Here is a 72,089-nt window from a genome sequence, read left to right on the forward strand (position 1 = left end):
TTATCTGCTGCGGTGCTTATTCTTGTGATGTGATGGTCGCTGCCAAGGAATTCTAGCAGATTCTTCCATTCCGCTTGTTTTGCTCCTTCGACAAAGGTTAGGTCGGGACACGTGTCTGGGCTGACGCTGTTACCCTGCCTAGTTGGTTGATTTTCGTCTGTGAGGAGCTCGCATCTGATGCTTTCTGCAGCTACGCAGATATTACGACCCTTCTTTTCGTCTTTGGGGTAGCCCCAGCTCGGGCTCTTAGCGTTAAACTCTCCCGCTATAAGTAGGGTGTTCTGCCCGGCAAGCCTGCTCGCCCCGGCGAAGAGCTTTATAAAGTCCGCTTTTTTCTGCCTTGGGGGACTATATTTATTTATTTATTTACAAATACTGCAGGCCCTATTCGGGCCCAAGCAGGAGTGGGTGCATACAACAACGTAAATTACCACTGCCAATTAGCAAATAAGAACACAACAAAACACGTACATACATCATTGTAACACTACACGTAACAGAAATAAACATGAACGTACAACAGTGCAATACGTAAACAAAATAACAATGAAAAAGCGTAACGCAAAAGAAACTGCTTTCATTGCGGCAATCTTAGAGGTCAAAGAAAAGGTTATTTGAAAGCTGAACGAATGATTCTGTTGTATTAGCGTTAACTACTTCTTCGGGTAATTTATTCCATAGTGAAATTGCATGGTGAAAAAGAGAATATTGATGGATGTTAAGGTTACTAAATGGTTGCTTAATTGTTTTGTTGTGGTTTGTACGAGCAGAGCGCATGGGGGTCTCGGGTAAATAACATTCACGCGCTATTTTGTAGTGACCATGGTACAGCTGATATAAAAATTTGATGCGAGATACAATTCTGCGATGAACTAGTTTTTTCAATTTCGCCCTGTCGCGAAGAACGGACACGCTTGAAAAACGCGAGTATGTGTAGTATATAAACCGCAAAGCTAAATTTTGCACTCTTTCTATTTTCTTAATTAAATATTTTTGATGAGGGCTCCACATTAAATCCGCATATTCTAATTTTGGTCTGACAAGAGCTTTGTATGCTGTTAACTTAACGGTCGATGAAGTACGGCGCAATTTTCGTTTCAAAAATGCCAGCTTTTTTAGCGCGTTGCTGCAAACGTTTTCTATATGGGTTCCCAACTTAAATTGCTTGTGAGTGTAACACCTAAATACTTCACTCGCTGGGTTTTATGAATATAAGAATTATTAATAATATAAGCAAAATCTAAGGGTTCTTTCTTGTTGGTAAATGTAATAGCTGCCTTCTTCAAAGTGTTTAGCTTCAGTACCCATGTTTCACACCATACGCTAATTGAGTGCAACGCGTCATTAAGTCTTACTTGGTCGGAGTGATGATTTACACTAGTATAAATAACACAATCGTCCGCAAACAACCGGATCTTCACAGGCGATTGAACAGATAAATAGGTGTCATTGATATAAAATAAGAACAACAAGGGACCGAGAACTGACCCCTGTGGCACCCATGAGTGCACTTCCAGTGCACCAGAAACGAGTCTTTAACAGCAATGTATTGTTTTCTTGAGGACAAATAAGATTCTATCCAACGGATGGTATTGCGCTCAATGCCCATTGAGAGCAGTTTAGTTACTAAATCGGCATGCGGAACTACATCGAACGCTTTGGAAAAGTCCAAAAACACTGCATCGATTTGACCCCTCATATTCAGCTCATTCATAAAATCATCCGTTATCTCAGCTAACTGTGTTATTGTGGATAAACCAGCCCTAAATCCATGTTGATCTGCATGAAGTAAATGGTTATTCTCTAAATGTGTTATAATCGCTTTAAAAAAAATATGTTCTAGCAGTTTACAAGTTGTGGATGTTAAGGAAACTGGTGTGTAATTATTTAGTTCTAGAGGGGATCCAGATTTATGATGGCCGCCGTGGAGGCTAAGTGGTTATGGCGCTCGGCTGCTGGCCCGAAAGACGCGGGTTCGATCCCGGCCGCGGCGGTCGAATTTCGATGGAGGCGAAATTCTAGAGGCCCGTGTGCTGTGCGTTGTCAGTGCACGTAAAAGAACCCCAAGTGGTCGAAATTTCCGCAGCCCTTCACTACGGCGTCTCTCATAGCCTGAGTCGCTTTAGGACGTTAAACACCCATAAACCATAACCAGAACCCATAAACCGGAACCAGCGTAGGCATGTGGTCTCACAAGCTTCTCTTCTGCCTTCTGCAGGTTTTCTTGCCCAGTTCTACCGCATCAACGATTGCAGTAAATGGATCAGCAATCGACACGTGTTCTCTGGCTGCACCGTCACCTTTGGAGCCTCTTCCTTTTTATTGTCCGTTCCCGCGTGACATCAAGCCTGGAACGCCACCTAGCCACCACGTGACCTTGTCCGAATCGCCTTTAAAAGAACGTCAACAGGAATTTGTCTTCAGTGGGCGCGGCGGAACCAGCGTAGGCATGTGGTCTCACAAGCTTCTCTTCTGCCTTCTGCAGGTTGGTACAGATTACTGTTCTGTTAAAAGTGATTGCCGCTGTCTTCTGGTCCTGCCGTGCCCACAGCAGTTCGTTAAAATTGCCTACAATGCTTTTTGTATGTGCAAACTGCTCCTATGTGGAGACGTTGAAACTAATCCCGGTCCGGATACTAGTGAAATGCTGAAAGAAATACTTAAAGGGCAAAAGGGCCTAGCCACTGAAGTGACTGCTTTGAGAGAGCAACAGAGCAATATGGAAAAACTCATGAATGATATGAGACTAAGGTTTACAGCCTTGGAAAAGCAGGCAAACAGGATTGACACTCTAGAACAAACAATATATGAACTCCAGGCGAAAATAACTGATTTAGAAGACATTAGCCGCCGCTCAAACCTTATTGTTTTTGGAGTAAAAGAGGAACCCGGGGAATCTGAGGCTGACTTGAAAAAGAAGGTTCTAACTGAAGTTTTTGCAGAAAAGCTTAACGTATCTTGCAGTTCTGTGGGCAGAATACACAGGCTGGGCAAAAAGGCAACAAACCGCCCTGTAATTGTGTTCTTCCAGGACTATAACGAAAAGCAAGAACTCTTTAAAAACTGCAAGAAACTAAAAGGCAGTAATATTTCAATACAGAACGATTATTAACGAAACACACTTAGGAAGCGTAAACTACTGTGGGACAGCGCAAAAACAGAAAGGAATGAAGGAAAAAAGGTTACCTTCATAAATGGCAAGCTGCGAATCGAAAAAATGCTTTACACCTGGGATGACAGCGATAACAGCAGAGTTCAACTCGATGATAAAAACAGTTATCAAAGCAAAGACTGACTTTCACAACTTCGCGTTAAGGAATTTCGCTTACTTAATATAAATGCACGTAGTATTGTAAATAAATCGGAGGCTTTGGAGGCTATCTTGTTGATTCACAATCCACACGCCGTAGTTATAACCGAGACTTGGCTGAGAGATGATATTGATTATGAAACTGTTTTCCCCCGCTCTTATCAAGTTTTTCGCCGTGATAGAGCAACACGTGGAGGGGGAGTTGCGGTCCTGGTGAATCAAAACACAGAGGCACACACGTTGCAGCAAATAGCTAACCATGAAAGTGTGACCTTAAAACTGTCGTACGGGGGTAGATCGTTTGTGCTTTTTGCTGTATACAGACCACCTGATTCACCACCTCAATATTTATGTGATCTGGCCGATCACATGTCTAAATTTCGCCGTGATAAAATATATCTTGTCGGTGATTTTAATCTCCCAAATATTGACTGGAATAGTCCCTTCCCTAGTACAACAATGACATAAATGCTTCAAACATGTGTGATATTATGCTTAATCATAATTTGCAACAGGGAGTTAAGCACCCAACGCGCATACACGGTGAAGCTGCATCTATTCTCGACCTCGTCTTTCTCAGCCAAGCAACAGAACGTTTTACTGTTTCAGTTGAAACTGGGTTATCTGATCATTGCATGGTGGTTTTTACTTGTCCCATTCAACAAAATGTCGACAGTGAACCTGCAAAAATTATTTCCGTGAAAAACTTCTCCAGAGCTAATGATGAAAGTGTGTTAGACTACTTCAGCTTACACCTTGACATGTTTCGAAGAACTAATGTTGATGAACTCTGGAATAAATTTAAAGAAATCTGTACGTGCTGCATTGATAACTACATTCCTAATAGAACAAAGAAAACATGTAAAAAAAACTCCTTGGATCACGCGAGAAATAATACATTTGAAAAGAAAAATCAAACGTCTGAAGCGTGGGGGTGCCTGTCGAAATATAGTTAAAATACATCAAGCTAACTTCACAAGCGCTTTGCGCCAGGCTAAACAAAATTACTTTCAGTATAGCCTACCAAATTTTCTTCGTGACTCACCCCACAAGTTCTGGAAATTTTTATCGAAAAAGGAAAAAAAAACAATTACGCGCATTTCATGTCAAGGTGTCCAGCTTGCTGATAAATCGCAAATCTCTGAGGCATTCAATAAGTATTTTCAGAGTGTGTTTTCTATCATGGTTTATTTGTTCAACCCAGTACCATGTCTCCCAACACGACCCCCGACATTGTTTCTTCATCTGGCGTATTCTCCATGCTACTCAACCTCAAAACTAAAGCGTCCGCTGGACCTGACGGGATACCAAATATTTTTTTGCGCCGTTATGCAGAAGCCATCACAGAGTTCCTGGTTGTTATTTTCCGCAAATCATTTGAAACAGGAAACATTCCTTCCGACTGGAGGAAAGCGCGGATTGTGCCCGTGCTGAAAAAGGGTGATCCTGTCTTGATTGCTAATTATCGTCCCATATCAATAACTTCCACATGTTGCAAACTTGCTGAGCATATCATAGCTAACTACATAACAACATTTCTAAACGATAACAAGGTACTTACCCCCCATCAGCACGGGTTTCGAAAAGGCTTTTCCACTGTCACTCAGCTAACTTCTGTCATTCATACTTTTGCAAGTGTACTAAATAGCGCTGGTCAAATGGATGTTATTTTTTTAGACTTCAGCAAAGCCTTTGATGTTATTTCTCATGCCAAACTAATTTACGAACTTGAACTTATTGGTCTTCCTAATTTCATAATTCGTTGGATTTCCTCATACCTTTCTCACCGCACACAATTTGTTTGTATTGATGATTGCTATTCAAACCACCTGCCGGTCACTTGAGGCGTCCCACAGGGAAGCGTCCTCGGACCTCTCCTCTTTTTGATATATATCAATGACATTACTAACGTTATAACTACCCCTGTTCAAATTAGATTATTTGCAGATGACTGCGTTTTATTTCACCAAATTACTTGCCAAGATGATCAAGTTTTACTAAACTCCAATCTTCAGAACATACATACATGGTGTAATAAATGGGACATGAAGCTAAATTTAGAGAAAACAGTATACATGACGATAACTATCAAAAAGGCTTCCTTCTCATTTCCTTACAATACTTCATCTCACCTTCTGACCGAAGTCAGCGAGTACAAGTATCTAGGAGTTACAATAACGAAAAACCTTAGCTGGAATAAATATGTATCAAACGTATGCTCCTCAGCCTTTCGTAAACTCTGCTTTCTTAGACATAAACTAAAACTTGCCCCACCTGAACTTAAAAAATTAACCTACTTTTCAATAATAAGGCCATCACTAGAATATGCGTGCACCGTCTGGGATCCCTACACTAAACGTAACATCGAGGCCCTTGAAATGATTCAACGCAAAGCCGTCCGTTTTATTTTTTTCAAAGTATCGTGTAACTGACTCACCAACGACCCTCATGCAAACTCACGGTATTGAAACATTACAGCTGCGCCGGAAAATTCAAAGACTGAAACTACTTTTCTTACTAAAAAACCATAAACTGTCTATGAATGCCGACCCCTTCCTTAAACCTAAGACTACGCGCCAAACACGAAATCATCATACACAATCATTAACCCCTTACAGTGCTAGGATTAACGCCTTTAAATACTCATTTTTTCCACGCACCATTGAGGAGTGGAACAGGTGTTCGCCAGATCTCTTAACCAGAGCTGATTCTTTTGACTCAATGTTTTCTTCACAGCATTTAATTTGAGAGCCGTTTTTTTCGTTCACTTTTTGTATTTTGCATCTGAGCCTTGTATTTATTGCTGTATTTTGTGTTACAGCTTGTATTTCAACATTTTTTCAATTTTGCTAAACCTGTTCTTTTTTGCATATATTAAGTACTCGCCCCTTCTGCTTGGGCCTACTGTAGGCCTGCAGTATGTTCTAAATAAAAAAATAAATAAAAAAATTTGCGAATCGGAACTATCCTTGCAAGGCGCCAGTCATCTGGTATCACACAGGATTCTAACGATGTTTTATATATTACATATAAGTACTCTGCTACCCCGATTGCGTATCTGTTGAGGAAAACATTAGATATTTCGTCCGGACCAGATGACTTTTTTATGTCTAGATTACGTAAAAGACTAAGGATGTCGTTTTTGCTTAAATCTACTTCGGGCATCGGATTACGAAGCGTGTAAGGTTGCAAGTGGCCGTGCGATGCGTTTATGGTAAACACCGATTGAAAAAAGGCGTTAAATTCATTAGCAATGGTCAAAGGATCGTCAATGCCTGTGCCAGATGTTCTGATCTCTGTGATGCCGCTTTTATCTTTAGATAAATATTGCCAGAATTTTCTTGGTTGCTCCGACATGAAAGAAGTCAATGTGGAAGAAAAAAACTGATCTCTTGCAGCGCGCACTTTATCTTTGAAAGTGTGTACTAGACTTAAAAGTTGTTTCCTGTCACCACGTTTTCGAGAGCCTTTTATTTTGCGTTTCCGATGTATCAGATTACGATCCATCCACGGGTACTCCCTGTTGATGCGCTTTTTCTTCAAAGGCACGTAGGTGCTTTCACAGTGCATGACTATGTCTTTAAACTTTGACCACAGCACATTAACGTCATTTGTCTCATTAAAGGAAGGAAATAAAGATTGCATACAAGTAATAATTCCGTCATCATCAGCATGCGTATAGTCTCTTACAAATGTGTCAGAAGGTTTAACATACGATCGCAAGCCCGAAATAGGACACTCAAGAACAAGTAACTGATGATCAGATATACCGTCCTTGACACTGACTGAGCAGTCTGGAAGCGAGCTACTTGCAAACGCAAGGTCAAGTACAGCAGAGCTGGAAATTCTTGTAGCATCCAAAACCAACGAAAACGTAAATGCAGTTTGTAGTAATGACTCAGCATTTTTCTAATCTTTGCCGTCATGAGAAAGGCTGCACCAGTTAATTCCTGGAAGGTTAAACTCTCCTGTTATAAGGATGTTGGAACGCGAATTTGTATTTTGCAGCAAATAATCATATAAGGAATCTAAGTATTCCTGAGGAGCATTCGGAGGCCGATAGACCTCTCCTAGTAATATAGTTTTTCCAAAAAACTTTATTTTGCACCATATGCTTTCATGATCATTGATGCCGTTTAAGCGTGTGAATTTAATGTTATTCTTTATTGCAATTGCAACTCCGCCACCCCTTGATCCTCTGTCCTTACGGATAAGCGTGTACGAAGGAGGCATTATTTCTGAATTTTGCACGTCGGAATGCAACCAGGTTTCAGTTACCACTAGGACGTGTGGTTGATAGGTTTACTATGAAGGTACTCCTTGCTTTTCTTTTCTTTTTTGGTATAACTTCTGTTATTACGTGTTCAATTTGTGTATCCTCGATCACGTCATGGGCTATGGCTATAATTTGGTTGCTCACGAGGGTTGCGTTTCGTCCGCTTTCCTGGCACTTATACCCCCGCAATGTGGGTGTGCAATTAGTTTCTTGAAGCATGATTATATCTGGTGGCATGTTTTTGGTGTAAATGAACTGCTGCAGGAGTCCTTGCTTGCGCCTGAAGCCCCTGCAGTTCCATTGCCAAATCTGTAATTGGATTTGTCCTGCCATGTTGCTGAGTTACTATCGTTTGTCCCTTTGGTTTCTTGTCCAAATCTTCTTTCGTTATATAGCCTATCTCTGGCATCATTAATGGTTTTCTGGGTGTTTTGGCTCTTAACGTAGTTTCTGAAGCTCTGATCTTGTAGTGCTGCTTTCTGCTGCATCTGCTGCTGCATTGGAGTTTGTATGGCTGCAATGAAGTTGCGTACTTCATTTTTAAAGCTCTGCTCTTCTGAATGTTGCTGTTGTGCTGGCTGCTCGGTCGGCGGCGGCGGCGACCTGACGGGCGAACACCTTGCCTGCCTTTGCCATTGCAGCTCCCTGATTAGGTCGTCAATTCTTTTCCTAAGCTGGCGCGTTTTGCCCCGAGTGCGGAACTAGCGATTTGGGTGGGCCCGCTCCCCAGCTCACCTTGACTCCGCTGCTCTTCTTCTGCAATTGTTGCTGCTGTCCCTGCCGCTGGCCCGGGCCGCCGGTCTGCTTCGCCAAGGGAGGGTAGCATTCGTCCCTGATGGCGCCTCGACTCTGGCTGCTGCCCCGGTTACGGCTCCGGCGCCGTGATTTGTGTCCGCTGCCGTTGCCGCCCAGGCCCTGGTCCGAGTCTTCCTCACCGAACCAACTTGGCCTCTGTGCTCGACTCCGGATCCGACTGCGCCGCTGGCGTTTCTGGGTTGGTCTTCCTCGCAGCTCCTCTGCCGTTTTGAGGCGCTGCTTACAGTCCCGGGTGCCAATCATGTGGTCGCCCCCGCAGATCAGGCACCTGGGGCTGCACTGGTGCTGCTCCGTCGGATTTTGTTCGCCGCACTGCTTGCAAGCCTTGGCCTCGGGAGTCGGGCAGACATCTGCCCGATGGCCTTGCTGACAGCAGATGTAGCATACTTGTCTTGTCGGTAGGTACGGGTAGCACCACATTTCGCCACCATAATAAAGGACTTGTCTGGGAGTGATGGGGCCGTCGAAGGTTACGACCGCGGTGCTTGATTTTTTCCCAGCATGCGGGCTGCAAGGATCTTGACGCCTTGCGTCCTGACGCGTCAATTTGCTTTGAGTTCCTCCGGCGTGGTCCCTGGGTCCACCCCGTGGATTACTCCCCGCTGCGTGCCTTGCGCCCCCGCAACGTGAGCGTTGACTACCTAAGTGCGGTCCCCGAACGTCAGCCGGGTGATCTTTCGTAGAACCGGAGCCGCTTCCTCGCTGTCTGTGCTGATGATTATGATGTTGGATCCGCTACGCAGTCTTATAATCAAGTCTTCTGCCTTGCATCTCGAGCTTGTGACCGCGACGACCGCCCGAGCGACTTGGTGCGTCTGTAGATTTTTAACTATGAGCCCCTTCGGTCGGAGCACGATTTTCAGGACGTCCTTCGGGAGCGGAGGTAGTCCTCTCCGCATCGCTTCTCCCCGCAGCTGGCGCGCCAACTGCGCTCCTCTCCTCGGTTAGGCCTAGCGTCGCCGTTGCCGCCATATGGCTGCTTTTTCCGATATCTCGTTGTCGCCTTTTTTGCCTTCTAGACATCGCGATTTCCCAGTCCTGGCTTTCTTTTTGGGTCTGTAATCTTGTATGCGGGGTGCTGCCTCTAGGGTCTTGGTTGCCTGCCTCGAACCTGCCTCGGTGTTGCACGTGGTTGGGCTCGGCGGCGTCAATAAAGTCTTCTTCCATGGTTTCTTAGATTTCTGCTGAATTCCTGGCTGGTCCTCTAGCTAAGGGTTTGTCTGCGATATGGTTGGTGTGGCGGGAAATCGTTCCGGGCTATGTACTCCTCGGACCGAGGCCGGGGATGCCGCGGAACCACGTACTCGCGTTAGGCTTAGCTGGGCGGCGGACCGCGTTGAAACTTCAAATACCAATAAAATCCAAAATATTGGACCCACCGGCTTGAAAGTGGTATTCTCGTGGTTCTCTTCGGTTCCGATGTTGGTTCCAAGCAAGATTTCGATGGTACGGTGGGGTTTGAAGGGTCGAAAAGTCGAAAATTTGCGGAGTTCATGCAACGCACGTCCGCTCGCCTCAGCTGCTCGCAGCCGCCCATTATCTATCCCATTATCTATCCGCCCATTCTTACCGCCCATTATTTATCCCGTAATACTCTTAATGTTGAGCGCGGGCGGCACTGCGGTTCACGAAGTAAGCGCGCAGATCAGAAGGGATGCGGCGGCGTCGCTGTCGCTACTATACGTAAAGCCATGCAGAAGTAGAATTGGCGGCTGCGTGGCATCGGGTTAGGTCACGCCGCAGGGCGCGGCGACTGCGTTCACAAAGTGAGCGGGCTTATGCCTTCTCACACTTCAGCAGCCCTAAGCGTCTCTGCGGGATTTTTACGACCGTGCCCTGCCTGAGCGATGCGACTGCATGAAATACTTCGGTTTTGCAACATTGTAGTCAGCTCTGTCTTCGGGCAAGTGTCAGCTGTTTCAAGATGTAAAATCTGAAAATTTAAAACCACCATGCGGGCTCCCACCAAAGCAGCTAACAGTAGAGGAACCTAGTGCAGGCAAGCAAGACTGCCTAGGTCGATAAACTACATGGAGTGTATACCTATTTCTAGGCAGTGTTTTAATCTAAAAGAAGTCTTTTAAAATTTAACATGTTCTGTCCGGGCCCCTTCGACGAGCGGCTGATGGGTTAAATAATCTTCACAAAGAAATAGTCATTTATTTTTGCTGACACGCACAATCATTTTTAACAACATTAAAAAGCTGATATCTAATTTGTCTTGCGAAGTAAGATAAGATCCCAAACAGACGGCAAATTCTGCGCCTCCGACGACTCACTGCCGTAGTGCCTTCGGCATTTGCACTACGGAGTTGAGCAGGACGATGGGTGCAAGGGCACGTAGATGAAAAACAGGTGGTTTTTCGAGACCTTTCTTTTTGAGTTTCCGTGTGTGGATATTGTTTCAGGGAAGGAGACAATCCATGCTATGATGTTCTAACCAGACACTGAAACGGGCAGCGTCATTCAACCTTCGAGAAGCACCAAAAATAAAGGGAAACAGCAGAGTCCCTGAACAGGACTTTGTCGGCATTCTAGATATTTCCAAGTGTACAGACGTAGAGCGAAACGGCAGACACGCTCGATATCAATACAATAAAGCAATAACATTGCAGCGACCGATATAGAGGCGTTGTTTAAACGTGGTACATCGAAAGAAGTTGGATATTTGGGTGTGTCTACTCTAAAAAAATTTCGAGAGCAACCCTGTGTACACGCTGAAGCAGCTAAAACAGGCGTTGGTAAATGAATTACCCGAAATATGCAAAAGCAGCGCTGACAAACTATTGGACGCCCACGCTTAATCCAGCCGTAGGTGACCCATAGACCAGTAGACCGCAACAGAGATTTCAAAGAAAGAGGGAGAGCAAACGCACAGTGGCTCTTGTGCAAGCGACTGAGCTTGTACAGGCTTAATGTCGTTGAGACCAGCTACAACCTATGGTACTTAAGGAGCTTCCACTACGCCATTGAAAGACAACCTGCGGCGGAGATGATGGCTCCCACCAAAGCAGCTAAACTTAGCTTTGACGCTAGGGTGTCGGAGAATGCATTGATATATCGGACAGTGGTCGACAATAATAATAATATTAATAATTGGTTTTTGAGGAAAGCCAATGGCACAGTATCTGTCTCATATATCGGCGGACATATGAACCGCGCCGTAAGGGAAGGGATAAAGGAGGGAGTGAAAGAAGAAAGGAAGAAAGAACTGCCGTAGTGGAGGGCTCCGGAATAATTTCGACCACCTGGGGATCTTTAACGTGCACTCACATCGCACAGCACACGGGCGCCTTAGCGTTTTGCGTCCACAAAAACGCAGCCGCCGCGGTCGGCTTCGAACCCAGGAACTCCGGATCAGTAGCCGAGCGCTCTAACTACTGAACCACAGCGGCGGGTGGCCGACAATGTTCACTGGGTCGTGTTCAGCGAAATTTTTGAGCGACATATCTGTCGTGTCCAAGCTAAAAAACCTGGTGCAGGAGAGCAACACTGGCTAGACAGATGCAATCCATGAAGGCTATAACTATTTAAAGGCTGTGTTTTAATCCAAATGAAGTCTTTGCAAATTTAAAATGTTCAGCCCAGGCTTTTAAGAGAGTTAGCTCTTACTCATCCCGTTTCGGGATATTGTGGGGTCTCTTACCCCCCTGAGATCACAGCGCCATCTGTGGCAGCAACTAGAAAACAGCACATCTCGCATTGAGGCTTGTAGCGCCATCTACAATAGCACTGTAGATGGCTGCCATTAAAATTGGTTGTTCCCTCCCATCCCTACCTACAGTGTGTTTGAAGAAGGACATGGATGATCCCAAACTATCGACATCTTACGCCGTAGCCGAAGAGGATTTGGGAAATAAGTCCAAGAGATCAGACATACTCGGATACCTCCGAGTATGTCTTATCAATTCTAGTAAACCAATCACCTAACGCCCGTTAATGTAATGTCTTAAAGAGGGTGGCGGCCTTTTTTCGGCGAGCGGCGGCACTTAGCGCGCACCCCTCTGCCAAGAATGACGAAAAGTAAGCACCGGCGCCCTTTGTTGTTCGAAGCGTCTCCACACTCTGCGCAGGAGACAAAGCGGATAGAGTGCCCTGCTTCCGACCTCCATAAACTTTCACCTATAGCAGCAGGCATGAAAAAAGACGGAATGCGGAAGGTTCAAGGTCACGCTTTTTCGCTGCCTACCATCCTTCATTTACTAAAATTTCATATTCAAGACGCCGGCTTCTCCGCTTATTTCTGTCAAGATTGCTTGCATACCCCATCTCTGAAAACAGGCCTCACAAAATCAGCTCTTCTATGTGCTTGCCCAGGGCTATAAGCCATGTAGCTGCGCTCAGTGTGCTGTCGCTGAAGAATATATTTTTGGTCCTCTGACACCTGTCGCCTGTAATAGCTTTGCGCTACAGTATTCTGTCTGGTTTGTGCTCGAGGTGTTTTGTCATGTTTAGCATCTCATGGACAGGTTTTGTACCAGATAGGATTTCAATTAAGCAGGTGGCTTTTGTACGAGCGCCGTACTTTGCACCTACATTGAGGCCCAATGCAACTTAAATTCAATATGTTATGAATAGCCAATTAAGACGCAACAGACATATTTATTTACTGGCTGCTGAACTAAGTTGCAAGTGGCACGACTTCTGTCAGAATCTGAACTTTTTCGTTTACCCTCGATTTTACCTTTCGGCAACAAATAGCTTACGAAGTGACGGAAGCGAAACGTTGCATGGAGTCGAATCGTTCGGGGGCGCATCCTCTTAATGATCCTCTCAACTTCGTTTCCTTCCTTAATTTAGAGCTTGTTGCTTTGACGTCGTTTGCCGCGTTCATTCCCCGCATGTGGATTGCATTGGCCGGCAACCATATTAAATTGTTAAACTCGGAATAAAATGCTTGGCGCTCGTATCGAAGTAATTCAAATCAGATAAAATATAGTTTATTTGCACCAAAGAGATAGAGAGGGCTGCATGTAAACGCTGCCTGTACGAATGGCAGCTTGATCAAAGCCACAGCGCCCTGTTACAAGGCGGCTTTAAGCAAAGGAAACACACACAGAATGCATTATTGACAGATTCTGAATCACACGCACAAATTTTCGATATTTACATCTGCAATGAAATTATAACCAAGGAGTAAAGCAATAATAATGCAATGCAATGCAAAGAAAAACCCGATGGGATAGTTTTGGCATGAGTGCACATAGTACTGACATATTTCTTTTTTGGCTTGTTGATACGATCAGTGTTGGTAGGGTGAACGGCAGTTTTTCCATAATATAAATAGTGGTGTTAAAGCATATCATTTTTCTTGGAGATAACCTCTGAGAGTTGTTTTGCACCGGGGCTGAATTTCAGTAAATTCAGGGGAAAACCTCTAATCCCAGCGTGGGACAACAAAGAACAAAATTTGCGTCGCAACGTTCACTGCTTGCCACCACGCCGGCACTGTATATGGGGCCAATAGCTCGCAGACCCGCACCCGACACTACCGTAGAAAATTGCCACACACAGCACACGGTGAGGCAATAAATTTTGAAACCCTTGGTAACAGTGAGCTCAAGCTCCATAAAAATGCAGACGTTGTGTGTTATTTAACGCTGGAAAATAAAAATTGCTTTTGAGGAAAGGAAATGACGCAGTAACTGTCTCTCATATAATGGTGGACACCCGAACCGCGCTGTAAACAAAAGGAATCACTGATAAGGCAATCATTTGTAAATGATATTCCAGAATAGACTATACTCACACTATCAATCAGGTCCGAGAAATGCGCAAAATATAACCAACCCGTATATGTAATATTTATTGATTACCAAAAAATAAACACTTGACTCGGTGCAAAAATCAGCATTCATGCAGGCTTTGTGGAAACAGGGTGTAGAAGAGCCTTACTAAAAATACGGGAAGATATCTATAGCAACTGCACAGCTAAAGATGTCCTCCTAGAGTCAGCAATAAAATTACAATAAGGAAGCACGTCAGGCAGGGAGACACGATCTCGCCAATGCTTTTTACTGCCTGTTTAGAGGAAGTATTTCGTGTCCTGAATCGAGAACAGTTGGGGATAACTGTTAAAGGAGAATACCTACATAATCTGCGATTCGCTGAGGACATCTCCTTGGTGAGTCACTCATTAGTAATGAGTTGTCAGTGTTATTCTGTGTCCTTGGCTTTTTAGCGCTTGTACGCTCAGCACTAAGGAGAATAATTGCAAAGCATGATCAATGAGTTACACCGGCAGAGGAGAATGGTGGGCCTAAAAATTACCATGCTGAAAACCAAAGTAATGTTTAACCGTCTAGAAAGGGAACAGGAGTTCACAATTGGTAGCGAGGTGCTGGAAGTGGTAATGGATTACGTCGTCTTCGGTCAGGTAGTGGCCGCTGATCCGGATCATGAGAGGGCAACAACTAGAATAAGAATGATGTGGAGCGCATATGGCAGGTTCTTTCAGACCTTGAGGGCAATTTATCAATATCTCTGAATTAGAAAGTATGCAAGACTTGTATATTACCGGTACTAAACTATGGGGCAGAAACGTGCAGGCTGAAGAGAAGGCTTCAGCTTAAGTTAAAAATAGCGCAACGAGTTACAGAAAGAAAAATGATAGGTGTAACGTTAAGAGACCGGAAGCGGGCACAATGGGTGAAGAAACGAACGCGGGCTAATGACACCCGGGTCAAAATCAGGAGGAAAAATGTGATTGGCCAGGGCATGTGATCTGGAGGGAAGACAACCGCTGATCCTTAAAACGGAGTGAATTCCAAGAGAAGGCAAGCGGCAGAAAGGGGCGGCAGAAAGTTAAGCGGCGGATGACGTTAAGAATTTTGCGGGCATACTGTGGGCGCAGCTGGCAAAGAACAGGGTTAATTAGAGAGACATGGGAGAGGCCTTTGCTGTGCAGTGGCCGTAGTCTGATGGTGATGATAATAATGAAAAAGAACAACGGAAGAAAGAAAATTATGAATTTTTTTTGGAGGGGAGTAATGATGCAGTAACTGTCTCATATATATCGGTGGACACCCGACCAACCTCTGGCACCAACAATTGATTTACCCGCCACCTGGCAGGGTGGGCGCGTTGCCTCCGCAAGTTTGCGAAACGTACTCAACATTACAGACGCCAAGCTGCCTCTAGTTGTCCGATATACCACAACTTTAGCTCTCTAACGAGGTTAAGCAGTAGTTGAACCACAGTTAGTTTTTTCCCACTCAAGACAACTAATCTTGCGGAGAAATGCTGTGAGGAGGCCGCGCTAGAGGCTTGAAAAGTCTTGAATGGGCTTTTGGGCGCCGGTCGATGTAGCTTGTTACATGCGGTAATTTGATTTTGCCGCTTAGAATGCAAGGTACCTGTTGTGTGCCTTTACAAATTCATATAGAGAGCGCGAAACGGCCAGTGAAATTTATTTCCGCTTCTTTATAGCTCTTCACACGTAAATATTGCTGCGTAAAAACGAGACATCAGATATATGTTCTTCTGCTGAAGCTTGAAAGGCGAATAGCTTTTTCTTACTGATACGCATTATTTCATTATAACCCATTTTGTTATAGAAAACTTTCACCGTATTACATCGCCGCAAAGGCTATCATCATGTCCCGAAAAGCATATTTTTAAAGCTTAGTAGCGGCCATGTGTCTTGTATAGTATGACACTATAAGGTGGAGCATTCCGCATTTCTGATTAATGCCGCATGTGAAACTCGAGCGCCGCGAGAAGTTTGGAGCTCACGTTCCTGGGGGTGCTTAACTCCTACCAGGAGCTTCGGGAGGCCCACTTCGCGAACCAATACACGCGGCTCATAGAGACGACCCGCGGGCGCTTCCTGCTAAACCGCTTACACATCCAACACGATTGCACTCTCGAGGAGGCAGAGCGTATTCCAGAACCCTGGCGCCATATGTTCTGGGTCTCCCCGCTCCCCCGTGACATGGGCACCTACATGCACGAAGACAGACGACAAACGCGGGCTCGGGCTCTTGCGAGAAAATAGGGTTCTCGACCCTGTGTATACTATGTAGACGTAGCAGGGCCATTGCCAACGGGATTTTACACAGCCGCTTTCGTTCACCAGGAAATTCACGTTTATGGACTCTCCTTCCGAGCCCAGAATTCAATGCGAGCTAAGGAAGTAGCGATAGCGCTTGCTGCCGCCCACGCCAATTCAAGAATCATCATCGCGGACTCCCGAAAAGCAATTGATCATTGCTTGAAAAGGGAGATCTCCCCCTTAGCCACATGTATTCTAAGATGGACTGCACCAGTCCAACACCGAAAAGAATCATTTGGGCTCCTGGCCAGCAGGGCTTACGAGCTAATTAGTCCCCTGACGCGGCTGCCCGAGCGCTTACTGATCTTGCTCCTCATCCCGGCTCTTCTGGCTCGGAGACAAACCTGCCGCTGCTGCGGGTCAGGGAATTCAACACATTATAACGACAAGCACGGCCTTTTCCCACATCCTGCAAAGAGGTTCTGTAAAACGGAGGAGCGAACTTTAAGGCACCTGCAGACAGGAACTCTATACTCTCTCCTGCAATCATGAAGCATTGCGATCCTAACACGTATGGACAAAGCAAGCACTGTGGGGAGACCTGTGATATCTTCCACATGGCGTGGGCATGTGCTCAAACTCTCCACCTCCCCCCTTCCCCTACCCGCTCCCGAGAGCCATGGGAGACTTCCCTCCCCAACTGCTCCTAGCTTGACTCCCAAAGGGCTTTGCTGAAACGGGCGTGAGACAGGGCATCGTCATGCGGTATCAAGGACAAGAGACGCCGCCCATGTAGCAGAGCCACTCTGGGGCTCCCAAACTCTTTTCCACAAAATAAAAGATTTCACCAGCAGCCACGAGTATCTGCATTGCGTCGCCGAAGTTGCGGCTCCCCGGTCTCGAGCACGAGCGCTCTGGACCTTGCCACGCACAACTTGTTTCAACATTTGCCCTCTTCGAAGCCGATATCGATGCAACCACACACTGCTGAAACCCGTCGTCTTGTGCGACCGATTGAAAGTTAGAACAGGTTAAGAAGATAAGGAAAGCAACCTAAATGTCCCACTCCCGACGGACACTTCAACTGTGCCTAAAGGGGAGTATGTAAATGAGCCTGCGATTGAAGGTGGGAGTGGATGAATTAAATTAGAATGAAGTGCCACAGTGAAGGCCTCCAGAACAATTTCGACAACGTGGGTATCTTTCAAATGCACTAAAGTCACGCAGCAGACAGGCGCCTTCTGCGTTTTGCATACTGTCCGAAGTACGCGGAATCGAACCCAACCGCGGCGGCCCCATTTCGATGGCGGCGAAACGAAGAAGGCGCCCGTGTGCTGCACATTGTCCGTTCACGTCAGAGATCCACAGGTGGTCGAAATTATTCTGGAGTGCTGCTGCTAGCGGAGAGAATCGAGGTCGGGTTCATAATTCGGCAGGCCTGCGAGACGGCTCTTGGGCTTCCGCACAGCGCGTCCTGGGAGAGGCTAATGGCACTTGTTCACACCACTGTGTCAGAGCTGTGGGAGCTGCATCTGGTCTACCAGTGCGGACGACTCACTGGCACTAACTCTGGAACGGCCATCCTATGCAAACTAAACATGTGCGAAGAGCTCCCAGATAGGGACTCGAAAATACGGATACCAATCCACATCAGAAAAGCTATTTTGATTAAACCGCTACGAAGGCCGACGCACGGCGGAGGGTGGTGCCCTACACGACAAATACTGCCGACACGCCAATGCGGCATGAGTGGATGCAGCGGATTTTCGACAAATACTAAGAAGCGTTTCACTGGCCGTGTGAACGGGTACCGCTCCGTCCTGACGCTTCCACCTGCTGCGACACGACAGAGGAAATGGCGATGGCCTTAGGTGTAGCAAACACCACCCGCTGATGTTATATTTAGTGACCCCAAAACGGCCACCCGCAATACGCGAGGGTCCGCATCACATCAACCTCTCTCCGTATCCTCCAAAACACTCCCCTGAAATTACAGAATTCGAATTGATCTGGGTCCCTACCCACTGGTCTAATCCCGAGAACGAGGCGGCTCACGCACCCCAGACGCCGAGATTTTGTGACCGTGCAGTGAGCACGCCATCCAGCACAAATTTCACAAGGGAAGGGTTCATTTCATTTCATGACCCCACACTACTTTAGGCTGCAGAGGTGCGGATATCCTACTCCCTATAAATTCTCAACAAAGGGGCAGGAAGTTACTTGGCGCAGGCTGCAAACAGATCAACATCATCCCCAGCCTGACTACGCCCACTGCAGGGCAAAGTGCTCTCCCATGTCTTTTCAACTAACCCTGTCTTTGGTCAGCTGCGGCGTCTGTATGCCCGCAAATTTCTCAATCTCATCCACTCACCTAACTTTCTCCCGCCATCTGCTACGCTTGCCTTCTCTTGGAATCCACTCCGGGATCCTTAAGGACCAACGGTTATCCTGCCTTCGCATTTTACGCCCTGCCCAAGGCCACTTCTTCCTCTTGATTTCGACTAGTATGTCATTAACACGCGTTTTTTTACTCCCCCACTCAGTCCGCTTCCGGTCTCTTAACATTATACCTATCATTTTTCTTTCCATAGCTCGCTGCGTTGTCTATCAGTTCAGTTGAAGCCTTTTCGTTCGCCATCAGGTTTATGCCCCGTAGGCGAGCACTGGTAAGATACAGCTGTTGCATACTTTTTACTTTATTGTTATTGGTAAACAGCCATTCATGATATGAGCAAATCTGCCTTATGCGCTCCACCCCATTCTTATTTATTTCCCTCTCACGATAAGGATCAGCGTGCACTACCTGCCCTAAGTAGACGTATTCCCTTACCACTTCCAGCACCTCGCTGCCAATCGTGAACTGCTGTTCTCTTGCGAGACTGTTGAACATTACTTTGGTTCTCTGCATGTGAATTCTAAGACCAACCGTTATGCTCTGCCTGTGTAACCCATTTATCATGCTTCGCACCTTCTCTCCTGAGTGACTTAACAAAGCCATGTCATCAGCGAATCGCAAATTATCCATGGTAAAACAGCGCGGAAAAACACGAGGATGGAACAAACACGACGAAGAGGGCCCAGCTTTCCGTACTTCTGAATCGCAAATTACTTAGGTACTCTCCATTAACTCTTATCCCTAACTCTTCCCAATCCAGGCCTGAGAACAGCTAATCCGCCCACCTAACCTTCTGCCGCCCCCTGCTACTTTTGCCTTTTCTTGGAACCCACTCCGTTACCATTAAGGACAAGCGGTTATCCTGCCTTCGCATCGCATGCCCTGCAGAAACCCATTTCTTCCTCTTGATTTCGACTAGGAAGCCATTAACCCGGGTTTCTTCGCTCACCCACTCTGCTCGCTTCCGGCCTTTTAACATTACACCTATTATTTTTGTTTACATAGCTCGCTGCGTTGTCTTTAACTTAAGCTGAACCCTTTACGTTAGCCTCCACGTGTCTGCCGCGTAGGTGAGTACCAGTAAGATACAGGTGTTGTATACTTTTGTCTTGAGGGATATGGTAAACTGCCATTCATGACCGCAGAGAACCTGCCGTATGCGCTCCACCCCATTCTTATCCTTCTAGTTAATTTCCTCTTATGATCCGGATCAGCTGTCACTATCTAGTCTAAGCACAGGTACTCATTTACAACTTCCAGCATTCGCTACCAATTTATAACTTCTGTTCTCTTCCTAGACTGTTGAACATTACTTCAATTTTAATTTTAGACCCACCGTTCTGCTCTGCCTGTCTAACTCATTCATCATGCTTTGCAGTTTATCTCCTGAGTGACTCATAAAAGGAATATCATCAGCGAATCCCAGATTATTTAGGTACTCTCCATTACCTCTTATCCCCAACTTTTCTATATTAAGGCCTCGAAGTACTTCCTGTAAACAGGCGGTGAATAGAATTGACGAGATCGTCTCTCGCTACCTAATGTCCTTCCTTATAGGAATTTTATTGCTGACTTCATGGTGGTCTATAGTAGCTGTGAAGTTGCTATAGATATCTAACAGTATTTTCACAGTAGACACTTATACACTGAAATTCCGCAATGCCTGCATGACTGCTGAGGTTTCCACTGAGTCAAATGCTTTCTCGTAGTCAACGAAAGCTGTGTGTAGGAGTTTGTTATATTCTGCGCATTTCTCTATCAACTGATTGGTAGTGTGAATGTGGCCTTTTTTGTAATATCCTTTTCGAAAGCCTGACTGATCAATTTGGTTCATTGATGTCTAATGTTGCCCTGATTATATTAGCGATTACCTTAGTAAATACCTTGTAGGCAACGGACACTAAGCTGATCGGTCTGTAATTTTAAGTCTTTGGCGTCTCCTGTCTTACGAACAAAGGTAATAGTTGCGATCATCCAAGCTTCTGGTACGGTCAAGGTCATAAGGCATTGCGTAAACAGAGTGGTTAGTTTCTCTAGCACAATCTCCCCTCCGTCCTTCAACAGATCTGCTGTTACCTGATCCTCACCAGCTGCTTTCCCCTTTTTCATTCCTCCTAAAGCCTAATTTACTTCCTCTTTCGTTATTGACCAAGTGACCCATTCCTGTGCTCTACTGCCTCTCTGAGCAGCGAAACAGTGGGTCCTTGTTCTCGCCTAACGCATTGCTATTTTCGCGCTGTGTAGCTTCATTTGCGGCCAGGTAGGGGACTTTCTTTGGGCTCGAATTGCAGCCGCAGATTGTGTGGTGGCGCCGGCTAGACGAAAGAAAGTTCCTTGTTATGAAATTGCGGATTCCTTTGCGGTTCTGCGCGATAGCCAGGAGAAGCCGAAGCGCCTTTCGAACTCTGTTCATTACGCCGTCGAGCTAGGAAGCAAACGTGAAAGTCAGCAAATAAATCGTTTACGATTCACAGCAGTAGGACTCAATCACTGCTTAACAAAGGGGTAAGCGGACATGCCTACAAAGCCGCAGGACAGCGCTCCATATGTCAAACTTCAGGCCTGCCTTCGAGCTTCATTTTTTTTGAGCTTCAGCAAGTGAACTTCCACGTACTCGGAAGTAATCTAGAGCACATGTCAGGAGCATGGAATTCAATACGATAGCAAGGCGGGCGAGTTGGTGATACATAGTTGAAATTATACAAAGTCCCCGTTTTTTGCGCTGTATATTTTCAAAAGGAGCATGGAACCACAATTCCCTCTATCGTATCGCTAGAAGGCGGGCAAAGAAACTGAGGTTCTTATCGCAGAGTTCTGATTATCTTTTGGAACGGTTAGACGAGACGAACTACGAATGAGAAATAAAGAGGGCGGAAAATCCTATTTCCAGCTGTGTCGCCCGTAATATGCCATCGAGGCGCCACGAGCAAAGAATTAATAAGGACGCTTGAGGCGGAAAATCTTTACGGTTTACATCTCTTGGAGCCAGACTGTAGAGAATGGACGCCACATTGCAGCAGCATTCTGCACTGCGGGCGAGTGGGACAATTGCACCGTGCCTGAAGAAAGGTACCGGATAATTCGCTCAGAAAATAGTCAAGTATTCACATGCACATTTTAAATTTCATTTTGTTTAGTTTACATATGCCTCTTCTAGAGGTCGATGTGAAATGGGAATCTATAAGCAGACAATCTGCGTTGGAAACAACGTTTGTATGGCGAGAAAAAGCACCTTAAGCGATGCACACAATTCTGATACAGTTTTCTTGATTTATTTGTAAAACTTAATATCCAGATTGCAGACACTTAGCTCTACTTTTGAACAGTTCGCAACAGCGCCCAGTAGAGCATTCTAGTTTAAAATATAACTCGAAAAGCCAAACGCTGAAACTATAAATCCAAAAGAATTAACTTCTAACACTGACAAAGTTTCCGGTTTATAGACACCTTTACTTCTGTTTAGGTTTAATGAATGCAGAAAGGGAGAGCTCACCTGAAAGGAACGCGATATTTAAGTGGCCTTGTTTAAAAGAAATATGGACCTGTCGTAAACTATGTCTTCCTTCTGACGAGGATTGAAGACATATCCTCCCAATGAAACCACTTACGCAGTTGCGGCTTGAATAGTTTGAATGCACAAATTTCGCAGCTGATTCACCAGTCCGCCGAGACGGCTAGAATAAGAAAACGCACCCTCCGGAAGCTATATTTAAAAGGGAAGTGGTGAAAAATATTCTGCATATTAACTTGCCCATATTCTAGTTATGGGTTAATTTTATGAATAAACTGCATAACACGATCGATCATACCTTTAGGAATGTCATATGAACGAGGTGAAGCTTGATAGATACAGAGTAAAAATTGTTTCAGAAACATGCAGACATAGCTAAAAATTACATTCCTCTATTTAGTCCTTCCCTTTTTTTTGCTTCTGTAGCTGTATTTGTGGGTGTTCCTACAAGCGCTAGACATTCAGAAGAATAGGATTCTTATGGTGAACTTGTCTGCATATTTATGCATTATGAAAAGAAATGAACTAAACGCATAGTTTTTATGAAAAAGTTTGTGCGCTAAATGGCTATTTAGCCGCACTCAGTTGTATTATACGAAGTCCATTAAATTATGATTTAGATGAGGCATTACTCTGTGCGGATGATAATACTTTTAACCCTGTTTCCTGAAAATGCTCACTGTGTGCTTAAATATTTTTTAAAAAACAATTCCTAGCGCAAAATTCCAGCTGTGAAATTTAAACAATTTTCTGTAGCCTTTTAACACATTCAATTTGTGAGAATTTCTAGAAGTTACTTCCAGCTGTGAAATTTAACCACCTGGCTCGTTTTCATAACTGTGGTTTATAGTGCAAAATATGAGACTTCTCTGGCCACAATGCTGACATTTGTTGTTTGTTCTGCAATGACCAACACAGCTAATCATCCGGCAGTAAATGTTGACAGTGGCTGAGGGAGCTTCATTGTTTTTCCTGATTCCCCTGGACAACTGTGCTTCCAACGTAACCTGCGCTTTGCGAATGGCCTGTATTTTTCTTTTAGTGTAAGATATTATTGCTTCATGTGTTGTGGTGGGGATTGTTTCATATGGAACTATGCAAGAGTGAGATCGCAGATTGTGGGAACGCTACTATGAAAGGGGTAGGTCGCTGCTTTGGGCAATATCAGGTAGTCTGTCCAACATAGCAAGATCAGGGCACATCTCTTCAAACCCGAACGCCAGTAGCCTCGTTGCTCGGAGTTAATTGGCGATTGTAATCTCGAAATCCAAGTTGTGACGATTGAATACCGAATGAGTTTGATTTGAATCTTGCTCTAAAAACCTGCGCATATTTTGGTGCGATTCTCCTATATTCTAGTGAAGGCTCATTTTGCTTCCACATAAAGGCTGGCCACAGGGAAGGTTCTGTATACTCCACACGAAAGACGCAGACCTAGAATATGTACGGGATATGATCGTTTTAGCTGTGATGACCTCGCTGAACTATCCACTACCCACCCAAAATCTATTTAAGAGCGTACCAGAGAGTGATTCATTCGTTCAAGACATATTCTAACAGGCACCCAACGGTTTTCTGAGAACATTTTAAAAATATTTAGAGTATGGGAATCTTTTTACATTTAAGTTGAAGGACGCAAGAATGTGAATTTTCTTTTAAAATTGTTTAAAAACTGGTTCTCAGTTTACTGGCAGTTAGCTTTCATTTAGGTAGAGCGTTGGGCTCGTGTGTAACTTTCCTTGAGTGAAAGCAGAACTGTTACTGTTTTGATCGGGAAAACAAATTTATTTTTTCTGCCCAGATTGCCAGTTTCTTTATTTAGAGCTGTATCTGTCTCTCATAAGTTGACACAGTTGAGAATGTACATGAAATTTGAAGCAAATCAACGTAGACAAAATATAGCATGGAATTATTTTGGCTCTTCAACTCGCTTTCACGATAAATAGCGCAGCCTTTAAAATACAGCCCTGAGGTAAAGCATTCTCCCGTAAAGAGTTCCTTGATAGTGTACAATCCTGGAGTGCATGAATTGAACGGTTGGACCGACAGTCGTTTGACAGTTCAGTATTCTGCTGTGAATGCCGAGGTCTGCTGGATAAGATATGATTCCAAATCTCCAGGTTGAGACGTAGGCTTTTAGCATATCACAGAAAATCGCAAGACAACATCGGCGGGGGCAGGTCTGCTAGGTCAGGTAGAATTCCGAATCTCCAGGTGGAGTCGTAGGCCTTTTCCATATCAAGAAAAATCGCAAGACAATATCGGCGGGGATGGGCCTGCTAGGCCAGGTAGAATTCTAGATCTCCAGGTGGAGTCGTAGGCCTTGTCTATATCAAAGAAAATCGCAAGAAATCAGCTGGGGTACGTCTGCTAGGTTAGGTAGAATTCCAAATCTCCAGGTGGAGTCGTAGGGCTTTTCCATAGCAATGAAAATCTCAAGACAACATCCGCGGGGGTAGGTCTGCTAGGTCAGGTAGAATTCCAAATCACCAAGTGATGTCGTAGGCATTTTCATTTTAAAAAAATCGCAAGACATCATCGGGGGGGGGGGGGGGGGGGGTGAGCACGTAATTTAACAAAGTATACTGTAGGGCCAGTTGGTCAGACATGCTTAACAAAAACCTATCCTTAACACGGGACAAAGAAATGCGACAGGATGGTGCTCTTCCTCTCCTGTCCTCTTCTTTCTTCGTGCCGTCGTAACAAATACGTTTTTTCAAGGTTGAGTACGTAAGGCATGCAGGGTCGGACATAAATGTTCATGTACGCCCCTTCTCTTGAGTTAGGGCACGTGCTGGAGTTGAAGGGGAGAATTCATTGTTTTGTAGGAATTTCACTGTTCTCTCTTCGGGTTTGCATTCTATGGTCTTTCATTATAATTTGTGCTCTGACCTCTACTAACATTTGTCGTTCTGTGAGAAGGAGAAAATCGTTATCTGATATTACACCACACATATTTATGAATTACCTGTGGACATTCACGGAGACATGGACGTCCCCAGGCAATAAAGTATTTGTGAGATTTTAGTGCTGCACATTATTTATTTATTCACTGAAAATGCTCCAAGAGATCCCCATGATTGAGGGTACTGCATACAAGAGGGCGGTGAGCCTGTCACATATATTGGTAATTTGAAATCAATATATGAACGAAATTGGTTTAGAGAAGACGACGAGGACGACAATAAGCATGACGTGTATTAACCGGAGAATAGATAGGATAAAGAAGATGTATTCGGTAAGGTGGGAACAGATGATTTGTAGAGAAGAGAAGATGAAGACGACAATGACAAGGATGACGGGTACCAACGCCAAGGGTATAAAAGCGCGAGGGAGAGCGTGGAACAGGGGGGGGGGGGGGCAGGGGGGGAGAGAACAGAGAAGCGCAGGTTCCGGCGGGTGAGCAACACCTCGGCTGGAAGAGAGCAGTGCCGGCTACTGCTCCGGTGAACACGAGTTATACGCGTCGCACTGTGGACTTCCTGCCGTTCCTGAGCCTGTTCCGGGGAGTCAACGAGAGACGCAACCACCTGCTACGGCCAGGGGTGCCTCCAGCGCTTCTGCTACCCATCTGGGTGGTGCCCACAGCGCCAACATCACCAGCATCACCTCCCCGGGCACTTGGACTGGGAGCTGGTACCACGCCGCCAACGACGCCGCCAGCGACGTCAGCCTGAGCAGTTCGGACGCCACCTCGACGCTGGCTACTGGACTCATGCAACGCTCCATCAGCACCGAACCGTGAGCACAAACGCCGAACGCTTCTAGTAGAACGCTAGTAGTAGTGTTCCCGGGTCGTGTGTATTGGTAGTCTTTGTGCTTTGTGTTGGTTTTGTTAGTTTTTGTGCTAGTGTTTGTGTCACGTAGGGTGCATTAAATGTGCGTTTATGTGGGTACACATGTCGCCTAGTCCATTCTCTCAGCCCGAGTGTCCTCCGTGGATCCCTGACAGAGCCAACACAAGAAAATAAAACACAGTTTAACTACAAAAGCACAAAAACGTCGGAGAAAGGTTAACAGAAAATGCCGTAAGTGATATTGGTAACATAAACACTAAAGGCCACCGCGGTGGCTGAGTATGCGTGGCACTCGGCTGGTGAACCGAAACACGCGGGTTCGATCCCGGCCGCGGCGGTTTGCATTTCGATGGAGGCGAAATGCCACAGGTCCGTGAACTGTGCGATGACAGTGCACGTTAAAGCACCCCGGTGGTCGAAATTTCCGGAGCCCTTCACTACGCCATTCCTCATAGCCTGAGTCGACTTGGGACGTTAAACCCTCTAACCAAATCAAACCAAACCAAAATAAACCGCAGCAGGTTGCAATTCATCAATACAAAGTTGAAACGAGCTGAAAAACAACAAAAAGCACGAACAGAACGTCGGAGAAACAGAGAATAGGGCAAAAATTGATCTTACAAATAATAGCAGTCCGTTGAAAAAAAAAACAGTGATAAAGGAAACAATGCATGGATGGAATAAAAAAGTGCGCATTAAGTTAAGCAGTCAATATGCCTTTGTAAAATTATGAAAAATTTCACGATCAGTGACACTTGTAACACGTGAAAGTAGGCCTTCCGGTCGACTATCGTGCGTGGTATGAATGAATGCTTGTAGTTAAACAAACGACATGTCAAACGTTTAACTTTAAGGGATGATCGCATCGCTCCGAGATGGGAGCAGCTAAACAAAAACGGTCGTCACGAAAGGCTGAGTCATGGTGCAGCTTATGAAAAAGTGAGACTATCGTCCAACTTTACGGCGGTGGGATAATTCTTCTTGTTCGGTCCGCTTATTAAAGGCCCTGAGGCTGGTATGGCATGGGTAATTGGAGAAAATGTAATTAACTGCTTGGTTCTGCAATCATTCAGTCGTATTTTCAATGCAAAAGCCTTAGATGGCTCATCAACACGCACGCGCGGCGTCTCCAAAAAGTGGAGGAAAGCGAGATTTATTGCCTCACGGAAGGGTAGGACGCCATCAAGGGAGGGAAAATGCGAAGTGTTAACCGGTAACAGCCTATGCTGGTACTTGCAACTGCACCAACTACAAAGTAATAGAACAGGATTAAAATAGAATTGAGAAGGAGTTGGGATAGAGTTAGAATACTGTTGGGATAGAATTGAAATAAAATTTAAATATAAATAATTGTAATTGGAAAATAATTGAAATACAGATGGAAGAGAACTGCAATGCTTTTGCATTACTCACACGCAAGTTTTTTTAAGTGCCACTGGTATTACTTTAGGAACGCTTGTATAGGGCGCAAGTAACCGCAGCGTATTCGATTCTCTGTCGAATGTGGGTGGTATATGCACGTTTATGTAGTAGCACGGAGCTTGCTTTTGATTGTTTTAAAGAACCTAATTGCCGATTACCGGACGCAAAAGTAAAGTTAATATGATGGCTCCATGTTTGTTCTGAATGAAGAAGTAGTCTGGGGTACTCGTGCGGCGGCTGCCTATATTTAAAAAAAAATGGAAGCACCTAAGCTCCTCCTTAAGGGTATGACGCGATAACGTAATGCGTCAATTGCCATCAATGCATAAGGCGATTGTCTACTTAACATTCATAGATCCCTGGGAGTCATCATACCTCTCCTGGCACAGTGGTGCAGCGGTTAAGCGATATGCTACTGTCCTGCGTTGGCAGGTGCTCCCAACGGTGGGCCTTGTGCAACCAAGGCTGCTCTTGCCGAGCGACCAATCATTAATTTAACTACCATCTGCAATAGCGGGCAGTTTGCTCGTCATCGGGTGGGCAGGTTCTGAAGCGCCGCAAGGATACGTGACCTAGATGGCCCACCTACATCCTACGTTGCTGTCTTTGGACCACCCTCCAGAGTTATGCGAGTGAATTTTCGCTCACAACGCCGACAACCCCAACGCCGGATTTCCTGGGTAACGCGGCATTCAACTCTATTGCGTTATAGTAAGTTGTTAGAATTTGAGACATTAAGTCAGTAAAAAGTATTAACTTTGTCTTATACTGAATTAGGGATATATGCCCAGTAGAGCACCATGATGATACCGAGTCAATGTTCGATAGATTGAAGGGCTTGGCTTCCGCGATCAAAGAAAATTTCGCTTGAAATTACGCAGTTGCAAGCGAACGGTCTGAATTGGGAAGCAATAGAGTTAGGTAAATTAATAACATTTTTTTAGGAAAATAGATGCCCAAGCACGCTTCCATATGGGGCGCCAGAATTTATACTTTTATTCATTTCTTTTGGAATACCCTCAATGCCTTTTTGAGTTTTATGTACTCAAGTGGGCAGTTACAAGCGGTATTCACAAGTATATATTTATCGGCTGCAATGTGAAGCTTCTGGAATAGAATAATGCACATGCCGCACACATGGCATAGACACGTAACAAATCAAGAAATAAGACGAGAACGGCAGTTGCATGTTAGAAGTACTGAGGTGGGAGAAACACTGCAGTAGAATAAATTTTGAAGATTCGTGTCTAAAGAAATGTAAGACCAAACCTCTCAGCAAGCTGGACAAATTTATCAACTGTTGACTCAGCTGTAATTTATGGGTGCAACTGATTGCTATGTCAGTCTACTTGTGCTAAAAATCGACATCAGGCGGTACCATTGGAACCAAAGATCTTGAAGGGTGAGTGCAAGCTGGTGTGGAGTTCCCCTTGAACGAGTAATGTGAGGATATTCTGTAGAGGACATAATTAAGGGGTCGGCGTAATTTAGCGCGGCTGCACAATGTGTGGAGGCATGCATAGCATAAAAGTTCTGTGGGTGAATGTGTACGACGATAGCAGTGGAAGATAAATTGCATGTCTTACCTTTGGACCATTTCACGTGCTCTAACATACGTACATCCAGTGTAAGGGAACCAGGCTATGTCAACATATTCCAAAAGTGGTCGGATAAATGCGAGCAAACTACAAATTTTGTATATTTTTGGAATTCCTTTTAGGGGATAGCAACTTGTTCATTGCTCTCCTGGCGGCGCTTTGAACATGCGTTGTCCAATTTTAGTAAGAAATAATCAGAACACAAAGTACCTATATTCAGTCCCACTTCGAATATATACATTAAAGAGTGCACACAATCTAATTTAGATAAAGCCCTTGTAGTTGAAGTAGAAACTAATTTTCTCATTTAATTCCAATCTGTCGTTTTTTGCACTGCTCTGCAAGGTTTCTTAAACAATTTTTCACTTTTTTAGTCATTAGCGTCCTTTAATTTTTTGCATAGCTGGCAACCATCAATGCAAGGGCGAATTTTCACTCGACTTTCATATCAAATGTCGTTCATAAACAGTGGGAACAACAGCGAAGCAAAAAGCATGCCTGTAGAGACTCCTGACAATACAGATTCTAGCTTCGAGGCATGATGATCATATTGCAAAAACTGATAACGGCATCAGAGGTAATTATATATCCACCACACCAGTGGCCCTTCCTATGAGCCTAAAGTGGAATTCCACGTGGAATGCTCAATAAAAGGCCTTCAATGCCACTCCCACACATGTGGGAATGGGTTCGAATCCCACTTCTGACACCATTATCGGCTGTGTTGGCCGACGAGTCAAGCTTGAGCCGAGTGTCACGGCACGAATCCTGCACGGTTTATTTAGCGGCAGCCTTTTATACACCGAAATGAGCCAACGCCCATTTTGCTTATCAGCTTGCACGCACGTCGCTAGACGTGATATGATAGGTTTCCAAGGGTGGCATCAATTTGTGACTGAATATTGAGGCACTGTGCAAAATCGTGAATAATTTGTACAAGTTATTTAGTCGCTCAACAAGCCACTGCGAAATCTGTTTTGGTTTCTGTAGAGCATGCTATAGGCTTGAGGAAAATTTTTTTATAAATTTTAAACAGGGTGCTCTAGTAATTTGTAACATCTGCATATGAGGGATACTGACCGATAATTAATCGCAGATAAAATTTTCTTATACTAATGCTCCGGAATGATATTTTCGACTTTCGACTCGTCAGGCAGCCGGCACTCTTTGGCTGATTTTTATTAGGCACAATTATTTAATGCTAGGCTCGGTATATCATTTGAAAAATGGATCCGAAATTCCACATCCGCGGTCAGAATTCTTGTTATCTAAGTTTAACAACATCGAATGTGCTCCCGCTTCGAAAATTGTTGTGGAATCTGTCAGCGCGTTTTTACATGCGCTTACTATGGTAAGATCAGTAGAGCCACTATCTTGTGTAAACGCTGACTAAAAATGCCGGTTGAAGGTGCCTGCCTCCCCCCCCCCCCCCCCCCATTAGTGGATTTTTCCTTACTGTTAAACTGCTAGGAACTTATGATTGTCATTACTTTTGGCGCCACGTTTTCATGTATTTGGCTGAAAGATGAATTATGGTTATTGACGGCCTTAAACTGAACCCTAGACGAAAGAAAATCCTTTACCCATGTGACAGCAAGAGGGTACATATTAGGCAATGTTAATTTTGTTAATAACCTGTCTTGAGGTATACGAGCAAAAGCTTTAAAATTCCAAGAAATATACAGTCGACTTGAATACGAGCATCATCAGGTCACGCTATAATCCAGCAACTTGGGTATCGCATGAGTATCCTTCACGGAAGCCTTATGTTAAGTTCTTCTGAATAGTTATTTGCCTGCAAATGAGTCACATGTTCAAGCAGTTACAGCTTTGCATGTTAATGAAAGAGGTCGATAACTGAGTGGTGATGAATGATCGCCAGATTTGAAAATTGACACTACCTTATCTATCCGTCAGTTACGTGGGATTAAGCCAGATGACTTGACTGCAAAAAAGAGCGGGCAAGATGCCATCAATACCTTCAGATCAATTACTAAACAGTTTGTTGTTGAAGATACATAGAAAGAAATTGTGGACATAAGCATTTTTGAGCGGGAAACCACTAAAGAATGGCATTTTTTCATGTAATTTAAGATTTTTCTACATCAATCAGTATATCCGCAGATTCCCCGACTGTAGTCGTATTTTTTTTTCTATTCACGCTTTCGCGATCTTCAAAAGCCTTCCCCATTTGTTTTTGTATGGCCATCTTAACTGTTCGATGCGATCATTGAAAAAACTTTAAAGTAAACACTTTGCTGCATATCAGAATAATGTGCCATTACGTTCAGTATTTCCGTGACAGTGTCGTGGAATTTTTCAAATTTCAAAATTTTCCCCGCAAAAGCTGGACATGAAAGGTGATGAGACGTGGATGTGGTTTTAAAGCTCCCCAGTAAAGATGATGCCGGCCTCGATAATAATTATGTTACACACTGAGGTACTAGCATAGCTGATACTAATGGAGGCTGAAAAATCCTCCTCACGGGTAAAGGATCACATGAACGCGTTATTGAGAAATTGGGTGCATTCAGCCACAGGTACAAATTTCCGCTAGCATTAGTATGAGTCACATCTGATTGGTTAAAGGGGTTGATTGTCCACAAAAAAAATTCAAGGGTTACTGGCTAACATTGATTGGAAGTAGTGGGCGAAGAAGAGGCGATGAATATGATTTCAGCTCAGTTTGACATCCATTATCGCATGATTTGCACCGATACCAGGAATCGGAATGCCTGTTCTTGTCTGCCTGTCTGTAGAGTCGCTTTCTCCTATCATTAAGACGGCGATTGTGGCTAATAAACAAAGGCGCAGTATTCGTTCGTGGTATTGTTACAACCCTGCTGGGGAACGTTGTTTGACCCCTCGTTAACCCCACGAAAAGAAAAAAAAGATGTCTCGGGGAAACTGCCTGTGGAATTTTTCCCACGCACGCTCCCCTTGTGTCTCTCCACGAGACGCGACCCACGTTGGACCAGAGAACTAATGGATGCGGGAAAAGGGCATTCCCGAAACTACCGTGACTGACTGCTTCGGACGAAGTAGCAGCAAACCTCCGTATCCTCCTCGCCCATTCCCACGGGGCTCTGCGGGCTATGTGCGGGCAATCTTCCCTTCTGTGAATTGTGTGGTGAAAGCGGCGGAACCTAAGTGCATTTAACGAGCTTCCTGGGTAAGAACGATCGCTCTGGGCCTTGGAGACAAGACTCATCCAGTCGTTCGACGCAATGAACATTTAGTTCTTAACTGTTTGCTCTTTCTGTTTCCTTCTAAATTATGTAATCAATCTTCTGGAAATGTGCCAGTAAACCCGTTTGTTTTTCGTTTTCCCAAGCTTCAAGTTCCATATTTCTTCAACCCGAAGGCTCGGACACGCTACCCAATGGAGCCCGGGTTCGAGTGAACCCCTGCTCTACGACAACTGGTGGCAGAGGTGGGATACGAAGCCTTGGCGCCTTAACAAATGGTAGCAACGGTGGGATCGGAACCTGCAAGCGGAAACAACAGTCGGCCAGGAGAGAGCAGCTGTCTCGGGACATGACCGCATGTGTGGGTGAGTGCTTGGCTTTCCTCTGATATGGGCCAGATTCTAAAAGAGGGTTAAAATTTAGAACTGGTAGAGAGCTGTGCTTAAATCTTAAAGGTTTTGTATTTTCGGATAGTTGTTTTGAAAATAGCGTAGACTCAGAACTATCATGGACCTACATAATCTGCACAAGCCGAACCTGTTGCTGTTGTGTGAGGAATTGGGAATCGATACAGAGTGTGGCGCGAAAACCCGTGATCATTCAAGCAATCACTTATTTGGGGCAGACGATGAGGAGCTCAGTGAGGCGTGGAGCTTCCTAGGACAAAAAAAGGAAGAGCAGCTCAGATAGCAGAAAAGGCGTGAGCGTGAAAATGAGAATGAAGCAAAAAAATTGTAGCGGGGTTAGAACTCCGTAAGCTAGAAGTGGAGTTGAGCAAGAGGCCGGGAAATTGTCCCCAGCAAGTGGTACCTCTTCTCAACAAGGAGGCAGAGTTCAAAATGTCTAGGCACATGCAGCCATATGTGGTATAAGGGGGTATCAGTCTGTACATAGCAAGTTTTGAACGAACATGCGGCAAACTATCCTGCAGTCGAGACACTTAATTGGTCCCAGAGGCTACTGACGGTTCTGCCCTGCGAGGCAGCGGAGGTTGTCGCCCGGCTCAGCAAGGAGGACGCAGACAACTACGAGAATGTCAAGGCTTGCCTTCTAAGGAAATACAGACTTAGTGCCGAGGCGTTCAGGCAGCGATTTCGGGGAGCTAATAAGTCGAGGAACGAGAGCTATCCCGATTTTTTGTACAAGTTGCAAGTGAACTTGATCGAATGGTTAAAAAGCACAGAGTCCTATAGCGACCGGTACGCTGTAGTGGACAGGATTTCGTTGAAGCAGTTCTACAACTGCTTCCCTGAAGAGGAAAAAAAATTGGATACAGGATCGGGACAACGTGAAGTCTGCGACAAAGGTGGCCTAACTCATTGAAGAGTACGCTTCGCGCCGGCAGTTTAGCAAAAACACTAGACTTGACAGGCCCCGTAATTTCGGTACAAGTTGGAAATATCGTGACGAGAGGCACTTTGGGAGCTCTACGGTCGAGAAAGACGAAAAAAAGGTTTCTTCCGATAGACTTCAATGAAAGGAAGACACTGAGAATAGTGCAAATGTGGTGAAGCGCATAAAGAAATAGCCGCGTTTGAGGCTAGGAGGCCGCTCACATGCTACAGATGCAATGAGCCGGGTCACATAGCAGTGAACTGCCAAAAAAAAAGCTTGCGTTCTCGTGTGTCAGTAACTGCGATCAGAACACGAAGCTGTTGGAAACTCACATGTATGACCTGGTAGAGAACGGGAAGCAATGCACAGTGCTGCGCGACTCAGCCGCAACGATGGATGTTGTCCATCCGTCCTATGTGTCGGCGTCCATTTACACAGGCCAATGTGCATGGATCCGACAGGTGGTGGAGCATCAAAGCGTGTGCTTGCCTATAGCGACAGTGGTAATCTAGGGCCTTTTCGGAACGCTTACAACCGAAGCAGCACTGTCAGCAAAGGTACCTAAATACTATCGGATGTGTTCTCCAACAAATCGGATATGTTACTACGAGCGAAGGGGATCCTTTTTGGAGACAGAGTTGTGCAGGCCTTGACCGGTTCGAAGGCGCGATAACTTGCAAAACAGCTTGCTCATGAGAATTCCACTGCGGAGAAAACAGTCATTAAACTTGGGGCAGAGATGAATGAACAAGGATTAGAAAATCGCGCTAACGAGGCACGTGAGACCGGTTAGCCTAGCAGTAAGCATGACGAACTGCGGAACGAAGGAATCCTAGAGAGTGGTTATTTGCCGCCAGTGTCAAGCAGTTTCACGACGCTGCTGAGTGCGAATCAAGAAGAGCAAGAAGAACAAATGACCCAATGATACAGGAGATCAGAAAGCTCCAAAGAAAAAGTAAGAAAAAAAAACGAGAATATTGCTTTCCAGATGAGAGGGGGTGTGCTTTATCGCTTATACAAGGATAAGTGTGGAGTGGAGCGAGACCAATTAGCCAATCCCCAGAAGTACCGACAAGACTTACTGCGACTTTCCCATGGCAATTCGTGGTCATGCCACCTGGGAATAAAAAAAAACAAAGCAGAGACTTTTACAAGAATACTATTGGCCTGGATGTTTTAAGGACATGGAGCGTTTTGTAAGGTCGTGCGACACACGTCAGTGGGTCGGAAAGGCGCGAGATAAGTGGAAAGCGCCGATGGTTTTAATTCCGGTCATTACTGAGCCGTTTCACCGGTTGGTGATAGATGTAGTTGAGTAAGGGGCCGAGGATCTAAACGGCGGAGTGTTGCAGCCAGGAGTGCACGCTCACGCAGAAACTGAGGGCAGTTACAAAGGTGTTCTATAGTCTTGTAGCACCCACAGATCTCACACGCAGGAGAGTCTGCCATTGCGATTAAGTGGGAGTAGGCATTTGTGAACGCCACTCCCATCCGCAGGCGACACAACAGCGTAGCATCGCAGCAGGAGAGGCCAGACGGAGGACTGAGTTGGAGGAAGGGGTCTAGGCGGTGCAAACGGCATGTGGAGTTGCTAGTAGATGATCATGACGCTAAAAGCTCTCTTCGGCCAAGTATTCGCAGATGTCTTGCTGGGTCGGCTCTTGTAACTGGTATCTGAACAACGTTGGCACTGCCGTGAGCCGCTCGAGCTGCAGCGTCAGCTGCGTCGTTTCCAACAATGTCAGAGTGTCCCGGTATCCACTGGAAGACGATGTTATGACCCTCTTCCTGCACCTGGTGTTGGATATGTCTTAATTCAGCTACGAGTTGATCGTGATAGCCATCGCATAAAGCAGAATTAAGCCACTGTAAGGCTGCTTTTGAGTCACAGATCACAGCCCATTTGTAGCGTGTTTGTGTACCGATGTACTTAACGGCCCCACGAAGAGCGGCCAATTCTGACCCGGTGGAGGTTGTCCGATGCGAAGTTTGCTGGATAATACTGGTCTGTCTCGCAGGAATGACCACGGCGTAAGTTGAACGTGTACCTGAGACCGAACCATCTGTATACACATGAGTGCGGTCACTATATGCGGGGTGGAGTAGGCAGTGTCAACTGTTTAATGGCTGGTGTCGATAAGTTCGATTTTTTCGTTTTGCCCGGAATTGTAAGGCGCACTCATGGCTCCCGCAGACACCACAGCGCAGAGGAAAGCCGGGCTGCTCTCATGGCTCCCGCAGACACCACAGCGCAGAGGAAAGCCGGGCTGCCGGGTAAACTATGATGGGATGGACGACTGGTGGGCTGCTATAACCTTTGAAAACGTTGCGTGTGGTCTTTGATTCACCACTGACACAAGGTGGTGCTGCGGAATCCTTGTTAGATGCGTATGTGGATCCGCAGGGTGTCAAGGGTTATATACGTCGAGAGTGGGCGATTGCAATGGTAGCAACTGCTGATGCGCTGCGAGGGAGACCCAGGCATGTGCGATGTGCCTGACCTTGTATAGCTTGCAGGGCACGCAAATTCGTCTTGCATGTGCTTGAAAGCACTGGTGCAGTATACCGCAAATTTCCCAAAAAGAGTGCTCTGTAGAGTTGCAGCATTGATAGAATCGACAATCCCCATGATTTTCCGCCAATAAATCTGAACATGTGTGTGATAGAGAATAGTTTTTTCTTTACAATGCTACAATGCGGGCTCCATGATAAATTCCGATCTATAACAATTCGTAAAAAACGATGAGATGCACGACAGGCAATGACATGGCCGTCAATAGTTATCGGATAACGAGTCACCCTTTTGCGCCTGAATGCCACTATAGCGCACTTCTCGGCTGACACACTCAGACCTTGTTCTCGGAGATAGAAGGAAGTTATGGTTGCTGCCCTCTGAAGTCTTTCTCGCACCTGGAGACGCTTCACAGAGGAGGTCCAGATGCAGATGTCATCGGCATACTGACACGTGTACTTATCTTTATCGGGGACCACATTTCGCCGCCTAACAAGTGTTATCGCACAGCCCGGGACGCGCCTGCATCTATCCGAAGTTTCTGGCAAGTCATCAATGCTTCTATTCGCTGTCTCTTGTAGCCGAACCTTATGTTATCTGATTTCATCGCCTGACGCGAATGGTGTAGAACTTTGTGGAAGGTCCCAACGATTAGTCTGGAACATTCGACGACTGATATATACAGCCGACGCACTTGACCCGTGGATCAAATTTTCCGCGATCGCCGACCGTGTTCGCCGCTACCGTTGTGCTGTAAGTGTAGCCCCTTTTTTGTGGGCACAGGTTCGCCCAATAAAAGTTAGTTTTGTCTTTCACAGTAGTGGTACAGTGTTCAACGTCACCACCACGTGACATCTGGTAGAGGTGCTTCTTTTTTTTTCTTCATGTACCGGACGCCCCCGACAAGCCGTGATCCAAGCCCGGACCGTGGGATCCAAGCCCGGACAGAGAACACCAACGTAGTCCCGGATAATCGAGCAAGCCGCCGTCTTCAACAGCTGCCCCCGGAGCACGGACTTTGTGGCTGAGAAGATTGTGGCTGAGGCAACCTCAATGGCAGCCCCGGTGTCCCCCATCGTGCTGCAGCAGCCCAGGCAACCACCGACGTTCCGCGGTTCCACATTTGAGGACCCGGAAAGCTGGCTGGAAACGTTTGAGAGGGTCGCTACGTTTAACAGCTGGGCAAGCGACGATAAGCTGCGACATGTCTATTTCGCAATGGAGGACGCCGCCAGGACATGGTTCGAGAATCGAGAAGCCACCTTGACGACGTGGAACCTGTTCCGAAGCAGCTTCATGCAAACATTTACAAGCGTACTGCGAAAAGAGCGAGTCCAAGCTCTACTGGAGACCAGAGCGCAGCTGCCGAATGAGGCGATCGCAATCTTCACTGAGGAAATGAGCCGTCTGTTCCGCCACGCCGACCCGGAAATGTCCGAAGAGAAGAAACTCCGCCTACTGATGCGTGGTGTAAAGGAGGAACTTTTCTGCGCAATGATACGAAGCCCACCGACGACCGTAGAAGAGTTCCTTCGCGAGGCCACCAGCATTGAGAAGACACTCGAAATGCGGAACCGACCATTCAACCGCCGCGCGAACTCGACAAACTACGCCGGAGTTCAGTTACTGGCCACCGACGACCTGCGCGAGACCATCAGGGCAGTCGTACGAGAGGAGCTTCAAAGAATCTTCCCTTCATCGCAACCTCAAGTGGCCTCAGTCGCCGAAATTGTCAAAGAAGTCCAGCGATCACTGGGAGTTCCCGAGGTACAACCACAATCATCGCAGCCCCATCCAGAAGCGATGACCTACGCCGCCGTTGCCCGCCGTCAAGGTCCCCCTCCACGACCGCGCCAGGACCCTGTAACGCCGCAATTCCGTCGACCACCGCCGCCGCCGCCAACACGCCCACCCGTCGACCGGTGCAGCTACCCGAGGAAGACCGACGTTTGGCGCGCTCCTGACCACCGCCCGCTCTGCTACCACTGCGGGGAAGCCGGCCATGTGTACCGCCGATGCCCATACCGCGACCTGGGATTACGAGGGTTCGCCGTGGACGCACCGCGCCCTCGGGTAGGCGAACGCCCTCGTGACATCGCCGACTACCTCGCCGCTACTCGGTGGAGCCCTCGACGGCCGTCCCGGTCGCCGTCACCAGGCCGCTACCTCTCGCCGCCGTGCCGTCCATACACTGGCCCAGCACGGGGCCGCTCTGCGAGCCCATATCCGGAAAACTAAAAGCAGCAACCGATGGAGGTGCGGTTGCGGTTCGTCGAACTCACGAAGATCCTCCGCCGCCGACGAAGACGACGCAGAGACCATCTCGACGACATAATAACGACATGCCGCTGTCCCGACGAAGTCAGGAAGCCAAGACTACACCGACGAAAGACGACTTGACGACGCGACGTTCCAACTTCAGTTCCACACGACGCAACCGTGATCCGGCGCCAAGACCTAACTGGAACGCCAGACAAAGAACCACCGACCTCGACGTGCTTCTCGACGGCCACGCAGTTACCGCCTTAGTGGATACAGGGGCTGGTTACTCCGTAATGAGTGGACACATCGCCACCCAGTTGAAGAAAGTTAAGACCGCATGGGAAGGCCCTCAAATTGAGGCCGCTGGAGGACACCTCATCACGCCGACTGAAATCTGCACGGCAAGAATAATCATTCAGGACCGCACTTACCCTGCCACCTTCGTTATCCTCCAACAGTGTTCACGAGACGTCATTCTCGGTATGGACTTCCTGAACCAACACGGCGCAATCATCGACCTGAAGTCGAAGTCAATAACGCTGTCGGAAGATAAACCGATACCGCCGGATAGCCCTCGTAGTCACCACGCCTTGAGTGTGCTCGAAGATCAAGTGAGCATCCCGCCTCGCTCCAGCATTATTATTTCGGTCGGCACCGAAATACCCGCTGACGTAGAAGGTGCCATCGAAGGCGACCAACGTCTAATGCTAGACCGTGAAATTTTCGTCGCAAGAGGGATCGCTCGACTGCATGGAGGGAAAACTGAAGTGTTGCTGACAAACTTCAGCCAGGAGCTCAAGCACATCAACAAGGGCACGACGATCGCGTACATCGAGGAAATTCTAGAAACCAGTAATGCGTTTGTCCTCTCGAATTCCACCGCATCTACCCCGACGACCATGGTTCCCGAACCAGACTACAACATTAATCCAAGTCTCCCCGTGATTAAGCAACAGCAGCTCAGAAGTCTGCTCCGACGATACAAAGGCTGCTTTTCGACGTCATCGAGGATTCGACAAACACCAGTCACCAAACATCGCATAATCACCGAGGAGTGCGCTCGACCACTCCGCCAGAGCCCTTACCAAATTTCGCCGCGAGAACGTGAAGCTATAAGAGAACAAGTCGATGAAATGCTGTGCGACGATATCATCCAGTCGTCGAAAAGCCCGTGGGCATCCCCTGTTGTCTTGGTGAAGAAGGACGGAACCCTACGTTTCTGCGTCGATTATCGTCGTCTGAACAAGATCACGAAGAAGGGCGTATACACCCTGCCACGGATAGACGACGCATTGGATCGGCTCTGCAACGCAAAATACTTCTCGTCGATGGACCTCAAGTCTGGCTATTTTCAAATAGAAGTCGACGAAAAAGATGGCGAAAAGACCGCCTTCATCACCCCAGACGGCCTCTACGAGTTAAAGGTTATGCCATTTCGACTGTGCTTGGTGCCTGCAACGTTCCAGCGCGTGATGGGCACGGTTTTAGCAGGATTGAAGTGGCAGACCTGTCTCGTTTACTTGGATGACGTCGTCTTCGCCGCAAATTTCGACGATCACCTTAGGCGACTTGCAACAGTACTAGAAGCCATCAAGTCATCAGGGCTCACTCTGAAGCCAGAAAAGTGCCGCTTCGGTTACGATGAGCTTCTCTTCCTGGGCCACATCATCAGCAAGTCTGGAATCCGCCCTGACAGCTGCCATCGCACAGTTCCCGCAGCCCATCGACAAGAAGGCAGTGCGTAGATTCCTTGGCATGTGTGCCTACTACAGGCGATTTGTCAAGGACTTTTCCCGCATCGCTGAGCCGCTGACACAGCTATCAAATGTGACGTCGAGTTCAAGTGGGAAACGCCGCAGGCCGACGCATTTCAAGAACACAAACGATGCATGCAGTCGCCGCCCGTACTTGCGCACTTCGACGAGCACGCCGATACCGAAATCCGCACTGACGCCAGTAGCCTAGGCTTCGGTGCCGTCCTAGTCCAGAGAAAAAATGGGCATGAACACGTGATAGCATACGCTAGCTGGTCGTTATCAAAAGCGGAGGGCAATTATTCTACAACCGAAAAGGAATGCCTCGCCATCGTTTGGGCCACAGCGAAATTTCGCCCTTACCTATATGGCAGGCCATTCAAAGTGGTCAGCGACCATCATGCATTGTGTAGCTTAAAGGACACTTCAGGACGGCTGGCACGGTGGAGCCCCAGACTACAAGAATACATCACTGTAACCTACAAGTCCGGAAGAAAATGGTCAGATGTCGATTGCCTATCACGCGCCCCCGTTGACCCGCCGCCGCAAGATGACGAGGATGACGACGCCTGCCTTGGAATAATAAGCGCGGAATACTTCGCCGAACAGCAACGAGGAGACCCGGAGCTAAAAGCCCTAGTCGATTATTTTGAAGGGCACACCGACGTTGTCTCTAGGGCATTTAAGCGTGGATTGTCTTCGTTCATGCTTCAAAACAACTTACTCGTGAAGAACTTCTCACCAGTCCGCGCCAACTACCTTCTTGTTGTTCCGTCGGCGCTGCGTCCAGAAGTACTGCACGCCCTACATGACGATCCGACCGCTGGGCACCTCGGTTTCTCCCGGACGCTATCAAAGATACAAGAAAGATGTTACTGGCCGCACCTAACCGCCGATGTCGCCCGTTACGTCAAGACATGCCGAGACTGTCAGCGACGCAAGACACTACCGACAAGGCCAGCGGGATTTCTACAGCCGATCAAGCCTCCTTACCGACCATTTCAGCAGATCGGGATGGACTTGTTGGGACCGTTTCCGACATCAACTTCCGGAAATAAGTGGATCGTCGTGGCGACGGACTATCTCACCCGCTTCGCTGTAACTAAAGCTCTGCCGAAAGGCAGCGCAGCCGAAGTGGCGAAATATTTCGTCGAGAACTGCCTGCTGCGACATGGTGCTCCAGAAGTCCTCATCACCGACAGAGGAACGGCTTTTACAGCAGAGCTCACGCAAGCCATTCTGCAATACAGCCAGGCAAGTCACAGGAGGACAACTGCCCACCATCCGCAGACGAATGGTCTCACGGAGCGCCTGAACAAGACCCTCGCCGACATGCTAGCAATGTACTACGTCGACGTCGAGCACAAGACATGGGATGCCGTCCTGCAGTACGTAACATTCGCTTACAACACGGCGGTGCAAGAAACAACACAGATCACGCCATTTAAGATGGTTTACGGCAGGAACCAGACGGCGACGCTCGACGCCATGCTGCCGCACGTCACTGACGAGGAAAATCTTGACGTCGCTACCTATCTCCAGCGCGCCGAAGAAGCTCGACAGCTCGCCCGCCTACGGATCAAGAACCAGCAGCGTACCGACAGCCGACACTACAACCTGCGACGACGCTTCTTCGAGTACCAGCCCGGCGACCGTGCTTGGGTATGGACCCCGATACGCCGACGAGAACTGAGTGAGAAACTATTGCGACGCTATTTCGGACCTTACAAGGTAGTTGTGTTCCTTTTACCCCTTTCTCTTCCTTGATGTCAGCCCGAAGGGGAAAGGTAGAAGTTGTTGGATGCCGACGCCTTGAGGTTCTACACTTGCTCAGTCACATTACTCGTGGAACTTCAGGAAGTAAACTGTTTAATCACACATAAAATAGTCAAGACAGAACGGAAGGTACAACAACGAGAACAACTATGTACATAGTGATCGATCCGCAGAGTGACCAGACGAAATCAACCCCCGGTCCCACCAAAACGTCTTCTTTTAATCCCTAAGTCCCCGCCCTCAGTGGGGACACCAACCAATTAGGTCAAAACACAAGCACGCATCCAATCAAGGACCGGGGAAAGGAAAACACATCCAATAAAACACATGGGAGAGGAAAACACATTGAAAAAGAGACAGAGGAGCGTAAAACACGCCCAATCAAAGATTGGGGAGAGGGGACAGGTCACTGTCACGAATACTAACAATTCCCCTCTCGGATCACTCCATCCTCCCCCGCAGGGCGGCATGATTACTCGCTTAAAGAGCATGCGAGGGCCGCACAGATTGTCGAAAGCCGTGCCACTTAAGACGCCGCCGCTCCCCAATTCTTCCTGATGCCTCACGTGCACAGGAAGTGCCTGGCAGTCATATGGAGCTGATAAGCGCTCACAGTGAACATGAGGAACGCGTCTTCAAAATTGCCTCCCAGCCACACACTGAACGACCGCCGCCCGGGTAATGGCCTTGGGCAGCGTCGCCGCGGTAGGGATGAAAGGCGACGCGCCTTCGTTGCTGCTTCTCGGAGCGGGCTGCGAACAATGGGGCCCGGCCAAGCTGGGTCGTCTGCGCACCCCGAACTCCCCTCCGTCGCCGTCCGCTTGACTCGTTAGTTCCATGTGGAGTCAAAAGGAAATGGATCACAGCGTACGCACTCTTGTCCACATACAGGCGGCGTTCCGTACGTGATTACTTGAGGCTCCGGATGTGTCCAAGCCAGCCGCGCACGACAAAGGTCATTCGACGTATTGGCTCACTGGACTATAAGGTCGTGCCAGACGGCATTTCGCATTCACAGCGGCGCCGCGCACGATCTGAAGTGGTCCACGTGGGGCGCCTTAAACCCTTTTACGGACGCTGACGAACTTCCTTATTTTTGATGTTTTCTTTGCTACGAGTGCTTTTCTTTATTTCGTTTCTTTGCAGCATCGGGTCGATGCATTTCAAGAGGGGGGTAATGTCATTATCTCAATCGGGCGACCACGTTTCGCCGCCTAACAAGTGTTATCGCACAGCGCGGGACGCGCCTGCATCTATCCGAAGTTTCTGGCAAGTCATCGATGCTTCTATTCGCTGTCTGTTGTAGCCGAACCTTATGTTATCTGATTTCATCGCCTGACGCGAATGGTGTAGAACTTTGTGGAAGGCATGCGGGTCCCAACGATTAGTATGGAACATTCGACGACTGATTTATAACAGCCGACGCACTTGACCCGCGGATCAGATTTTCGACGATCGCCGACCGTGTTCGCCGCTGCCGTTGTGCTGTTAGTGTAGCCTCTTTTTGTGGGCACAGGTTCGCCCAATAAAAGTTAGTTTTGTTTTTCACAGTATTGCTACTGTGTTCTTCAACATCACCAACACCTGACAATACATAGAGATATGGACGTTATTAGGTAGGTACTCCTGGAATCTTATAAGTGTTAGATTAAACAAAGTAGGACTGAGCACTCCGCTCTGGGACACGCCCCGGTACTTGTAATGCACGGGTGTGGAGCCATCTTCACACATAATAAAAATGTCCTTTTAGTCAGATAGGTTTGGATCCACCTATACATCCGTTCACCAATTCCAACAGCCTCTAGCGCATCAAGGATGGCCTCATGTGTCACGTTATTGTATGCACCTTTGATATCAAGAAAAAGTGCCGCGCACATGCGCTTGTGGCGTTTCTGTTGCTGTACTGTGGAAACGAGATCAATGACATTGTCTATAGAGGAGCTACCCCGTCGGAAACCCGCCATGGCATTAGGATACACGTTATTGTGCTCAAGGTACCACTCAAGACGCGCCAGAAGGATTCTTTCCATGACTTTTCCCACACATCTGGCCAAAGCTTTTGGCCTGTATGATGGCAGGTCGAGCAGGGATTTCCCTGGTTTTAGTAATGGTATCATGAGACTGGATTTCCACTGGGGAGGGACAACTCCGTCTTGCCACGAGTGGTTGTAAAGGCTGAGTAGCTCTCTACGCCCGTCGTGGCCAAGGTGGCACAGCGCAGCATATGTAATGCCGTCTAGACCTGGTGTAGACGAACGCTTACATTCTTCAAGGGCAGCATAAAGTTCCTCACGAGTATAGGCAACATCCATCGCTGAATCCCGTGATGCAGGAGGAACACGCTGGGAACCCGAGGTAGTCCCTGCACCCGCGATCGTCCTGCAGAAATTAGTTGCACCTTCAACCTGGTGACGGTTTTGATGTAGAGCCAACACATAGAAAGGCTGTCTTTGCTGTGGAAGCGTTCGAAGCCCCCGCACTGTCCGCCAAATGAGGGACATGGGCTTTCGAGGATCCAGAGATTGGCAGAAGGACTTCCAGCGCTGTTAAGCCAGCGCGTCCATTCGTCGCTCGATTTTCCTCTGCACACGACGCGCCTCTCTCAGGTCCCTTACGCATTTGGTCCGTCTGTAACGTCTTTCTGCACGCCGAATAGCACGTAGGTGGTCTAATTCGACATCAAATTCGGTGCGCATTCTAGTTGACGTGAGGAAGCCTCTAGCAGCCTTCATCGCTGTTGCTATAATGTCCTCCAAACTGGAAGTGAGGGCTTCTTTGCACACCTCTTCCATTCGAGTTCTAAATGCCGTCCAATCGATGTGCGCGTGTTTAGCTGGGCTGGACGCCCCAAGACCTGGAATCTTGAGGTAGGTGGGTATGTGGTCACTCCCATGGGTCTCCACATCACAAAACCACAGGATACGCCGGCGCAGAGATCGCGAAACTAGCGTCAGGTCTAGGCAACTGCTGTATGAACTGCCTCGCAGGTATGTCGGGTTGCCGTCATTACGTTACGTAACGTACGTTTTCTGAAGCAAATAAGGCCAGATTCCTCCCTCTGGCGTTGACTGTAGGACTTCCCCACAGTTCATGGTGGGCGTTAATATCTCCGCTAATAATCCAAGGAGCCCGGATTGCCTCCATAATTGTCTACAACCTCTCGCAGTCCAAATGAAAGGAGGGAGAGCCATACGCCGCAATCAGTGAAAACTCTATGGATTCTTTTTTGACTCTGAAACACACGTACTGACTGTCGTTGTGGGGTTGAATTGTGCAGCAAACGTACGTTATGTCGGTGCGGATGTAGACCAGAACTTTGCTGCGCTCGCCGCATGTCGGAGCAAAGAAGGGCTCGTACCCGGAAAGCCTGATTGCTTGGGATAAGTTAGGTTCAGAGATGACAAATATCGGGAAGTGGTTGTTGAAAACATATTACCGAAAACTTGCGATTCGTGACATTAGGCCTCTTGCGTTCCACTGGAAGACCGCAGCGCCCCTGACGTCCTCACGAAACTTGGGAAGCTGGCCAGCCATTATGTTTTAAACATCTTGTAGGGCTGGAACCAGAGAGTCCAGCACCAGTAAGACGCTTCGGATGGTTGACGATTGCAGGGCCTGCATCAGAGGCCGAATGTCGTTGACCACCGTCCTGAGGATCACGAGGGCTTGGCGATCTTTCTCTGGGAGCATTTCTCTAACGACAGGTGAACTCGGCGATGGGAGCTTGCGCTGAGGAGGCTCAGCAGGACGTAACGGCGGAAGCGCTGGACAAGCATCCGCACACGAAGAGGTCTGAATATCCTTGGCGATATTTCGCGGACTGTACACATTTGTACGTGGTGGCACGGGAGGAGGTTGAGAAGGAAGTGCCGTGGGCGCGTCGATGTGGTTGCTTTTTGCAATACACTTTCTTAAGTTCTTGCCGCGAGAACGCCTTTTCCGAACAGTCGCGACAGCTTCACGGTGCTTAGAATTGTCCCGAACCGTTTGCTTCAGAACGGCGCGCTCGTTTTTTTAAGCGCGCACAATTCTTAGATGAGGCGTCATGAGGCCCGTTGCAGTTGGAATACTTAAGCACTTGTCCATTACAGGACTCAGCGCTGTGAGCTCCGGCACAACGAGAGCACACTCTCGTGTTGTCTCAGACCCCGCTCACTTGACCTAGTTTCAAACATTTGTGGCACTGCAGAAGTTTCGGAATAAAAGGCCGCATGGCATGACGGAAATGGCCTACCTTCACGTGTGATAGAAGGCTGTCGCCTTGGAACAAAATCTTCACACAACGAGAAGTGCCCAGACGTGATACCCTTAGAATTACGGTGCCATCATTTGCCAGCTTCACGAGTATGGGCAAATCATCTCGCGTGATAGCTACGTCGACATCGTAAATTACGCCGGAAGAGGACTCGTTCCCGCCGAGGGGGATAACAGTACGTACTTATAACCCGCCGAGCTGAGTTATGGCCCGCAGTGGTTCCAGCGCAGCCGCATGGTAGGCATCAACGGCTACAATGTTCTTCCGCGCATTCACTCGAACATCTTTGATTTCGTTAGGTACGAGGGCCTCGAGTTCTACAGAGACGACTTGCCTGTTAAGACGCCTCATGTTGTCGGTTGGCTGCACAGGAAGGTCGAGGATGGTGTGTTCCGGTGAGTTTCCACTTGTTTTTACAGTGGACTCACTGGATGACGATCCGGCTCTTAGCAGTCTTCTCTGGGTCCTCCGGCTGAGGTAAGTCTCAAAGCCGTCCTCACTGCTGGCCTCGCTGAGGTACTGGATGGTGTCATCGGTGTCGAGGTCGCTCGGACGGCTGCACCGCTTCCTTGACGAGCTCGAGGATGGAGGCCGCCAGGCCATTCGGATGTCCCAGAGGGTTCACATCCGTCGCTGTATGAGGGGGGACGGCGTCCCCGAAGTATACACGCAAAAAAGCTGAAAAAAGCTTGAGACAGACTGAAAGCTTTCCACAAGGATGCACTTCGTCGGCTTCCTCAAAAGGCAAGAAAAAGAAAGGTAAGACAGCAATGCACTAAACAAGTGACCGCACATGTCAAAACTAAGCACCATTGAAAATAGTGACTCAATTGCTGAGTCAGTTGGCGCAAACAATCGCGTTGATATATACGCTCGAATAGCAGCTCAAAAAAAAGCCAAAATACTTGTGGCACTCCGACAAAGAAGCTTACATTCAAAAGATCGCAGGTAGTTTCGCTATCGCATTTAGGAATAAACAAACACTCGGGAATGACACAACACTAACGGGCAGGGCGTTCCACCTGCGTGCTGTACGAGGAAAGAATTATTTCTGGAAAGCAGTCATTGAATACAAGTTGTGAATGCATTTAAAGAGCTACCATGTCTTTGTACTATGCATTGAAATGTTTTTCTCCCTACCTTTATTGCAAGTGCAGCGTTGCTTTGCTTTTTCATATATTTCATGTTATTTTTGTTTTTATGTTTTTATGAAATGTCCAGTCGAGAGCTAGCCGCCTTCTTTCCGATTCCTTGTGCCTTTCGTACGTATACGCTGTTCAAAGCGAAAACACCCATACTGTCAAATGGTCATCACATGTTTATACTGTCACCCATATTCTCACAGGCTGGAGCAGAACTCAAACTGCTCACAGCGCAGACTTGTGTCTCAAAGCAAGAAAATCAGCATTGTGTCAGGGCTAGGTGCGGGGATTCGGCGGTCGTAGAACTAAGAATGTCGCTTTTCGCCGAGCTCTACTGAAGGTTGCTAAACACATGGACAGCAATCACGGGCATGATAAAAGATACGCGCGTTGAAAATGAATTACGAGCAGTATGGCAGAATCTAGGTTGGTGAACAACGGTATGGTGGCAGCAAGCAATCAGAATATGATAAAATAATCATCACTAAACTTCACGGTACTATCCACATAAGCGTTCTATGAGAGGCTTTTGAACAGAGCACTCTGTGCTGATGCCATTAAGTATCATTGAGTTCTAATCCATGGAGAGTCATTTCTGTGCTGATGCTCACTACTTGAAGCAATACTCACTTGGAAGAATTGCGTACACGAATGCATGGTCAAATTTACAAGCCGGTAAAATAAAAGTTTCTTCACTCTGAAAGTAGCGCCTTTCTGTGAACTTTGCCACCGCCATACCTCGCACATCCCCCTCGCCCGTCTCTCTGCTCGACGCTTTTCTCACCGATGATTGCGTAGCGGCGCTGCTGAAGATGACGCTGGGAGCACGACCTGGCACGCGCAGCACAGAATGCTTTCGGCAACCGGCATGGCCAGCTACGTCGACACCCCGCTCTGCTGGCTCACCGGCCGCGTCTACCGGGGCCTCCCGTAAATGTGGATCGCCTTCTACATCTGGTGACGCGGACGTTCCCGGACGTTGGCGCCCGGTTTTCGGCAGCTTCGTCTCGCCGCCATGTACGCGCCTGCCATCGCACCGGGTGAGCTCCTCCAGCCGTATCTGCGCTCCTTCCTTCCACGGTTGCCCGGCCTGCGCCCGTTTATTCCAGGGGCCCCGTTTTGTGGCTGGCGCTACTGGACTCTCACTTTCACATCAACCACGTGTCGAGTCAGCTGCTGCGCTATCAGCATGCCAGCCGCGAATTCCCATCCAGTCTCCTGGCAAAACTACGGTTGCCAACTCCTGGCCCCGACTTTTACGCCGACTTCAAGAAGGGCCTGACGGCGTATTTTGGATAGGACCTCCCACCGACTCTCCGCGCTGCTGTTGCGGGCTCAGAAGCAGTTCAGCCACTCAACTCGCGACCAGTGGCCGAATTCCCCCTCACAGCTGCTTCCGCTTTCCCTCTGCCAGGTACTACACCGGAGCAGCTCCCCATCCTGGTTTCTCCCAGTTTTGCTCAACCGGCCCCTAAGGACAGCCATCCACCTGCGAACTCCCGTGGCATGGCGCCTCCTGCCAAGACCCGCTTGCCAGCCCTTAAAAAATGGTCTATAGACAGTCTATAGACTTCTTATACAGTCTATTGCCTTAATGTATATATTTCTTTTTGTCTACTCATAGTTCATAGACTCTCTACAGAAAAAGTATACTAAAAGTGTATGGCCATAAATATACAGATTGTCTATAGACTGTCTATAGGATTTCTTTTGCCTCGACTTTTCTCTAGGGCTCTATAGAGAGTCCATGCACTTTATAGACCGAAGTCTACGGAGTCTATAGACTGTTTAAAGAAGTTCTTGTAAGGGAGGTGTGGCGCCTGCCTTTGGACCATCACCAGAAGAACCCTCTCTCCACCCGGGCCCCAACTCGATTCTAGTCCTACGTTCTGCCACCTCATGCCCAACCCCAGTGAGCCCGTCTGTCTTTCCTGTCGCGAGGCGCGTATGCACGCCCCACCAGAGCCTTGTGGCGCATCACGTACCACCCGAACTGCCTACCACGGATCCTTGCGCGCCTGATTTCCTTCACAAGTGACAGTGCCTCCGTGACAGGCGAGACAGCCACCGAAGGTGATGCCATGCTTCCGACGCATTACAGCATGCCCCATCCAAAACCTCAGCAGCCGCAGTGGCGCAGTTCCGCACTGTGGTCTCCGGCAAGCCCAGCCGTTTTCACTTCCCAGCTGTGCCACCTATGACCCGCGCTCTGTGCCGCCTCAGTCCAGCTCAGTACCGCCCCTTCCACATGGAACTTTCGCGCACAACAGTGTCTACTGCCTTTCTCCCAACATCCCCTGCCGCCCAGACGCTTCGGTTTTCAGCTGCGATTATTTCTGCATCACTTCTTAGGGCAGAATTTTCTGCATGAGCAGTAGGCCCCTCGCCCGTGCATACTGGGACACTACCCTTCCGCTTTCGTCCTACTGCCCTGTGGCCATTCCTCGGCCACCGCCCTTCAGCCTTTTCCGCCCTCCTGAGTCCTGAACCCAACGTCGGCGCCCCCGCTAGGATCACCGACTTTCGCTTCTCCCTGGGCATAATGTGCTCTACCAAATGCCCAGGCCCTCCACGGGACTTGTACATAACTCTATTCGTTATTTTTTTCCTTTATTGCGCACCGCTTGGGGGGGGGGGGGGGGGAGCAACTGTAGCGGCGCTGATGAAGATGACGCTGGGAGGGCCACCGGGCACGCGCAAGGCAGAACGCTTTTGGCAAACGGCCTGGCCAATAACGTCGACAGCCCGCTCTGCTGACTCACCAGCCGCGGCTACCGTGACCTCCAATAACTTTGGATCGCCTTCCACATCTGGTCCCTCCGGCCGTCGCCCGGGAAACGCGCGCGAAAGAATCGTTTTGTATTTTCCTTTTTAGTCGGCATCATATGCAGGCCGTCTGTATGCCGCTGCTGCTGGTTGAGCTCTGTTGAATTACGCGCTGACATTTGGAATTCTACTCTTAGTGCCGCGTTATGCCCGGGGTCGGTGCATTTCAGTGCCCAAGCCGGCGTGAAAATGGCTTTGTGCTTTTCGCGATTGCACGAGGAAACATTACATCAGCTGTAGAAAAATGTGGATGCTCTAACTAGATCGGCCTTAAAAGGGCTGTGAAAGGGGCTCTGATAACGTTGCTGCATGCCTGGGATATTGAAGCACGCCGCTTCACGAATAGTGTCCAGCAAGAATTTTTTAAATGGGCTTTGTAGAAGCTGAGTTATGTTTGGTTGAAATTTGAATTTGTGTCTTCGCGCCTTTCCCTCTCCTCGCCTCACTTTTTGCATGCTGGAAGGTAAGCGCTCCTTTGCCGACCCCCCCCCCCCCCCCCCCCTGGGAGCGGAGCTTCGCGACCCGCCGGAGCTAAGCGGCTTATTGGCCGGGGCCGCGGTAGCTGCCTGACGTCTGAATCTAACCAATGGCCACATCTCACCTTGCCTACGCAGATGCCGGGGGCGAATGAGGGTGCGAGCGTGAAAAAGTCGCCGGGAAGGGCTGGCCAACTTTGACGCGGGATGGTGGGTCATCATCTGCATGTAGAAGAGTATTATTTGGCTCTGGTTTTCATGGCTACACAGTGCAGTGATTAAGCGAGTTAATGTGCTCTACTCGGAAGGCGTTTCAGAGCCTTTTTAAGGACTTTGCTGTGACAAAGCACTCCGTCCTCGGTGAGGTACTGAGCATTTGGTGGTGCCTTAACTAGTGCGCGTACTTAAAACTCCTTGCGATATCATCAGGCAGCTGATAATTTTGCTGAATCACACTGAGCATTGTGTGTCGTTTCACACAATAATATTTACATTTTATAGCATTGTTCTGTGTTTTCTATACGCATTTGTTGGCGTGCGGATTACGCCTATTATAGCTGCTGCAAGTTCTGGATCCCATTGTGAGTTTTTGCGAAAAACATTCGCATCGCAAACATAATTCTTTTTATGAAAAATATGCACGCTTCTGACGTGGCGCAGAATAAAAAAAATTGTCAATGGTGTAGCTTTGGTTAAACCTGGAGTGACGCGATAGCTACATCTGGCCGAGTGGAACTTGCTCAGCTGAATTGCAAAGTCAGTATTTCGCCGCTGTGTTTCGCTGGGCGTTCCTTCTTCATCTTCGTCCCACTTGACACGGCGCGGCGCGTGTGCACAGCTTTGGCTGTTCGGTTTCACCAGCACGCCGCGCCGCCCGGAGCGGCTATTCAGAGGAAGATGATCCTCGTTGCGATTGGCCAACTGAAAACAGACGTCACTGCTCTGCGCTACGTCACTCTGTGGGGACTTTTGGGGAGCAATGTGCTTCAACCGATAGGGAGAATTTCAACTCTTTGCGAAAATCCTTGCTTGCGCCGCGTTCCTTGGTACGATAGGTGCCCATATCCCAAGGTGCATCTCTCTCTCTCCCGCCATTTCCTTTCGCCTCAAGCATGCAGACGGACGTGAGCGCTGGTGCTGCTTCAGCGACCACCGGCAAAAATTCCGAACGGAAGGGGTGCAAGTTTTGCGACAAGGCGTTCTCCAACACTAGTAATTTAAGAAAACACGTAAAGAACGTTCACGGGGAAGGAGCTTTGCAGCATGTAAAAGACGAGGAAGCGCTGACGATGAAGGTACGGTCGTTCTCGTGCGACTTGTGTCCGAAGCATTTTGTCATTCTTCGTGACCTGCGGCGGCACCATGTGGACGAACACAACTTCGAGGAAGAAGTGGAGAATCTAGTCTTCGACTCTAATACAGGTAAGAAACGAAGTCGATGCTATTGCATGCATGCACGCAGTGGTCACGACAACAAAGGGGCAGAGCGGGAGGCAGTCGGACGCTCGTTATAGCTTCGATTACTGTTTTAAAAGTTGCAGTTTACTGACCTTTCGAGTGCGCGCTTTTGAAGTGTGTTAATACAAAGCCCGTTCGTTTTTTATTTTTATTTACGGGCTTACACTCACCCGGGGAAACGTGCACGTGGTTTTGCGCATAAAAACTTCGCGATGACATGCGCGCTTTAGTCAAATTTGAAACGCAGCGTACTATGACCTATGGAAGTCATGATTGTAGTCAGTCATTCTGCAATGTATCATGACTCGGCACTTTACAAGCGACGTAATGACCGCCGCGGTGGCCAAGTGGTTGAGCATCCGCCTCGCATGCGGGAGGTGCGGGGCTCGATCCCCAGTGCCGCCGGGCACTCACCGGTGATACAATGGGTACAAGTTTTCCCCTGGCCTGGTGCTCGCCTTATCTGGGGTGAACTGCTTGGAAACGGGGTCTTTGACCCCACCCTGAGAAGTCAAAAATACCTTGTGTCATGGCGCTCCTTGGCCATAGATGCCTTTGCGCCATAAAAATCGATAATCATCATACAAGCGACGTAATGAAATATACAAAGTATGAGTAGTCATAGCCGCGACTCATAATGGTTATGAAGCGAAGCATGACTGAGCACTTAAGTAATGCAATGTGCACAGAGGTTGTACAAAGTTTGCTTAGTCATGCTACGTAGCCCTGACTCAATGATTTCGCATTCTCGCTTAAGTGTGTTTGCAGATTTTTTTTGGTATCCTAGGTCCTCCATAAGGGGCTCTCTTTCATGTTTAAATTAGCCACTGCAGGAAAAAAAACTGCTCGTGCAGCCTATCCTAGCAGCAAGACTCGGTGCTACAGGCCTTGCTTATGCTCTGTTGCACCTGCGATGTCTTGACCGAACTGCACTTCATATCTCCATCACAACCGCAATGTGACAGAGGTACACACATACAGGACACACGACATTGTCGCGGCATGCACTGGCTTGGCAGTGCTGTAGCCATCGCAGTTGCAACACACAGAAGTGTGCAGGAGGAATGCCCAGTGTTATTCTAGCCTCTGGAAGTCAACAAAGCTGCCCTGAATTTGTGGTCCAAGGACAGGGCCCCGTAAAAGGTTGCCATGCAGGAATGAGCTTTGCAGAGGTAGACTATGTAACAGTTCGTGTAATCAGTTAACCTAGTATATTAAACAATATTCTCCAGAAATTGTTGCTCATGCACCAGTAGCATGAAAGAACCGTAAGTGAATGACTGATCAATTTTTTAATAGTAAAAATAAGCTGGGAAACGCAGTTCTGCACTACTGGCAAAAGGCAAAAAATGGTCAACTAAATCCGTGATTGTCATGTGCACTTGGCACAAGCAGAGCGCCAGTAGTAGCGCGGGAGTATTGCCCGTGTTCCCAATCCATAGTGCTTGCATTTTTCATTAGTCTATGTAAAAAGAGCAAACTTCACTTTGCACTTACCTTTCAAAAAAATGAAAGTGGTGTGATGCACAAAAAAAAAGAGAATTTTTGCCAAAATTCTATAAACATGCAAAAGCAGAATTGCATGAACGTTGCCTTGTCTTGTTACTTCACTGTTGGCTTTCTAATGTTGCCTTATGCCGTTTTTCATGCACTGTCATTGTGTACATTTTTATCAAAATGAAGCACATGTATGTTCAGGCCTGTTTTTTCTTTTACTTTTTTAGTCATGGACTTTGATCACGTCATAACTATGCTGTAATGCTGCTATGACACTGTGGTTGCTATGTTGCCGTTGCTATGCTCTTGGCACAGACCCACATACTTCACAAAATCTTGCTCGGGTGTTTACGCATCAGAATAGTGCTCTTGCACCAATAATTAACTTCTACTGTGTGGAGTGCTTAGTTATGTTTATAATTTTTCCATTTCAGAATTTTGCACCTGGAAAGATGGAGAAGAAAGCAGAACTTGCTGTCATTTCATAGCTTCAACAGGAAGGAAAGAAAGCGCATCAAGCGTTTTCAAACGCTACCTGCATTGCCACCGTTCCGGCACGCACAAAGAGCTTCCTATAGAACAGCGCCAAAGGCAGAAAAAGGGGCAAGGAAGCTTAAGAATTGGCAAGCATTGCTTTGCAACTCTAGAGGTTACGGAGAAAGACAGCAAAGTATATGTAGTGTTTCAAAAGAAACACTACGGACATTTCAATGAAGTCTGCCACCAGAGGCTGTCCCAGGATGAGGCCAGAGTGCTTTCAGGTTAGCCACTCCTCTTGTACAAAGCGTTTGTGCATGCAGTGTTCACTGTACCAGAATGTAAAAACATTTAGAGGCTACACTTTATCAACCCTTCATATGGTGTGAGACAAAAGTGCATTACTAGAAATTTAGGGAAATAATTTGTTCATTGAACTGAAGAGTGACCATTACAATGAATTTTCATTCTCCTGCAATGCACTCATGGCACAAAAGAGGTGGTACGACACATGAAAACACCTATTGTAAAGTGGGAAAAGGTATGTCCCACAAAACGAGGGGGCAGAATAAGTTATAGTAGGATACAACTTAAGAACCAAGTGACCAATGCCCCTCAAAGGAAGCCTTCTAGGCAGTGGTGTCGACCAATTCTTATGATGTCACGTTAATCCTAAGGAGTAGCATTGCAGGATGGTGGCAGATGAACGGGGATTAGTGCGGCTTAACTGCTGGGTCATGAAAATCAGCTGATACCATTGAATGGAGGGTCTTCTTTGAGGGCCATGCGCCACTTTGTTCTTGAGCTGTATCTGACTATAGTGCAATACAATTGAGCTTGCTTGGTCGCATGGAAAGGTGAAAAACAATTGATCCACAATGGCACATTGCAGGCGCATTGCGCGTACGAACTTCATGCTGTTTAGTTTAGAGATGCTTTGTGGAAGTGGTCCAGTCTTTCGAATTGAACATGATTAGGAATGCCGTCTAGAACTGAACCACTGCAGTGTCTGTTTTCTTTTGTTGCGATAGCTACATTACGGTAGCATTTCGAGCCTTTAGCGTGGTGGTGGCACGTGACCATGGCCACCGCAACATGGCCACGTGGTTCGTCACGTGACCAGCCACATGGTGCAGAGCAGGCGAAACCGAGCTGCAACATTTGTGCGCATGCGCCATGTCAAGTGGGACGAAGGTGAAGATGAAACGCCCAGCAAAACGGAGCGGCGAAAGACTGACTTTGCAATTCGACTAAGCGAGTTCCACTCGGCCAGCTGTAGCTATCGCGTCACACCAGGTTTAACCAGAGCTAAACCACCGCCAATTTTTTTCTGCTGGTTTCATTGACTATCCTAGGTTTGTCTCTCAGTCGGCTGACATTAAACTTCAGCCACAAGAATTTGGCTTGAGCTCCATGAAATGCGTCTTGAATGACAATTGCAGCATCAAGAGCCAAATAAAAAATTAAATGCTAGCAACCATTTTGCCCGCCTGTCGAAAGCGTAGGCATTTTGTTCTGATAAGAGCAACAACGCTACCAGGCTAACGGTTGTATAAGGGGCATGTTTTTTCTCACAAGACAGGTTCGTCTGCAGTGAACTTTCATTAATTCGGACTATTTCACTGTGTTGTCACTTCATTACTAATGCTCGCAGGAATGTCAGTAAGCTTTACAGCAGCCCATCCCATTGTCATTTTCCCTACCATCGCCAACTGGTTGAGCATGCATTTAGAGATCCTGCAGCTTCCTTTGGTGTTGGCTTTGCACAATCTAATGTCTCCGTGAGAACCAAAGCAGAGGGTGCTCGAAAACCACAGCCCAAATCATTCAGTGCCTTGCTTTTAATCGTCTAGAAAGCTGAAGAACAGTTCTAAGGTCTCCTCAGTTATCGGATCCCCCTTAACTATGAACAATGAAAACCTGTTAGGTCACTAGGTGAATGCAATACCAAGAAAAATTACTAAGGGTGCTTAAACTACTTACATGAGTGTGAAAGCATTTTTATTTCAGTTCCTTTTCATTTCAAATTTTTCTCTTTCTATTTACACACCTACTCATTAGCATACATTTGTAAGGTAACGCATAAACTTGGTTCACCTCTGCTCGCCCAGACGCAACATGGTTTTGTGGCCTGTGGGTTCCCCGCTCGCTTTGCAATCTGGAAGTCCTGGGCTCAATTCCCTGCACCTTCGAAATTTTATTTTTATTTGATGTCACAGAGACATCATCTGGGATTTTTGGGATCACTGCTGGTTAACGCCGCTGCAGAGTTTCGTTGCATTAAAAATGTATGCCTGGAACAGAGTCATTGCTAATCGTAATGATTCCTCACTGACGCCCGCACTTTCAGACATAAAACAGAGTAGTGTGCATCCAGTTACGAAATCCACTCACAAACAGGGTCCCGACATTCCTGTTGACATGCGGAATATAACAAAAATGTTCTTGGAAGCCCGGATCAAGATTGTGTCGCTTCCAAAAAATGCCAGCTGGAAACATCACTCGTCAGAAATGAGCACGAAGTTTAACTGCTGATATTGCTTTCACCATGACACAAAAGAAAAATAATACATTTATAGTTCAGTGCAGTGTTCATATGAGGAATTTCCGGTCCTAGAGTGGCAATGGCCATCTCACAAGCTATACACAAATTGCAAAGTTGTGCAGGTGGGAGACACCAGTGTCCGCTGTTGCCACATAAATAGTTAAAGGTTATTATGGTATCAGTTAAAGGTTTTGTTTTTTCATGTATTACTTTGCGTGACCATAACTGCATTTCTATCCTCTCCAAATTTTGTACTACGTGCAGAAAATTTTTGTTTCGTGAACCCATGTTAATAAGCCGTTTAGAGTACTTATAACAGGCTGCATTAAAGCAGTAGAGACACCAAATTTTAGCTGTACGTTCAGTCTTTGCAACGATGCACAGCACATGAGAAGATATTGACAACCATGTGAATTGTGCCAACAAGCGACAATAACTGAATGTTTTTCTTTTATGCTGTTACGGTTTCAACAGCTGAACGGTGGCTGTGACGTCAAAGATGATTTGATGGTCACTGCTTTCGTCGTTTTAATTCGCAGCATTTGTTATGCAAGCCTAACCCGCTGAAGTGGTTCAGTGGTTTGAATGCTACTGAGCCGGAATACCCGGGTTCGAACGCGGCCGCAACAGCTGCGTTTCGATGGAGGCGAAATGCAAGAGGTGCCCATGTGCTGCACATTGTCAGGGCCCAAAGATTCCAAGATGGTTGGAATTATTGCGGAGCCCTCCACTACGGCTTTCCCTTGCTTCGTTCACTCCCACGTTCCTGCCTTCCCTCATGGCACGTTCAGGTGCCCACAGTGCCATTTCCATTCCTCAAAAACCACTAAACACAAGCCTGGACAAGAGTTCAAATCACAAAAAAAGAACAAGCAGATTATATTGCAGTTTATGCATAACTTGCACACCCTTAAATAGTCTCTTACTTAGCAGCAGTCATTCGGTTGCTGAAGCCGAAACAGCTTGAGAAAAATATTCACTTAGAAATTATTCAGGATTTTACATTGCGCCTCATGCACAGTATTGTGCTCCAGTCCAAAGAAACAAAGAACGCATTCAGAAATTTGGTTTGTCTACTCCTTTAAAGGTGCAGTCAGGTCAATTGGTGCACTTTCTGAATATGTAGAATGAAACGGGACTGAATGAGAACCAGATGTCCTTGTTCTTTTCTTGTCCACATTTTCAGTGCTTTTATATCCTGCATTTATAACAGGCTGTATATAACTTTCCTGTTTTGCATTCTATGCATGTTTAAACACTCAAGCACATAAAATGAATACCATCTGGCTGTGAAACAAGCATTTTGTCGTGTGCTGTGCAGTGCCACAAAAGTGAAATTAAAGTTATGATGTAATTTGTGTCATCTGTAAAAAAGGAACAAGGCTGAAGACAAAGGAATCTGACAAGAAGTATCTGTCACTTTATTACATGGCAGTAAGCAAATGTACCAGAGATGCTAACAGTTTTTTTTTCTGTACAATTTTCAGGTCGGTTAGCAGAAGGAGTACCCGCAAAAACCGTTGTGCACAACATCCGAGCAGGCACAAGTGGATCAAGCCCACGGATGGAACTTGTGACCACTAAGGACCTCCGCAACATTGCAGATAAGTTTAGGATTGGCAAAGAAGAGCAGAGAGATCCAGACGATTTTAAAAGTGTTGACTTGTGGGTCGAAGAAATGAGGGCGGAAAACGAGTCACCACTGTTGTATTACATGAAGAAGGGTGACCCCAACAGTCATGATGGTGACTTTGAGCTAGCGTTAATGACATTCCCACAACGAGAGTTACTTTCTAAATTGGGGACAGAGAAACTTTGCATTGACTCCACCCATGGCACAAATAAGTACAAATTTCAACTGACAACCCTGCTCACAATTTCTGAAGACGGATCTGGTATCCCGTGTGCCTATGTGATTTCAAAAAGGGTGAACATGGGCACCATGGTGAGGTTTTTTGAGGCCATCAAAGAAAAAACAAACACAGTACAGTGTCAGGCATTTATGTCTGATGATGCCCCTGTTTATGGCAATGCATGGGAGCAGGTGATGGGTACCCTGAAGAGTCGACTGCTTTGCAGCTGGCACGTGCTGCACAACTGGGGCGCGCGCCTGAATACGGTCACAAACAAGGACTGCAGGGATACAATAAGGGACATGCTACACACTCTGATGAAGTGCACAGATGAGACAGAGTTTCAACAGTTGCTCCCTGCGTTTCTTAGCATTTATTATAAAGAGCAGCAGCTTAATCGCCTTGCTCCAAAGGAGCTGGAAGAGCTGGATGGCTTCATCAGATATTTTGAAAAAACATACGCAAAGAGGGCATGTCAGTGGGCTTACTGCTATCGGCAGTACATTGGATTAACAACAAATAATCACTTGGAGTCAATGCACAAGACACTGAAGTACTCTCACTTTGGTAGCAAGATAAATGGGCGACTGGATAAATTAATCAAAGTACTTTTTTATTTGACGTCAGACAAGCTTTACAACAGGGCTATTGCACTTATGAAAGGAGGAGCAGACCACCGCAAATCTGCCCTATTTGGGAGGCATAAAGTGGGGATTGAGCTTTGTAAGACCAGTACTGAGAGACTGGGAGATGGCCAGTGGCATGTAAAGTCACAAAGCTTGGTGAACTTCAAGCACACAGTGCAAAGGACTAGCAAATCATGCAGTGGCTGTGAGCTTCATTGCAAGCAGTGTGAGGCTTGCCACAACATGTTCACATGCACATGTGTTGACCATGCAATGCATGCGCACATGTGCAAGCACATGCATGCTGTTGCTTTAATGGAGCTGCAGTCGCGCAAGTTGCAGAACAGCCAGGCCACCTGTTCCAATTGTCCTTCCAAAGATGGCATCCAAGACTATGCTATCGATGATGCAGGCTCCTTAATGGCCAGTGCTCAACATATTATGCAGAGCACTCAGCAAGGCTCCACACTAAAAATATCACCAGAAAGAACTAATGTGCTGAAATTGAAAGCTGGGTCTACCTTACAAATGCTGATTAACCAGCTTCCAGAGAAAACTGCCGAGGAGCAAAAGATGATAGACGAAGACCTGACAAAGTTTGCTGCAAAGCATAACCTTGCAACCGCAAAGACCCCAACAGAAAAAAAACCACGGCTGGTACCTGCAAATAAGAACGTTGAAAAGCAGCCGCGGTATGGAGCACTGAAATATGCCAAAATCAAGCCTGCATTGGGCCGTCCTCCCACTATGCTGCAGCAGGAAACAGTAAAACGGCAGCTTCTCTCTCATGGACTGGACGAAGAAGTCTTGATTATTCATACCGGAAATGACCACGATTACTGTAAAGTAAAAAAGTAAAATAATGCTTCCTTGCGGATTGAACTTTGTCCAAAGCTGAGAAATGTGCAGTTTATCCCTGTGTAGCAAAATGTTCATGGAGTGCATTGACTGAAAACAGTAAAAGCAAGCATAAATAAGGGAAGTCATAGGTAGTGCATCTGTTATAACATAAGAGGCATCTCGAACTTAATTTGTGCTGTTGCTTGTGTAACATACAAGTGCAACCAATATGAAAGGGAACACGCAAGCATGCCCCAAAGCGAGCCAGTGCTTTACCCAACATGTCTTAAAAAAACAAGTACGTCATGCTTTTCAGTTGTCTTTCATGAAAAGCGGAACAGCAGTGCTCACTGAATTGATAAATTGGAATAACTGTTCTTGACCACATGTTCCTTTTTGTACTGCCTGCACTTGTACATAGATGTGGTATGGTGTGCAGCCATGTGGCAGTGGCTTGGATGGTGTGTGCGTTAGAGCGCGAGAGGCACTTCCAACCTTGTCACGTGTGCTGCTGGTAAGTATGTGTGCATGGAGTGTACATAGATGTGTGGTATGGTGTGCAGCCACGTGGCGGTGGCTTGGATGGTGTGTGAGAGAGAGGCACCTCCAACCTTGTCACGTGTGCTGCTGGTAAGTGTGTGCATGGAGTGTACATAGATGTGTGGTATGGTGTGCAGCCACGTGGCGGTGGCTTGGATGGTGTGTGCGTTAGAGCGCGAGAGGCACCTCCAACCTTGTCACGTGTGCTGCTGGTAAGTATGTGTGCATGGAGTGTACATAGATGTGTGGTATGGTGTGCAGCCACGTGGCAGTGGCTTGGATGGTGTGTGAGAGAGAGGCACCTCCAACCTTGTCACGTGTGCTGCTGGTAAGTGTGCGCATGGAGTGTACATAGATGTGTGGTATGGTGTGCAGCCACGTGGCGGTGGCTTGGATGGTGTGTGCGTTAGAGCGCGAGAGGCACCTCCAACCTTGTCACGTGTGCTGCCGGTAAGTGTGTGCATGGAGTGTACATAGATGTGTAACATAGTGTACAGCGGTGTGGCAGTGGCTTGGATGGTGTGTGTGTTGAAGAGCATGAGAGGCATCTCCAACAGTACCACAGGTGGAGCTGACATAAAGTATATAGCAAGCTCTCAATGCAAGCCCAGTTAAATTCTAGAATATGTTGAAGTGAGAAAACAGTCTTTTGGTTGCGTATATATGCAGTCTAAGGAAGCATGTGCAAATTAAACTCAGCTGTCACTTTTCTGTTAACCAGAACTTTCACAATACACATTGTTGCAATACTTCTGCCCAGGTATAACATGCCATTAAAGTCAAAAAGCACAGGACAGCAGATGTGTTAGCTCAAAACAGCGATGAAACATGCTCACAAGCTGTTGACGATTTGGACAGCACAAAGGGAACTAAGATTTAAAAAAAAACTGGCTGAAAATGTCCATGAGACATGCTCACCAGCTGCCGATGATGACTCAGACACCAGAGATGCTGTTACTGAGGGAGCACCAGTGATGTGTATGGCTGTTCTCAAAGAGTCTGAATTTTATTTTCGCAGCATGACTGCACTGAACACTTTCCAAAGGAAAGTGCAGCAAATGAAGTGTTAGCATGTTTCATCACTGTTTTCAGCTCACAAGCTGTTGATGATTTGGACAGCACAAAGGGAACTAAGATTTAAAAAAAACTGGCTGAAAATGTCCATGAGACATGCTCACAAGCGGCCGATGATGACTCGGACACCAGAGATGCCGTTACTGAGGGAGCACCAGTGATGTGTATGGCTGTTCTCAAAGAGTCTGAATTTTATTTTCGCAGCATGACTGCACTGAACAATTTCCAAGGAAAGTGCAGCAAATGCCATATTGTTGTTTTGATGGACCAGTTGCTGTGGCATAGGCAAGCTTACAGTAAAGACTTAGCCTAAGTGCATATGAATGCATTGCTGGTAATGTACTGAAGTATTTGCCTAACTCTTTCCTAACTGTATGTTTCATTCTCACTTAGTAAAAACTATTTAAGCAAAAGGTTTGTGCAATGCCAGACAGTATTTGGGTGGAACTTATAAAATTCTAATGTAGCAGGCCAAAGCGGGCTGTTTGTATAAAGTGGAGTCAGGTAACGGAAGAACCCTGGTGCCCTGAATTATAGTGAGCCTACCTTGTCATTAAAGTGGCAATATCAATGATCCTGAGTACAACTCCATTTAATGCTACGGGCTTGCAGGTTGCTGACTTGAGCCATGCTAACATCTGGGGCAATGTACAGCTGCAGAGCTGCGGGTTCAGGTTGAGGGAAGCCAGCACCTCCACTAACTATAAGGAGGCATTCTAATCCTAGGCATTGTTGATACAGTCCAGCAATACATAGTCCTTGTCATGCTTGCATTGCAGGAAGCTTGCTGTATCTTTGTGTGCAGAGCAGAATGGGCTGCAAAACTTTTTATAGAGAACTAAATTTTTACACCAGACTAGCCATCCAAATTTTAGGCTGAACCACACTGGTCATAGGGACAGGTGCTCACTTGTCCTTGACTAGAGAAAATGTAGCTTTTTCACAAGTTGTGTGCTTGCCTTGCTTGTGTTTGTTTTTTGCAGATTTGATGAGGGAAAATATTTAATGCAGAAAGTAGCACCTGAATGTGCTGGCTGTTTGTATACCCTGCCAACTGAAGATGGCAGATTTCAGGTGAGGATTATTTTGTGAGGTAGTTGCTGGGCTGCTTTGACAAAGTTCTTCAGCATAGCAAGCTCAAAACACAGCAGGGAAGAGGAGTGCCATTTGCTAATTTTCTTGAAGCCCGCATGGTCATAACAAGGGAACTGGTATCCCATGTCAAGCAGCACCAGTAAGGGTACACTACAGGCCTCAAGTAGTTCCTTTCTAGTCATTCTTTCATCCCGAAATTTTCCTCCTAGGAATGGAGAACTCATCCCGCTATGGCACCTCAGTGGCTCTGGCGTCTTTAGACTGCTTACCCCAGGGTTTGCTCCTGGCCGTGGCGGCTGTATTTCAGTGGAGGAAAAATACAAGAATGCCAATATGTTGTGCAAAGTCAGCGCACGTTAAAAAGCCCCAGGGGGTGCAAATTAATCCGGAGACCTCCATTATGGTGTCCCTCTTAGCCCATGTGTCGCTCTCAAATATAAACCCCACAGTTTAAAAATAAGATATTTCAGGCCCCTCATTCCCCACTCAGAATCTGCATGTGTGAGTAAATTTTCTCTGGTGCTGCTCAACAGAGAACCTCTTGACAATTAGCAAGATTTCTCATCTTTAGGCAATTAGTGCACTCTGTTGCTTGTTCATACCTGCCTTGCATTCACTATCATTTTTGTTTGCATGTGGTGCACTTCAGGAAAAGCAGTATCAAGTGGCACTCCATGCTGCATACATACCTCTTTGTCATGTCGTGATGTCACAGTGAACTGCCCTTTTAGAGGACAGTTGAGAATATGTAGTTATCGTGGAGCACATAACTACCATTCATCTTATTTAACAAAGACAATACTGCTGCAGCAGACAAACAGTATTACTCATTTTTCGGAACATTGCTGGTGCAATGTGTCACACGGACTTATATTGCCATGGTAGAACTAGTTGAGAATGGCCTTCCCTCACAATAGTAAAGCACTTCATAAATGAACTTGCTTGGCAGTCATAGGTATGGTGCTGTGGCAAAGTTGCTAGGAATTTGTTCCACTCATGCAGATACTTATTTCTATTTTTGTTTCAGGCTTTCGTACACCATATTTACTTACATAATGGATGCACTTGCATAATAAATGCCTTGCCTACTTCAGTCGCCAAAATTTGGTTAAGTTTAATTGACCACACCAAGTTTTACAGCATGCAATAAATGCACCAAAATTACCATTCAAATTTTTTCCCACAGACTGCATCCATTATGCAAGTAACTGTGGTATTAGGTTACAGAATGAAGCACTGTCAACCGTAATATGTGGCCGCAAAACTGCCTGGAGCCACGTGAAGAGGAAGGCTCCCAAGGCTCATCACACCACATTTTCTCCAGTATCCAGACATGGCACCCGTTTCATCCTGCACCTCACATTCACCTCGGGATATTGATCACCTGTCAGCTAGATAACGAATTTTGCAAATAAAATGTCTAACAGAAAGCTGCGGTTGTATGTATCAGGGGTTTTCCTTGACTTGTGGCAGTCAACCTGGACAAGTTGTCGTAATGCAAGGCAGCCCAGTATGCACGAAATGTGAATTGCAACACCTTCACATATCATTTCTTAGGGTTCATCGTTTTCCACAATTGGGTGCAACTCATCCTTTCACAGTCCTCGCATAAAGTGCTCCTTTTCCTTTCTTGGCTGCCAAAATTTCTTTTCCTAGGCATTTTGGCAATTTTCAATTGCATTTCTCCACGAATGTGGTACTTCTGAGAAGTTGGAAGGTAATTTTACATATGATCTTTTTTTAATAAGCTTCAAGATACTACGCTTGATTTAAACATTTGCAGTCATAGATACGCTGCCATTGTGTGATCACTGTACAAAAACATTGATTCTAATGGATGTTTACGATGCCCTACAAGCCCATCTGTGGCTTTAGAAAGCTACCCTTCCTAGTACAGACATTAAATACAACTTGCACATAGCAAAAACTAATCTGTGTGTGTAACGTTGAAATTCAATAGATTCCATTAGACGCCGCTTCGATCCCAGCTGCGGTGATTTAATTTTGATGGTGGCAAAATGCTAAAGGTCCGTGTGCTGTGCGAAACCACTGGTGGTCGACATTACCGGAGCCCTCGACTACGACGCCCCTCGTAGCCTGATTCGCTTTGGGGCGTTAAACCTCATAAACCAAACAACCAACTTGTCTATTAATTGCAATACCCACATCACATGGGCACAACTGACAAGGTGTTCAATGCATGTTCATTAACAGCATTTTTGCTGTAACTTCCAGTTATTGTCCGAACACAATAATGATGGGAATACTTGAAGATTAGAAAAGTTTCTTTCATTTGAACAAAACGTTCCTGTAGGGTCAAAGCCTTTGTCAATATTGATCACGTGTAGTAGTATCTCACTTCTTTTGCAGAAAATAGTTTCTCGCTAGTTCAATCTAAATGGTCACAATCAGCCTGTGGTGTCAGTATAAGGTGATGTCAAAATAAGGACTGTTACATTAATTAGGTTTTTTTGAAATTAATCATGAAATATAGTACAAAATGCATGAGCTTGTTACTTGTAGAAAACGTGAAGATGGCATACGCATGAATGTCGCGAAGCTGGTCCCTGCAGTGCCGCATGAAAACCGATAAAATTTAATCACGAATGGTACATGTGTTAAATGCTGATCAATTAAGGCTAAAAATAAATCACAGACCATCAATGTGACTCATGCGGCACAGTATGCGTCAGCATTATGTTCCTGCCAGACGGAGCGCAGCAGCTGCTGACAGGTTCAGACTACGAATGGGTCCCATCAATCACCACGTGACACGCCCACTCCACTCACCTAATGAAATCCAGCTATCTGTGACACATCCACTCTCCCCACCCCTCGACTGTGATTGTCAACCGCTTGCCAACCATCTCCACCAACCCTCTCTTCTCTTTCCACTCTCTCCACTTTGCCACCTGAGGCTTCAGACGGATGGATGGACGAATTATTCCAACATGGGGGTTCTGATGCTGATGCATTACAATGATATTTTTGAATCACAGCTACAGTTTGTTACATGCCAAGTAGAAAAGTACTCGCTACACCATGCATCACAAGGAAGTACATTTGGCGCCTAAATTGAAATGTGCAGTGTAGCGAGCAGTTAGCACCAGGTGCTGTACACAGACACGAGCGCGAAATGGACAATGTTTATTACCTTATTAAGGCCTTTTCTGTGCAGCAGTTGCATGTGCACTCTCCCTGTACAGAGTGTGAAGACTGCTTTTGAAGCTAAGGTTGATCACATTGCAACGAATAAAGACAGCACAAACACGAGAACCGAACACACAGCACTGACTCAACTCTTCGATGGTCAGTGCTATGCGTCTGGTTCCCGTGTCATCCCTTTTTGTTCTGCGACCAACCTTAACTAAAACAAACAACTTGCCCGAACCCTTGCTTTTGAAGCATACCATGCGCTAGCACGCAGTAGAGTGCACAGACTGAGCCATGTGTGCTATTGTAGCAGCAGTAAACCACGGGCAAAAAATACCTTTGTCCGTAAAGTTTCGAGACTGATTTATTTTCTTCTCTGGAAATAATTCCCCAAAACAAATGTTGGTGCGTATGTGTAGCACAATCTTTTCGGGCTAACCTGAGCTATTTATGTTAGTTGCTGAGGGAGCCGCTAGATGGCACTACATGTAAATACGTTGTCACTTGTCGTCTGCACATTCTACTGTGAGTGAATGTGGAGAGATGGACGTGTAAGCTTATAATTCTGTGTGAAGCTTGGCATGACAGCCACACAGATGTAGCAGCTCCTTCGTGGCGCTTACGGCAATGAGACATTATCGCGGGCACAAGTTTTCGAGTTCCACAAGAGGTTCGTTTCGGGGAGAACGTCTGTGGAAGACAACACAAGGCAGGGGCACCCTTAAACCTCACAGAATGAAAACAACGTGGCTCGGATCAGGAAAATCATACAGCAAGACCGCACCATTACAATCCGCATGCTATCAGATGCTCTCGACATTAGTAAGAAGAACATGCCACCAAATTCTATGTGAGAACTTGGGGAAACAAAAGCTGAATGCCAGACTTGTGCCGCACTCCTTCACACAGGACCAGAAGGACACGCGGGCATCAGTGAGCGCTGATTTACTCTCTGAGGCAGAGAAGGATGCTGGCATTCGTCGACACCATCATTGCTGAAGACGAAACATGGTGTTTTCAATACGATCCTCAAAACAAAGAGGCAGAACGCCGAATGGCGGTCCACAAGCTCTCCGGCGTCGAGAATGGTGCAGCGACAGAAGACCAAAACAAAGACGATGCTGATAGTTTTTTTCGATGCCTGAGGTGTCGTACACCACAAGTTCGTCCCACAAGGGCAGACGGTGAATCAGGAGTTTTATATCCGCGTACTCCAACACATGTGTGATGCACTGCGACGCCGTCGCCCTCACTTATGGGCATCTGGACAATGGAGCCTTCTCCACGATAACGCAAGGCCGCCCACTACTCTCAGCGTGACAAAATTTCTCGCCAAGCACAGCATTACTGTAGTTCCCCATCCGCCATGCTTGCCTGACCTCACCCCATGCGATTTTTTCCCGATTCCTCGTGTGAAGAGAGCCCTAAAAGGTCGCTGGATGGGGAGTGGGGAGGCCATTCAAGGCGCCACGACATAGGAGCTGGCAGCCCTGCCAAAAGAAGCGTTTTCCAACTGTTTCCAAGACCTCAAGAAGCGTTGGAAGCTGTGTATAGACTGCAAGGGAGATTATTTCGAAGGGGTACTGCACAAATGATTTCAATGATTTCAACGCATTTTTTTTAATGGACTAAGTCTGGGAACTTTACGGACAAAGGTTGTATGTATACACAGCCAATTGCGATAGTCGGTAATGCAAATTTTAAGCGCAGCTGTTTATGTATTTTAGTTTTGCAATATGCTAAGGTACAAAATTTAAGAGAGCCACCTGCCACGGCAAGATTCAGTGATAGGTGGCATTTCGCTTTGCTACTACCTGCCACAGCTGGGAGGTGGCGCGTTATGCTACTAGCCGCCCTCCGGGATCTTCCCGTGGCAGCCACCTTCCAGTTTTCTATTCATCCGCTCTTGCCGTGGCAGGTGGCGTGTAATGCCGACTACGACGTGGAATCCAAGAACGGGTGGCAAAGAGTGGCGCTCTAAAATGGATGTGAAAAGTGTAGAAATGAAAAGTGTGCACATACCTCCTGCTCCTTTCTGAGAAAAGCCAACAAAAACCATCCTAATAATACTTCAATGCTAAACCGTATTTGGCTCACTTGTACGAAGTTACAGCACCTCACACTACCAGCATGAAAAAAAACCAGTCACAAAAGACAAGGCACAGGAGAAGAAGTGTTCACGACTGGTCCAACGACTGGTCCTGTCGTTGTGGCGTGAACACTCCTTCTCTTGTTCCTTGTCTTTTGTGACTGTTTTTTTTTCAAGGTACAATGCACCAACTGGCCCGCATTTCAACCCTTCTGCATACCAGCATGACACAAAGGTGTTCTGTGATGCCTGCAAACTTCTAAAACATTCTGCAAGACGCATCAGACTTGCCTACTAGACTTGCTGAGCTATTGCTGGCACAGCAGTGCCACAGAAAAGGTTACTGCACAAACACGACTACCAGTTTGTTACTATCACTCAGCAATGCAATGGTGCTAATATCAGCAATCAAAACCTGCCACATTTAAGAACATGATTATTTATCCAGCAAAATGGCAAATGAGCTTCCATACGATAAATTCAGAGCCAACATCTCGTTGATGCAGCCAATATAAAGCTAACATCATGTGCTTGTAAACAACAAACGTATCCTTAAGGGACACAAGTGAACCATACAGCAGTGGTTTCCACTAATGATGCATATGCCTAAGTATGGCAGGAGTCTACTACTACAGCTTCGTTTACAGGAACCCAAGGTAAGTCGGGAAAAGGCCTCAACAAGAACACTTGTACTTGATGGCGAATTTTCCTGAACTTAATCTTGGTGAGTAAGGACCGGCGTAGGTACAGTAATGCCCAGTGTTAAGCAAGACAGAACATGCAAAAGTGCCACCCACAACTGTGGCATGCTCCCTCTGTCCCAGAAGTGCCAGTACAAAGCAGTTTTCGAATGATCTGACTCTATGACTTGACAATGCTTGTGTGCACATTGCCAAGAAGATGGGGCTGAGCAACGAACTGCTTGCAATTTGGTTGACTTAGCCCGACCCAACGATTACTAAGCATTTACACAAGCCTGAACGGCCAACTTGACCCGACATTGTCAGGTTCATGCAAACACCTAGTATTACACATGTGTAAACCCATGTAAGAGCCAATTAGGTCACATACAGTCCCAGGAGTGCCTACTCCGTGGTCCATTTGACTAAAATTTCGGGCACGGCGCGCCCAGATGACACCACAATTGATTAATAAAAGCATAACAGAATATTAACAAAAGCATTACAACAGCACACAGAGCTCATAACAGGTTTTAAAACACAAATGCTAGGCATTATATAACACTTTCTTCTAAAGCACGAAAATTCCCATAATTCCGCCCTCCTGCACTTGCTGCAATAGGCTCTCGAATTTGCATGCATGCCATGCAAAAGCTCTTACGAGTTTCACTGCCCAGCAGGTGGTTACAACATACCGCATCACCAGCAGCCTTCACATGCATTCGCACTTCACTGGCTTCCTTGAGAACTTCGCTCACAGTTATACCATCTGCAAACAAGTAGGGAGTTCCGAACAAAGCTCAAAATCACACAGCCCGCCACTTCAGCCACCGGTGCAAAACCAGCAGAGCACAGTGCGGCCAGTGGAGTTGATGCGCGCTTGGTGCAGTCTGGCACAGCTGTCTTCACAACGTGCAACTTACCGGAATGCACCCAGCATGCCTCCTGACTTGCCTTACTAACGCTGAACACTAGTTAATTTCAGCACTACCTTCCCTCTTTTCCCCTTTCCTCTAGTCACCAAATTCACAGCAAAAACGACTCCAGATTCTTTTCCTCCTTACTATGCTTGATTACAACTAAACCCTAAGATGCGCGACCATTTTTTGACAGTCTTCTAAATTAGGCTGGCAAGTATGACCATGCCAGCACAACTCCATCTAACGTCTGGTCTTCTGGTTATGTTGATGTTTGCTGCATTCACCAAAAATAAAATCAGATTTACAAATTTTTCCGAGCACTCGATTCAAACTCGTGATATAAACATAGAGAAGGGCTCCGTGATTACTGTTAGAAAGTGAATAGCAATGTTGTCTGGCTTTGGTGCACTGCGCTCAAAAACTTGGCACAGGTTGCTTGTAAAAACGGCCAGGATGATGACACTTCCATTTCACCTTTTGGCCTATTATAGCCTATAAAAGCTTCATCCTCAGCAAAAGCAGCCCCTTTTCATTAGAATGACGTAACCTATCATCGCTATGACCCAACTCTAATGTGTCCTCCTTGGTATCCCGTGAAGTCTGGCCGCACTGAGCTGCTCTGTAACACAGTAAGCATAGCGCGGAAAGAACGCAGGACGAAGAGGAAACAGGACAAGAATAGTGCTTGTCCCCTCTCGTTCTTCCCGTGCTATGCTCACTGTGTTACAATGAATTACCAACCTGCCCAAACCTATTCCATTCTGAGCTACTCTGCTTTGTTATTACCAACTTTCTTTACATTGAACAAAAAGATGCAGGACACGAAGAATCACTCGCAGCTGAAGTCTGACAAAATGCGACACTTGCACATAGCATCAGAGTATGCATGGTCTGGGCACCTGCCTATCACCTACTTGATACACCAGTTCTGTCCCCACTCATAAACACCCAAACACTTGCTTCAGTCTCTTTAGCAATGAAGGCAAACACACTGGCTTACACAAACATCGAAATTACTTGCTATTACATCTTAACAAAAGTGTTCAGTGTCACATTGTTACTATGCTATATTAATTTATACATGCCACCACATCATCTTTGGCAGACAATAAAAATCTCGCTTTTCAACAGTATGTGGGCAGTCACTGATTGCACAAACCAAATATGACTGTATACCAACAGAACGTGAACTCACAGGATTACCTTAGAACTCCTACGTCGATGAAAGCGTGCAGTGAACATGGAAACACTTTTCACTTTTTCAGATGCGCCGCTCAGCGTGTGCACACGCGTTCAGTACACTCTGCCTGCGCCATGAAGGAAGACGGGTCACTCGGCCCCAAGAGCAGAAGTACGCATTGCCAGTGCATTCCAGAATACTCAATTCCAATAGCTACTATACGAGACGTAAGCACGGTTTTCGATAATCCAGCGTTCGCACTGTGCAGCTTTATTTCTTCGCTCTGTCCCAAGCATTGGGACCGCTGAGGTGGTTGCAAGCTACAGTCGGGTAAGCCTTGCGATTGTTCTGCCGACAATTGCTTCACTCTGCGATCTGGCAAATCAATGCAATTTCGCACACAAGCACCCACAGCAGTCGTCAATCGGTACTGTCGCCATTTGGTGTCCAGATCAGTGCCTTGGACTGTTAGAGGGCGGGCTAGAAAAGACATGCTGCAACGTTCTCCAACCCTTGCTCCATGAGATAGTCACGGCGATGACGTATCACAGCCTACACACTGCATCGTGATGGTTATAACAAGAGCTATATGTACAGATCTTTTCCGCAATGAGCTTGAAACACCCAGATCTGGGACGCCAATACTGGACGGCACGCGCTTGCATCCTGTTCACTCACCTTTAGGGGCGCATGGGAGGTAAACACGCATTCTACGGGCGGTCTGCTGGTCACAAACAAAAAGGGCAAATTTAAATATCTACACAGGCCACAAAGACGCGACGCCGGCGAATTCTTCACTCGCAACGACCGCCGACCGCGATTCGAAGCACGTAAACAACCGCCATGTTGTTTTTTTTCTTCTTAGCTCACTGACTGTAGGGGGCGCTTTAAGAGCGCTACCATCATCATCATCGCGATCTTCCTCAAAGAGGCGCAAATAAAAATAGCCTATATTGGGAATAAACTAGAAAAAAAAACAATGAGTTAGAATTTACATTATAAATAAGATAGTCACTTATGCAGCTGTCGATAATCTTCACACTCATTGAAAGGAAGCGCCAATAAAATCGATACAGCAGTGTCATTCACGAAAATAAAACCAAAACATTATAAATATGTGCGCTTTCTCCAAAACTGCCTGGTTAGACTAAAGCTGAGACGTGCGACCATGTTTAGCAGATTTCTAAATCGGCCCATAAGAAAATTAAGCAAAAAAAACTGTAATAGGAGCTGGAAATGTACGACACAAAAGGGTCAACATTGCATGGTCAACAATATGTACGCTTTGTCTCTTGCTGCGCATCCAAGGCTTCAGTGCATGTCTCTTTGCTATTTCAAAGCAGCACAGTCTTCTATCATTGTAGCGGATAGAACCAAACCAAATGTAGTGTCATGAACAAAGCGGTCACATAATTTTC

The 72,089-nt window shown here is 46.7% G+C and overlaps 1 protein-coding gene across 1 annotated transcript; it reads left to right on the forward strand.

Moving 5' to 3' along the window:
- Positions 1-8,903: 8,903 nt before the first annotated feature.
- LOC144129631 (uncharacterized) lies at positions 8,904-38,391 on the forward strand. The gene is made up of 3 exons (XM_077663752.1): positions 8,904-9,028; positions 25,890-26,042; positions 37,152-38,391. The coding sequence occupies exons 1-3, from the start codon at positions 8,904-8,906 to the stop codon at positions 38,389-38,391; spliced, it is 1,518 nt and encodes a 505-aa protein (XP_077519878.1).
- Positions 38,392-72,089: the final 33,698 nt, after the last annotated feature.

Source organism: Amblyomma americanum, chromosome 1, assembly GCF_052857255.1.
Source record: "Amblyomma americanum isolate KBUSLIRL-KWMA chromosome 1, ASM5285725v1, whole genome shotgun sequence".
Taxonomy (NCBI): Eukaryota; Metazoa; Arthropoda; class Arachnida; order Ixodida; family Ixodidae; genus Amblyomma; species Amblyomma americanum.

Bases quoted from the DNA above. Each gene is read 5' to 3' on its own strand.
- LOC144129631 (XM_077663752.1), top strand. From the start codon at position 8,904: ATGCGGGCTGCAAGGATCTTGACGCCTTGCGTCCTGACGCGTCAATTT. The intron at 9,029-25,889 runs GTGAGCGTTGAC...TGGTGCCCACAG, and splicing joins GTGCCTTGCGCCCCCGCAAC to CGCCAACATCACCAGCATCA. The intron at 26,043-37,151 runs GTGAGCACAAAC...CGTCTTCAACAG, and splicing joins CGCTCCATCAGCACCGAACC to CTGCCCCCGGAGCACGGACT.